The 68,891-nt window shown below is 46.8% G+C and overlaps 1 pseudogene; it reads left to right on the forward strand.

Annotated features, from left to right (window-relative positions):
* The first annotated feature begins 40,622 nt into the window (after nt 1-40,622).
* On the forward strand, nt 40,623-55,877 carry LOC119361183 (annotated as a pseudogene).
* The last annotated feature ends 13,014 nt before the right edge of the window (nt 55,878-68,891 follow it).

Here is a 68,891-nt window from a genome sequence, read left to right on the forward strand (position 1 = left end):
ACAGCACGCGCGCCCCTCTTCCCCGCTCCCCCGCCTCATCTTGCCTTCTCTCCCTCCTGCCTCCGCCGTCGAGCAAGAACACTCCACAGCACGGCGATGAGCTCTTCCTCCGCCGCGGCCCCCGCCGTGCGCTCCGGCGTGTGGGACGGCTCGGAGGTAGAAGAAGAACACATCGAGTTCCTCCGCCGGACACGCCGTCTCCCCAGCGCGGACCTCGTGCGCGCGCGCGCCGCAATGGAGGGGGAGATCCGGCCGGCGCCGGAGGAGGGCGAGCGGGTCATCTTCCGCTCGCACCTCATGCGCGGCCTGGGGCTGCCGACGAGCGGCTTCTTTCGCTCGTTCTTGGAGTTTCACAGCCTTCAACCGCACCACCTCACTCCAAACACGATGGTGTTGCTCTCCGCCTTCGCCACTCTGTGCGAAGGTTTCCTCGGCGTTCTCCCCACCATCGAGTTGTGGGGAGAATTCTTCTCTTCTAAGCTCGGCACGCATGTCGCCGGTGTGCCGGCTCAGTGCGGCGCCTACATCGCGGTGCGGCGCTCGACGGCTGACAACCCCTTTCCTCCCATCACGTTGATCAAGTCGGTGTAGATGTGGCAGCGCTCGTACTTCTACGTGAAGAACCTCGCTTCCGACGGCGACTGGGTCAACCTGCCGCCTTACAACACCGCCCCCCCTAACTGGAGGCTCCCCAGCTGGTCTCACCGACTCAAGTCGCTGACTCTCGCCGGAGCCGCCGCCGTAGCGCGACTCCGAGTCTTGATACAGTCGGAGGGTCTCGTCGGGGCCGACTTGCTGGCCGCCTTCGTGGCGCGCCGAGTTCTCCCGCTCCAAGGTCGGCCTCACCTGATCTGTCAGATGAGCAGCCTCCGAGACCCAAGTCGGATGAGCACCAAGGAGATGCCCCGCAAGGAGGTGGCGAACTTGGTGAACCATATCGTGCACTGCGAGTTCGAGGAGGACTGGCAGTTCGGCAAGGAGCCGTACTCGCGCGGCAACCCCCCACCAGTGGTAAGTCGCGTCCCCTTATTGTTTTGTCTTCTTTGCGGCCGACTCCGGCTTCTGACTCTTGTCGGTTTCTTCTGAGCCAGAATCCTCTTATGCAGCCCGCAGCCGGAGCCACGAGACAGCCCCGCGAGTATGTTCCCGACCGTGCGGAGAGCGATGTCGACGATCCCGACTTGGGGCGGCGGCGATGGAAGCCGACGCCGAAGGCGGGGGAGAAGGAGCGGAAGGTGACTTCAGGCCCTCGGCCACCTTCGCAGACTGGCCTGACGACGACGCCGAAGGGGAGGTCGCCCCGCGCCACCAGCCGAAGGTCGGTTCCTCCGCCGGCCAAGGCGGTTTGAAGAGGCATCACGCCGGGCCGAGTGCGCCTGGCGGCAAGTTGAAGAAGATAAAGGGGGCGGCCCCCGCGACTAGACGGGAGGAGGCGGCCGCGAAGGCCAACTGCTTCCGAAGGGAAGTGAGAAGGCCGCCGTTAGTCTCTGCGTAGGTCTTTACGCTTTTTTATTTCCTTCGTTGAATCTTGTCTGAGTTTTCTTTTATGCTCCCTCCGTTCTTCTTCAGGGCCCCTCTTTCCCTTGAGAGAGTCGCCGTCCCCTCCATCATGGGGTAGGCAGAGACGTCCGCCAATACTCGGCGGGCCGACCCCACCGCCGACCTCCGAGAGGCGACGGAGCGAAATGCGCGGGAGATGCACGAGGAGGAGGAGGCCGAACGTCTGGAGAAGACGGAGGCCGACAGGGCGGCCGCCTCCGACCAAAAGAAGCTGGAGGACGCCGAAGCCGCCCTTGCGGCGATACGGCGTGCCGAGGAGGTCGCGCGTCGCCGATCGGCGATGCTCGTCCCCCCACTGTTGTCTGCACCGCCGCCTCCGGAGTTCACGGGGCAGACCGGAGAGGCCGGCACCGAGAACCCTGTCGTGGAGAAGGAGGGCGGCGAGGCTTCTATGTCAGACACTCTCGTGCCGCCACCGCCGCCTCCACCGCCGTCTGGAAGACCGCACGGCAAGCAGCCGGTGGATCCATCGGAGCCGCCGGTCATGGACGAGGCCGAGGCGCGGCTGCTTCTCCAAGTCGCCTCGCCGGTGCGCCGCCGTCTTTAGAGGGCGACCTCGGTGCCACGACCTCGGGAGACCGGCGCTGCCAGCTCGGCAACCCTAGACGCCGAGGCCACAAGCGCCGCGTCCACCGGGTGGTTGCACGGAGGCGGCACCGGGCCGCTAAATCAACTGCTTCTGGAAGTCCAGGCGAAGCTGCGGGCCGAAGGCGACGCCCTTCAAGCCTGCACCAGAGCGCATCTGGCCGCACGAACGGCCGTCTGAGTAAGTTTCTTTTCCTTTTTGATTCTTGCTTTTTCTCTGTGGGGGCGCACCAGCGCACCCACTGGGTGTAGTCCCCGAGTTCCGGGCCGGCTGCTGAGCAGGCGGTTCGGAACTCCCTCTGGCGAGTTCCAAATACTAACTTTGTCTTCAATGACTTATTGCAGGAGTATCACAACCTCCGCGCCACTGTCTTCAACCGCAATGTTGAGGAGTTGAGCAAGCGGGCTGCCGACTTGTCGGGAAGCCGGAGTAAGTTCTTCTTCTTCGCGGGGGCGCGCTGGCGCACCCGCGGGCTGTAGTCCCCGAGATTCGGGCCGACTGCTGAGCAGTCGGGCCGGATCTTCCCGGCGATCTTCTTTGCTGACGACTTATTTGTCTCTTCTTTCGTTCTTCAGGCGCCAACGCCGCTCTTCAGGAGCAGCTGGGCGAGGCCAATACCGCCCGTCGTGCCAAGGAGGAGGAGTGCGACAAGCTTGCCATAGAGCGCGACCTGCTGGCGGCGCAGCTGGCCGAGCAGAAGGAGCTGCTCAAGAAGGCGCAGGACGAGGCCGAGAAGAAGGAGGCTGCTCTCCTGGCCGAGTTCGAGAGCGAGCGCTCCTCTTGGACTGACAAGGAGGCGATGCTGACCTCCGGCTTCCACGAGATCGAGGATATCGTTGATGGTCAGTTTCTTTCATTTCTTCGGGCTTCCGACTATGTGTCAGGCCGACTTCTGATTTTTCGACTTGCTTCTTTTTTGTCTTGGCAGACTTCTTCCCTGGTCACTCGCAGGCGGTCCCTCTGGCCATCGAGGCTGCTCGTGAGGTGCGAAGGGCAAACGATGAGGAGATCACCGCTAATGCCCCCCGAACCGTCGATGAGCAGCTCCTGAGCATTGAAGCCCGTCTTCGTCCGGCTCACCGGCTGATGCACCGTCTTCAGCGTGCCGGCGCCCAGGCGGTTGCCGCCCTATGGCCAGGCACGCCGGCTCTGCGCACCGCTAGCCGAACTGCCGACTGGCTGGAGGTCGCTGCCGGCCGTCTTGAGGCCTGGAAGGGTTCCTCGGCCCGGGCCGGAGCGCGCCGGGCCTTGGAGTTCGTCAAGGCGTGGTATCCAGGGCTGGACCTGGACCGTCTGGCCGCGTTCCTGTCAGAAGCCCAGGCCGAGCTGGAGGCCGTGGAAGGCTCCCTTATCGAGAGTGCTGCGGCCATCGCCGAGTACACGGACACCAGTGTCTTCGTCCCCGAGCGGGCTGAAGGCGGCGAGGAAGTGCTGCCAGAGTGGTTCGGGATGAAACCGGAGTATGGCGAGGACTCAGCGGAGGTGATCTACTCCAGCACCGAGGAGGAGGACAAGGCGGAGGACGAAGGCGAGGCGGAGGTGCCAGAAGACGGAGCAGGCGGCCAGCCTCAGCTCGACCGCGCCTCCAGCAACGAGCCGCGTCGAGAGAAGGCGACTGCCGCCGGAGGCGATCAAGCCGAGACCGCCCAGCCGACTTCCCCGGCGCCTGACACCGCCATCTCCTCCGATCCTCCGATCCCAGATGCCGCCTCCTAGGCTGCCTTTTTTGCCTCTGCTTGTCTGTCTTAGTAATCTTTTTGAAAACTTTGTTAGATTCGAACAATTCCACCCGCGGGGTGTATCTTGAACTTCTATTCGAAGATTCGGCCAAGGGCCTATGTAAATATTTATCCGATTTCCGTCTTTCCTTGCTTACTGCTCTTTAGGCTTTTCCCTTTGCCGCCTTCCTTTAGTCGCTGCCTTGCCAGTCGGACAGCCGCTCTATGGACTGCCGCTGGGTCAAGTGCTCGGCTACTTCGGGAAGGCAAGTACTTGGCCGTTTAGAGTTTCTTTAGCAAGTCGGATAGAAAGCGACGGGCCGACTACCCAAGAGTCGGCCGTCCTTGATAGAGGCTAATAAAGACGACGAGCCGGCTACTCATGAGTCGGCATTCTGCTGGAGGCCGTCTTACGCTATGTTCGTGCTTTAGGTCCTTAGCCATTTTTCGTGTGGGCGTCCGTTCTTCCTCACTCCTGTTCGGCTCACAGTCGCTCTGCGAGCTACGGCTTTGCCAGGAGGCAGATTGGGCACCGCGCACTACTTGTCTGACTGCGGGAAGCTCCTCATAGCGCAAGGCGGCGAGTCCCCGGGCCGACTAGTCTGGCCCGGTGCCAAGCGGCTTGTAATGAAAGTAATGTTCTCGAAGGCATAATTCTTATCATACAGATAACAAAAAGCGCAGTCCCCGAGCTTGTCTCGGGGGGCCCAAAGTCTTAGTACTTTAATACAAAGGGGTAGTGTGATACATACTGCATCAACTGTAAAATCTTCGAAGAAGATTTGCATTCCACGGGCGCTCTGTCTCTTTGCAGGAGTCGTCCCTCTTGCGCTCTTGGGGTTTCTGAGCGTCGAGCAGATAGTAGGCGTCATTTCCTAGCACCTTGCTGATGATGAAGGGGCCTTCCCAAGGTGCCGACAGCTTGTGCTGGCCGACTGTTCGCTGGATCAGCCGGAGCACAAGGTCGCCTTCTTGGAAAGATCTTGGCCTGACCTTCCTGTTGTAGTATCGACGCAGACTCTGCTGGTAGATGCTGGACCGGCTGAGTGCCAACAGCCGGCCCTCTTCCAGCAGATCGACGCCGTCTTGACGTGCTTCTTCTGCTTCTTCCTCGCTGTACATGGTGACTCACGGTGAGTCGAACTCTATGTACGTTGGGATGACGGCTTCGGCACCATAGACGAGGAAGAAGGGTGTGAAGCTGGTTGACTTGTTTGGAGTCGTGCGGAGACTCCAGAGGATGGCCGGCAGCTCCTCAAGCCAACAGCCGGCAGATCGCTCCAGCGGGACGACGAGTCGAGGCTTGATGCCGGATAAGATGAGTCCGTTCGCTCGCTCCACCTGGCCGTTTGACTGCGGATGGGCAACAGACGCTAAGTCCAGTCGGATGCCCCGTGTCGCGCAGAAACGGGCCAAGGCGCCTTTGGCAAAATTCGTGCCATTGTCGGTGATGATGCTGTGTGGGATGCCGTACCGAGTTGTGATGTCAGCGATGAAGGTCACTGCAGTCGGACCATTCAACTTCTTGATGGGTTTCACCTCCACCCACTTGGTGAACTTGTCCACTGCGACAAGCAGGTGAGTCAAGCCACCTCGTGCCGTCTTGAATGGTCCCACCATGTCCAGACCCCAGACTGCAAAGGGCCAGGCGATGGGGATAGTCTTGAGTGCGGAAGCTGGCTGAAGTGGCTTGGAACGGAAAATCTGGCACCCCTTGCACCTTTGGACTAATTCTTTGGCCTCTTCCAGGGCGGTTGGCCAGAAGAAACCATGCCGGAAGGCTTTGGCGACGAGTGCCCTGGAGGCCGCGTGGTGACCGCACTCGCCTTCATGGATGTCTCTGAGGATTGCTTGGCCTTGTTCTGCCTCGACGCAGCGTTGGAAGACGCCGGTAATGCTGCGCCTAACCAGCTCTCTGTTGACTATGGTGTAGGCTGCTGCTCGGCGTTGCACTTGTCGAGCTAATATTTCATCAGTTGGCAGCTCTCTGTTTACCAAGAACCTGAGGATGGGCTGGGCCCATGAAGGTGCTGCTATTTCTTCAATTGCCACTAGTGCGACTTGGACAAGGGCTACCGGGCTGGGAGGCGGCGGGTTGGAGTCCGCAGCCGCTTGCTGATTTGACAAAGTCCCGGGGCCGACTGGAGTAGTCCCCGGGCCGAGCTCTGGAGTCTTCGATCTTGCCACTGCAGTCCCCGGGCCGGGTTCTGAAGTCCCCAGGCCGGCTTCGTCTGTGTGTTTCTTGGAGTCGGATCCGTCTTCCTCAGGCGGAGCCGACACAAAGATTGAATCTAATTCTGGTGACGGCTTAATAGAGGGCTTGAGGAGGCGCTGGAGGGCGATGCCGGATGGTATTGCCTGGCGGGTGGAGCCGATTCGTGCCAAGGCGTCTGCTTGGTCGTTGTCGTTCCTTGGCACGTGGAGGAACTCGCACCCCTCGAAGTATCCGCTGAGTTGCTGGACGAGGAAACGGTAGCTCGCCATATTTGCGTCCTTGGCGTCCCAATCGACAGATGATTGCCGGACCACCATGTCAGAGTCGCCATAACACAGGATCCGGCGAATGCCGAGTTCTTTGGCAAGCCGGAGCCCGTGGATGAGCGCCTCGTACTCGGCCACGTTGTTGGTGAAGGAAATATGCCCTAGAGGCAATAATAAAGTTATTATTTATTTCCTTATAATCATGATAAATGTTTATTATTCATGCTAGAATTGTATTTACCGGAAACATAATACATGTGTGAATACATAGACAAACAGAGTGTCACTAGTATGCCTCTACTTGACTAGCTCGTTAATCAAAGATGGTTATGTTTCCTAACCATGAACAATGAGTTGTTATTTGATTAACGAGGTCACATCATTAGTAGAATGATCTGATTGACATGACCCATTCCATTAGCTTAGCACCCGATCGTTTAGTATGTTGCTATTGCTTTCTTCATGACTTATACATGTTCCTATGACTATGAGATTATGCAACTCCCGTTTACCGGAGGAACACTTTGGGTACTACCAAACGTCACAACGTAACTGGGTGATTATAAAGGAGTACTACAGGTGTCTCCAATGGTCGATGTTGGGTTGGCGTATTTCGAGATTAGGATTTGTCACTCCGATTGTCGGAGAGGTATCTCTGGGCCCTCTCGGTAATACACATCACATAAGCCTTGCAAGCATTACAACTAATATGTTAGTTGTGAGATGATGTATTACAGAACGAGTAAAGAGACTTGCTGGTAACGAGATTGAACTAGGTATTGGATACCGACGATCGAATCTCGGGCAAGTAACATACCGATGACAAAGGGAACAACGTATGTTGTTATGCGGTCTGACCGATAAAGATCTTCGTAGAATATGTAGGAGGCAATATGGGCATCCAGGTCCCGCTATTGGTTATTGACCGGAGACGTGTCTCGGTCATGTCTACATTGTTCTCGAACCCGTAGGGTCCGCACGCTTAAGGTTACGATGACAGTTATATTATGAGTTTATGCATTTTGATGTACCGAAGGTTGTTCGGAGTCCCGGATGTGATCACGGACATGACGAGGAGTCTCGAAATGGTCGAGACATAAAGATTGATATATTGGAAGTCTATGTTTGGACATCGGAAGTGTTCCGGGTGAAATCGGGATTTTACCGGGTTACCGGGAGGTTACCGGAACCCCCCGGGAGCCATATGGGCCATCATGGGCCTTAGTGGAAAGGAGAAAGGGGCAGCCCAAGGGGGCTGCGCGCCTCCCCCCTTCCCCTAGTCCTATTAGGACTAGGAGAGGTGGCCGGCCACCCCTCTCCCTCTTTCCCCCTTGGGAATCCTAGTTGGAATAGGATTGGGGGGGGATTCCTACTCCCGGTAGGAGTAGGACTCCTCCTGCGCCACCTCCTCCTGGCCGGCGCCTCCTCCCCCCCTTGGCTCCTTTATATACGGAGGCAGGGGCACCTCTAAACACACAAGTTGACACAAGTTGATCCACGTGATCGATTCCTTAGCCGTGTGCGGTGCCCCCTGCCATCATATTCCTCGATAATACTGTAGCGGAGTTTAGGCGAAGCCCTGCTGCTGTAGTCCATCAAGATCGTCACCACGCCGTCGTGCTGACGAAACTCTTCCCCGACACTTTGCTGGATCGGAGTCCGGGGATCGTCATCGAGCTGAACGTGTGCTCGAACTCGGAGGTGCCGTAGTTTCGGTGCTTGATCGGTTGGATCGTGAAGACGTACGACTACTTCCTCTACGTCGTGTCATTGCTTCCGCAGTTGGTCTGCGTTGGGTACGTAGACAACACTCTCCTCTCGTTGCTATGCATCACATGATCCTGTGTGCGCGTAGGAAATTTTTGAAATTACTGCGAAACCCAACAGTTGGAGGCGGCGAAGTGGATCTGCAGCGCATATCTGAGCTTGTCGCCCTTGGGGGAAGTGAGGACGACGCCGGCTCCCAAGCCGGTCCGCATCTTGGAGCCGTCGAAGTGCATCCGCCAATGGGTGGAGTCGGGCACTGGCGGTAGATACTGGGTCTCGGCCCAGTCGACGAGGAAGTCGGCCAGTGCTTGTGACTTGATGGCGGTGCGGGGCTCGTAGTAGATGGTGTAGGGGGCCAGGTCGATGGCCCATTTGGCCACTCGGCCAGAAGCATCTCGGCTTCCAATGATCTCGGCCAGTGGAGCTGTGCAGACCACAGTGATTGGATGCTCCTGGAAGTAAGGCTTCAATTTCTTGGCGGCAAAATGCACGCCGTAGCACATCTTCTGGTAATGGGGGTAGTTCTGCTTGGAGGTCGACAGTACCTCACTCAAGTAATATACCGGTCTCTGGACAGGTAGCGCCTTGCCTTCCTCCTTGCGCTCGACTACAATGACAGTGCTGACTACTCGGCTGGTGGCGGCAATGTATAGGAGCATGGGCTCTTTGGGAGTCAGAGCCGCCAGCACAGGGGGAGTAGTCAACATCTTCTTTCATTGGAGAAAAGCCTCGTCCGCCTTGGGAGTCCACTCAAAGAAGGTCGTCTTCTTCATGAGCTGATACAAGGGGAGAGCCTTCTCGCCCAGCCGACTGATGAATCGGTTGATGGATGCCAAACAGCCGGTGAACTTCTGCACATCTAACAGTCGTCTGAGTGCTTCCATCCTCTCGATGGCCTTGATCTTCACAGGATTGCGCTCTATGCCGCGTTCGGAGACCAGGAAACCGAGGAGCTGGCCGGCTGGTACTCCAAAAACGCACTTCTCTGGGTTGAGCTTGATCTGGAATCGGCGCAGATTCTCAAAGGTTTCCTTGAGGTCCTCCAGCAAGGTTCCACGCTTCTCTGTATTCACCACTACATCATCCACATAGACGTGGGCATTTTTGCCGAGTTGCTTCAGGAGGCACTTCTGCATGCAACGCTAAAAGGTGGCGCCGGCGTTTCTTAAGCCGAACGTCATGGTCAGGTAGCAGAAGGCTCCAAACGGCGTGATGAAGGCGGTCTTCAGTCTGTCAGCCGGGTTCAGCTTGATCTGGTGATATCCTGAATATGCGTCTAGGAAACTCAACAGCTCGCATCCGGCTATGGAGTCTATCACCTCATCGATTCTCGGCAGAGCATATGGGTCCTTGGGGCAAGCTTTGTTGAGGCTCGTGTAATCAATGCACATCCGCCACTGCTTGTTCTTCTTCAGCACCAGTACCGGGTTTGCCAGCCACTCTGGAAAAAACACTTCCATGATGAAGCCGGCTGCCAGGAGCCGGGCTATTTCTTCTCCAACAACTCTTCTTTTTTCTTCTGACAGGCGGCGCAAGGGCTGCCTAACGGGCTTCATATCAGATCGGACGTGTAATTTGTGCTCGGCAATTCCGTCGGGACACCAGGCATGTCCTTGGGAGACCATGCAAAGGTGTCACGATTCTCACGGAGGAAATCGACGAGCTCGCCTTCCTATTTGCTGTCAAGGCCTGTGCCCATGACAGCGTACCTCTCCGGGTGCTCCGGGTCCAACGGTATCTTCATTGTTTCTTTGGCTGGCTTGAATGATCCTTCTGCTTCCGACTCCTTGGGGTCGGGCGATAACTCGGGCTGCTTGCCGGCCATCGCCATGACCCGATCAAGAAGCCGTTTTTCAGCCGCGATCACCAAGGACTCGGCCAGCCGACTGCTTTCGGCCGCGCAAGCGGACGACTTCCTGTAGTCGCCGGACACGGTTAGGATTCCCTTGGAACTCGACATCTTCATCTTGAGGTAGGTGTAGTGGGGGACCGCCATGAACTTGGCCAAGGCGAGTCGGCCAAGCAATGCATGATATGGGCTTTCAAGGTCCACCACCTCAAACCAAATTGGCTCTCGGCGGAAATGATCCTTGTCTCCGAAGAGGACATCTATCAGGATCTTGCCGATTGGCGAGCAGGAAAGGCCAGGGACGATTCCGTGGAACACAGTCCGGCTGCTCTGAAGCTGTCTTCGCTTGATTCCTAATTTCTCCATTGTATCCTTGTACAGGATGTTGATACTGCTGCCTCTGTCTATCAGTACCCGCGAGAAGCGAGCGGCCCGCCTATCTGTGGCGAGTGTGGCGCCTAAGACCAAGGCGTAGGAGCCTGGACTCGGCATCACCTCCGGGTGATCAGCTCTACTCCAACTGATAGGCCTTTCGCACCAATGCATGAACTCTGGAGTACTTGATGCAACCACATTCACTTCTTGCTGCTGTTGGCGTCTGCTGCGTCGGTCATCCGCTACACTGGTGAACACCACATAAGCTTCGTGTTCATCCGGGAACTCGTCTTGTATCGCGCCGACTGGCCTGACGGCCGGCTGCTGGGGCGGCTGTGGAGGAGGCGGCCCAGCAAGAGGGGGAGGGGGCAGGCCGTCCCCCTTGGCGATTCTGGTCAGCCAGTGGCATTTCCTGGTGGTGTGGTTGGACGGCTTCGCGCCGCTCTGGAACTTGCAGGGACCATCTAGAGTCTGCTCGTAGGAGAAAGCCGGCAACCAGTTGGACTTGCTGCCCTTCTGTCGCTTCACCGGAGGCGGTCCCTCCAACTGCTGGTCCTCTGCTGTTGCCACTTGCCGACTGTTGGAAGTCGGCTGCGGGGCTTTGCACTTCTGGTCATTCTGGTGTTGCCGCCGACTAGTGTCTCCAGCCGGAGTTCTTGGAGCCTGAGGGGTGACTTTGCCAGTTGTGCTGACCCGAATCTCCGCCTTCATGGAGGAGTCGGCCGTGGCGTACTTGTCTGCTGTGATCAGCAGCTCATCGAGGGTCTCCGGCTCATCGCAGAGGAGCTTGTGCTTGAGGAGGGTGCCTTCTCTGCACCCGGCAGTAAAGTACTCGATGGCCTGCACCTCGTGCACGCCCTCGCAGGAGTTCCGGAGTTCGCCCCAGCGCGTGAGGTAGTCGCGAGTAGACTCGTCAGGGCCTTGCACGCACAAGGAGAGTTGGCGTGGCTTGGGAGGTCGCTTGTACGTGCTCGTGAAGTTGCGGACGAAAGCCTCGGTGAAGTCGACCCAACTGTTGATGCTGCGAGGCTTCAGACTGTTCAACCACGTCCGGGCCGAGCCCTGGAGCATGAGCGGGACGTATCTTACGGCAACACGCTTGTTGTCATTCGCTATGTTGACAGCTGTGGAGTAGTCGATCAGCAAATCTTCCGGCTTCACGGTGCCGGTATATTTGGGCGTGTCTCGAGGGAGTGTGAACCCTTTGGGGAAGGGCTCATCTCGGATGCGGGGTCCAAAGCAGGGGGGACCCAACTCGTCTTCTTCTTCCAGCGCCAGGGATCGGTGGAGTCGGTCGATCCGGTGGCAGGCGTCGTTCTCTCCGACTCCCTCTCGGCGGCCAAGGCGGTCGCCGAGAGTCGGATGTTCCACGGGCGGCGGGGAGACTCGCCTTTCTCTACGAGGAGGGGGTGACAGGTAGTCGTCCCGCCGTTCCACCGCTTTGGGGCGGCCGTCTTGGTCGCGCTCGATGGTGATGTGAGTCCGACTGTGGCTGACAGCCGGCTCCTTGTCCTTCTTCCCACGGGCCCCGCCAGTCGGCGTCCGAGACGTCGCACCTTGGTCTCGGCGAGGCGGTGGGTCGTCGTTTTGGCGCTGCGGCGCCTCGGTGCGGCAGCCGGCATCATTCTGCGCGGCAGCCGCGTCAAGGAGCTGCTGAACTCGCTCCGTCATTACGCGGCGCTCTTCGCCTTCGAAGTTGTCGAGCTCGTCTGCCGCCGCCTGGGCGGCACAGATATTCTTTGCGGGCGTTGCATACACAGGGCGATCAGCCACGAAGAGGTTGGCGATTGCCGCGCCGCGTCGTCGGACCGCGCCTAGGCGGCTAGGCCCAGTTGGAGCCGGCGAGCCGCCTACGGCGCGACCCATCTCACGTTGGTAAGCTTTTGACAGGCGCCTCATGCTTGCCAGCTTCTTCGCGCCCTCGACGAGCTGAAGGCGGAGCGCCTCCAGCGTCTCGGTGTCGGCGTCTTCCGGAATCGGCGCTGCAAGGTCTCGCAGGGCCGCATCAAGCGGGTCATGCGGTCCTTCGCCGGAGCGCTCGCCGTGGTCGAGGACGAGAACCTCGGTGACGGTGCTTCCGCCGCTCCCTGCGTAAGGGGGCGGCTCGTCGTAGACCACCACGTTGGTGGGGAACGCGTCGAGCGACGCGGTGTCGGAGTCGACCAGCATCGGGTCGGTGGATCCTATGGACTCCAGGTCCGCGGCAGGCTCGCTGGCGACGTGGAGTTGGTCGAGGAGGCCCACGAGGAGGCTCTCGGGGCCATTCGTGCCTGCGTCAGACGCAGACTCATCGGAGAGGCGAACCTCGCTGATAAGATCGGCGAGGCAGCTGGCCGCACAGGCGATCTCAGCGCCGTGCAGCAGGTCGGCACAGACGCCATCCGGCGTGCCGGGCTGGCTGTGCTCGCCGGGGAGGAACAGGGTTCCCGTCCAGAGCAGATCTCCGGACGACGGTGCACCTCGCCCCACGGTGGGCGCCAAATGTCGGGGGTTGGATACGACATATGCCAGAGGATGGCTTATCATGGTGGGAGCGAGTAGAACGTCGCCGGTGCCTGGAAGCGGGATGAGGCGAAGACATGCACGCCGTCGGAACTTACCCAGCTTCAGGGCTCTCCTAGGAGATAACACCCCCACTGCTGCTCTGCGGGGTCTCCGCATGATCACTAAGGCAAAGTGACTACAATGGTGCTCCTGGAGCTGTTTCGGGAGGCAGGAGAGGGCAAGGCTAGCTCTCTCCTCCCTGTGCTAATATGGTCTATCTCTATTCAGGTCCGAACCCTTTGCATGGGTGTCGCGGGGGGTTTATATAGGCCTACCCCCTGGGGGTACAATAGTAATTCGGCTGGGTGCGGGTTCCAGCCGTCTGTCTCTCAGGCCACCGTCCTTCCCGCTGGCTTCTGGGGCCCGCCGACTGGCGGGTCCCGCGGACAGGCTTGATACTGTAGCGGCACTCTTGATGACGCAGGCTCGGTCATTGGGTCGTGGCAACAGAGCCGCCGTCTATCGGGCGATCACTGTCGCCATTCCCCATCCTATCTGATTAATGGCTCGTGGGGCCCTGGGAGGAGTCGGCCAACTCCAGGGAGGCCGACTCCCATAGGTCCGTCTTCGGGGCGCCCAGGCCGCCTTCGGCCCACCCACTGATAGGCGGCCCCGCCGCCTTCGGGTCGTACATGCCGGCATCGTGGGCACAATGTACTGCGCACTATGGCTGAGGTCAGGGCAGGCATGGCAACAGTGCCGCGCCTCGCGAGAGATCTTCCAGCGATACGGCTCACTGTAGCCATGCCGGCCCTTCGTAAGCAGGGGGAAACGGCCATGCCGTGACCATACCCCGCATCGTACTTCGTGATGAGGGAGGAGTCATGGGCCGACTCTCCAGAGTCGGCCTCTTTGGAGGTCGCCAGCTTGGAGTCGGCTTATGTTGGAGTCGTCGTCTGGGACTCGGCTTTTCTTAGAGTCGCTCCTAGGACTCGGTCTGAGGGGTGCGGCCTGCCCCGATGTCTTGAAAGGTCCTGGGACCCGGGTTAGCCTACCCGTGGCCCATTACTCCGACAGGTCAGGAACAACATCAAGCGGCGAGACCTAGCCACTGGATTGCACCACCGGACACGTATGCGAAGATCAATGTGGATGCGGCGACCGCAACCAACCGAGGAGTTGCTGCTGCTATCTGTCGAGATCAAGCTGGCATTTTTCAAGGTGCTTCGGCTCTGGTTATCAAGGGAACCAATGACCCATCAACGCTCGAAGCATTAGCAGTCAGAGAGGCTTTGGCGCTTGCCGATGATCTTAATATTCGCATGATACATGTCGCTTCTGACTGCAAAGTCGTAGTGGACGACATCAAGAACAAAACACCGGCTATCTATGGAGCTATTCTGCATGAAATCATAGACCATAGTTCCACTTTTATATCATGTACCTTTGTGCATGAGTTTAGGAGCTCGAGTTTCGAGGCTCACAATCTAGCGAAGCATAGTTTGAATTTGGGGGTTGGCCGCCATGTGTGGTTAGGCAATCCTGGTAATCTTTGTTTTGTACCTTTGAACATTGGCACAAGTTAAATAAAGCTTCGCGTGATTGTCTCAAAAAAAATGCGAGTTATGTGGCGAGCCCTTTTTTTGCCTCGAGCACGTCAAGTGGTGCATCCACCACCGTCGCCTGTGGCGTGCTGGGTGCTTCCTTTGCATTTTTTATTTAAATCCTTTTTTACCCTTTTTTGAATTTTAGTTTTTTTCTTCAGTTTTCTGGTTTTTGCCATGTTTTCCCTAGGTTTTAAAAAAACATTTTTTCTTGGGAAGCAATACTTTTCGTGAGAAACACATCGTATGCTTCTACGAGAAGCACAGTTGTGCACGAAAAACACAATTGTGCTTTCCCCCAAAAGTGAAAAGGTACATGATGGGCTTCCCTAAGAAAGGAAAAAAAACATAGTTTGTGCTTTCATGAGAAGCACAATTGTGCTTCCCCGAAAATGCAAAAACACAACTTGTGCTTCTGCGAGAAGCACTTGTACTTTCGAAAAAAGTGAAAAAAAGCACGAGGGTTCTAGTTTTTCCAATTTTTGCTTTTTTGGTTTCTTTAATTCATTCTTGTTTTTTTTTCATGAAAAAAAACCTTCAAACCCTATTAACGTGGGATTTAGTTTTGAAGATTTCGATACAAGAAATCCAACGGTGAAAATAGTTCGTGATTTGGATGCATAGTTTAAGAGATAAAAAATGTTGAAAAAACAAGGCAGAAAACGGAAAAAAATCTCAAGTTGCGACAAGTGACATAGATGCAGTGTATCCACTTCTAACACCAGAGAAGGTGAAAAATGACATTTGCAAGGGATAACCTTTAACTAGTGATATCGCCCATTCATCGTGGCATTTGCTTACCGGCTACATGCGAAGTGCACATGGCCGCTTGCAGATAAAGATGCGACAGACACCTACTGTGACCCAATGTAATGCTTCGCTTGGTTAAAGCATCTTGCGTGGAATCAACAAGCATGATTTTGTTTCGGGTAATGTGATCGGTACATCTATTGTCCATCACCCATTTAGTGCCTCATGAGACATAGCCCTGTAGAAGAATTAGTTCTTCTTAACTACACGCATTTTGTTGAGTGACTTACAAGCATTTCATTGATAGATATCATTTGAGGAATGACACGTGAAGCATTTGAGTAATGCTTGGAGCGGAGTTAGAATAATCAGGTAAATGTGCAGAGTAATTATTTAAGCTTTTGTGCACATACTAATCTGGAAAATAATGCTCGTAGTCATAAGATCAAGGGTTAGCACGGTTGTCCTTGAAGACTTTACAGCGTAACCTTCCGCATGCTTGCGGCCATTTTCAAGGATTTTTGCCAGATGCCTGTGGATTTTTTCCTCGTGCGGTGGTGCTCACCACCGTGTGGGTTCAACATGACATTCACATGAGTGTTCTCAATAAGCTGCTTGGTTACCCTTTTTTCATCGGAGGTCAATTCCTGCAGTTAGGTTCAATATACCACATGCCGAAAGCTCTGTACATACACTTAAACCATATAGAAGATGCACAATCTTGTATAGTAACAAGTCTTTAGTTAACAACGATCAATTTCTTCGGTGATGCTCAATCGCATTTAGTTGTTTAGGCTCTAGTTTTTTCCCCTTAAATTAGGATTCACTCAAATTCTTCGGGAGGATGGGTTGGTTAGACAACACTTGTCTCAAATCACGCGGAGCATCCAACCAACTTATGGTGGAGGTAGGGGCTATCTATAGTTGAGGATGCAACCCAAAGTACCAATGTGACTGTTAGTCGGGACCCGCTCACCAACGTGTTGTTGCCGGCTGTCGCAACGGTTGGAAATTTAAACTCCCAAAAATTTCTGAACATGTGATAACCTTATCATAGGTTTCCTGACTTCCCAGTGAAGAAATCAAACTCATGTCTTATGAAGAATCTCCGTTGACATGCAAGCTTGAAGACTTTGCCTATAAGGAGATTTCCAAGTCTTCAACTCTGAGAAAGGTAGATAACGCCCCGCGTGTTGCTGCGGGAATTTTAGCAATGAACTTATGAAAAAATAGAATATATAAGAATAATACCGCACCACATTCAACCTAGAGGTTAATGGATGGTGGTTGCATGTTATATTGTATTGTGACAATCAAGTTCAGTTATTTAATGTTGAAACGGACATAAAAATAAAAAAATAATGATGTAGAGGGTTTTCAAGTTCTTTGTTGATGTGGAGGGCTTGTATGTGGTAGGAAGTGAAAATGGAAAGTTGAATGGTTGCATGTGTGTTTGATGATGTAGAGGGTGTGCATGTGGTGGAAAGTAAAAAAGTTGATAGATTGCATGCACTTGATGATGTGAATGGTTTGCATGTGCATTTAGATGGGAGGTGGCATGTGTGAGACATATGTGATGAGGTGGACAAGCCGCATGTTAAGATAAATAAGATAATGGTGATGTACTTCTTAGGTATATATAGGATTGGTTCGATTGAGCAAAACGAAGACATATTACCTTAATAGCAGTTGGAACCCCCTCTCCCCGAAAAGAGCAAAAGAAAGTATTAAAGAACAACAAGTCTTCACGATTCCAATTCTTCACTTATGTTTTGATATGAAATGGGATTCAATCAAATACATTTATGAAAATGTAAACACGATCAAGGTTTAGTTGATTAATTTAAATCAAACAACACACCTAAAACCAGATAGCCACTTGTTGAGACATATTCACTGTCCACAAAACAACATACTCAATGTTGAGAAATTCGTAGATTTTATTGATAAATTCATGATTTTTGTTGATAGGTTCCAAGTTTCAAGTTTGATCTACATGCAAGACGAGACCACACGTTAGAGCTGGAGAAGAAATACGTTGTATTTGCATTTAGCAAAAGATGAAATAGATGGTCTCTAAAATCCCCCATACAATCCTAACTCCATAGCACATTAAAACAATGAGTACTTTAGTTTTCGTTGCTAAGGACCCTAAATCTCAATAACGATATTATCCTAGGAAACTATGAGGTGCATGCGCTCTTTTAAAAACAATCTCCACCCATCCAAGACAAATGGAAAATCCCACAAGCAAGACTCAAAGTCGTTTTAAAAATTCGAGTATCATGAATATCACAATTCATTTGGGTATGTGGCAGAGTAAGAAACCCAATCACCTTTATCGTGAGATATTATTATTATAGTTCATCAATTTTCACCCAAACCACAATTCGATTATTTGGTCCACACAAAAATTATAGCACGCGGCTCACTCTAATATTTACACATCGATGTTATTGGAAATTGACAACTTTTCAACTAGATTAAAAAAAGAGAGCATGTGCTCCCCCACCCCCCAGCAAGAAAATGCAAACTCTGTTATCCCATTTCAGTTCTCGCTGTTGACACTATGTTATTTGATCAGTTTCATGAATGGACTATGTTGTCAATTACTAAACAGTAAGATGTAGCTACCTACGAGCCTCCACAGTGTTTTGATGTCGTCAGCCGTCGGATCAAACATAGTAGCGAACCAAATCGACCCATCGTCCCACCGAGCGCTGGAGGTCATTTTCACCGCGTCGTGCGACGCTTCAGCACACGCAGTCGGGCCGCTGCTCCACGAGCTGAGCCAGGGGTCACCTCGTTCCACCGGCCGATTAGCAACCAAAAGCCTATGTAGCCTAGGCACGGCCGCAAGGGATTCTTCCACCTGTTGCGTGTGTACTCCATGCCATCGAAAGAGAAAAACTTAAGCTGATCTCCCTAGTCCCGCACGATACGCAGATTCCGCAATTAGGCTCAGCGCCAACGGCGAGCGCTCTCGCGTACCTTCCGCTTTGGTTCCTCTCGTCCACATCCTTGCTCACGTATGTTCTTATGCCCCAAAAGTTGATCTCTTCATCTTGCCGCAAAAAGTTGATCTCCTCATCTACCGGCTGTTGTGCCTCTTAGACGGCATTATTGTCATTTGCATTGTCCCTTTTACTCCTTCTAGTTCATCCGTTCAGTGTTCCTTCCGTTTATGTCATGCTAATAATGGAATCATCGGCACAGGCAGCCCTTTCTTCCAGATTTTCCCCACTACTCTTGTTAGGAAGATGTGCATTATCAATTCATGACTGTATTTTAGGGCCTCAATTCATGACTGTATGTGCAAACCTATGTGTGTGACAGAGAGATAACTTGTAATTCCATGCATTTCTGGGCCTCAATTCATGACTGTATGTGCACTATCTTTCAAGCTTTCAAGCTTCAAGATGCATGCACCACAATGTGTATTATTATTTTTGAATATTCCAATATGTGTATTTCGTACCCTAAAGTTTTTCTCATTTACTCCCAAAGCAATTTCTCATGACTCAACAATATAAACTTTAAGATAGGCAGTTGCGGCAACGCGCGCCTTTATGTTCTAGTGCAAGAGTGTAACATAAGTCAGATAAAGTAAAGGTGTCTCATGTTCTCGATTTCGTATCAAATGAGTGGGGCAATTCGTCTACTTTTTCCCTCTCACCGCTATGTGTGAACAATAGGCTTGATACTGGATCATGGAATTCATAATATATAATTTGAGAAACAATAAATTTATATAGCTCACATTCATAAGATTCAAGACCACAGACAATCTGTATTTCAGAATTGAAATTATAAAAGCATGAAAATAATACATATTTTTTTGCATATTTTATTTGAAACATAGCAATTTGAAAGTTTAAAACAAAAAAAATGAAATGTTTAGGGCTTCTTTGATTGGCATGATTGGAAAACCCAAGAGCATGAAAAACGTAGGAACACGATGGCATGTCCACTTAGATCCTACATGGTTCTATTTTGCAATGAAGTATGTTTGATTGCATCATAGGAAAGCCAAAGTGGATGCCGAGTTTCTTAGCCCGAGCTCAAATGAGATCGGGTGAATAGTAAAATCGATTAAAAAAGTTCAGAAAAAATCTTTTTTTTGTGACGAAGATTGACAAATGTTTTGAGTGTTTGCAAAGATTGATACTTCTCCAACGTATCTATAATTTTTGATTGTTCTATGCTATTATATTATTCATTTTGGATGTTTATATGCCATATTATGCTATTTTATATCTTTTTTGGGACTAATCTATTAACCTAGTGCCCAGTGCCAGTTGCTATTTTTTCCTTGTTTTTGCCTTTACAGAAAATCAATACCAAACGGAGTCCAAATGAAACAAAACTTTTTAAGGATTTTTCTTGGACCACAACACACCCTGGAAGCTTTGGGAGGAGGCCAGAAGGGCCACAGATTGGCGACAAGCTCAGGGGAGCGCCCCAAGGGGGCACCCCCCTGTGGTTCCTCTAACCCTAATCCTTCTTCTATAAATACCTAAATATTCCCTGAATACCATAGGGCACCAAAAATACTTTTCCGCCACCGCAAGCTTCTGTTCTCGTGAGATCCCATCTTGGAGCCTTTTCCGGCACTTCATCGGAGGGGGATCCGATCACGGTGGGCTTCAACATCAACCTTGCTGCCCTTCCAAATCTAGTTTACCAAGGACCTATGGGTCCATAGCTAGTAGCTAGATGGATTCTTCTCTCTCTTTGATCTTCAATACAATGTTCTCCTCGATGTTCTTGGAGATCTATTCGATGTAATCTTCTTTTGCAGTGCGTTTGTTGAGATCCGATGAATTGTGGGTTTATGTTCAGATTATCTATGAATATTATTTGAGTCTTCTCTGAACTCTATTATGCATGATTTATATAGCTTTGTATTTCTCTCCGTTCTATTGATTTGGTTTGGCCAACTAGATTGATTTTTCTTGCAATGGGAGAGGTGCTTTGTAATGGGTTCAAGTTTGCTGTGCTCAATCCCAGTGACAGAAGGGGACATGACACGTATTGTAACGTTGCCATTAAGGATAAAAAGATGGGATTTATTCATATTGGTTGGATTTATCCCTCTACATCATGTCATCTTGCTTAAGGTGTTGCTCTGTTCTTGTTAATGTTGGGAAACGTAGCATGCAATTTCAAAAAAATTCCTGCGCTCACGCAAGATCTATCTAGGAGATTCATAGCAACGAGAGGGGGAGGGTGTGTCCACGTACCCTCGTAGATCGAAAGCGGAAGCGTTTGCTCGATGCGGTTGATGTAGTCGAACATCTTCTTGTTCTGACCGATCGAGTACCGAACGTACGGCACCTCCGAGTTTTGCACATGTTCAGCGTGATGACGTCCCTCGAGCTCTTGATCCAGCAGAGGATCGAAGGAGTAGATGAGTTCTGTCAGCACGACGGCGTGGTGACGGTGATGGTGATGTGATCCATGCAGGGCTTCCCCTAAGCTCTGCGAGAATATCACCAGAGGCGTAAATTGTGGAGGGGGCGCCGCACACGACTTGGAGCAATTGGTGTGTCTCATAGGGGCGCCCCCATATATAAAGGAGGAAGGGAGAGGAGGCTGGCCTAGGCACGCCCCAAGTGGGGGGAGTCCCACTTGGACTCCTAGTGGGATTCGCCCCCCTTCCTTTTTCCGGAGGGGGAAAGAGGGAAGGAGTAGAAGAAGGAGAAGGAAAGGGGGGCGCCGCCCCCACCCCTTGTCCAATTCGGTTTCCCCCTAGTGGAGGGGCGCTCCAACCCCTTGTGGGCTGGTGTGCCTCCCTCCTGTGGCCCATATAGCCCATATCTTTCCCCGGGGGGTTCCGGTAACCCCTCCGGTACTCTGGTATGTACCCGATACACTCCGGAACCCTTCCGGTGTTTGAATACTACCTTCCAATATATCAATCTTTACCTATCGACCATTTCGAGACTCCTCGTCATGTACGTGATCTCATCCGAGACTCCGAACAACCTTCGGTCACCAAAACACATAACTCATATAATACATATCATCATCGAATGTTAAGCGTGCGGACCCTACGGGTTCGAGAACTATGTAGACATGACCGAGACACCTCTCCGGTCAATAACCAATATCAGAACCTGGATGCTCATATTGGTTCTCACATATGCTATGAAGATCTTTATCGGTCGAACCGCTATGTCAATATACGTTATTCCCTTTGTCATCGGTATGTTACTTGCCCGAGATTCGATCGCCGGTATCTTCATACCTAGTTCAATCTCGTTACCGGCAAGTCTCTTTACTCGTTCCATAATACATCTCCCCGCAACTAACTCATTAGTCACATTGCTTGTAAGGCTTCATATGATGTGTGATAACCCACAAGTATAGGGGATCACAACAGTTTTCGAGGGTAGAGTATTCAACCCAAATTTATAGATTCGACACAAGGGGAGCCAAAGAATATATGAAGGTATTAGCAGCTGAGTGGTCAATTCAACCACACCTGGAGATTAATTATCTGCAGCAAAGTGATTAGTAGCATAGTAGTATGATTGTTTTGATGATAGCAGCAATAGTAACAGTAACAGTAACAGTAATAGCAGTGATATTGTAGCAGTAGCAATAGCAGTAGCGGCAATAGTACTTAGCAAGAACAATATAAGATAAATTCGTAGGCATTGGATCGATGACTCGTTGGATGATATTCAGCATGAGGCAGTTATAACCTAGGGCGATACGCCACTAGCTCTAGTTCATAAATATAATGTAGGCATGTATTCCGTAAATAGTCATACGTGCTTATGGAAAGAACTTGCATGGCATCCTTTGTCCTACCCTCCCATGGCAGCGGGGTCCTATTGTTAACTAAGGGATATTAAGGCCTCCTTTTAATAGAGAACCGGAACAAAGCATTATCACACGGTGAATACATGAACTCCTCAAACTACGGTCATCACCGGGAGTGGTCCCAACTATTGTCACTCCGGGGTTGCCGGATCATAACACGTAGTAGGTGACTATAACTTGCAAGATAGAATCTAGAACATGGATATAATGGTGATAACATAAACGGTTCAGATCTGAAATCATGGCACCCGGGCCCAAAGTGACAAGCATTAAGCATGGCAAAGCCATATAGCAACATCAATCTCAGAACATAGTGGATACTAGGGATCAAGCCCTAATAAAACTAACAAGATTACATGATGAATCTCATCCGACTCCTCACCGACCAGCGAGCCTACGAAGGAATTACTCACTCCCGGTGGAGAGCATCATGGAATTGGCGATGGAGATGTGTTGGTGATGACGAAGATCGAAGACCCCCCCTCTCCGAAGCCCCAAACGGATTCCAGATCTGCCCTCCCAAGGAAGAACAGGGCTTGGCGGCGGCTCGTCACGTGAAACGCGATAATTCTTTCTCCTTGTTTTTTGGAAATATGGGATTTTATAGCGTCGGTTTGAGGGTCAGCAAGGCCACCAGGTGGGTAGCACCCACCAGGGTGCGCCTGGGGGGGCCGGCGCGCCCTGGTGGGTTGTGCCCACCCAGGTGCCCCCCTCAGGTCCTTCTTGGTTCCAGAAATTCTCTTATTTGATATAAAAAATCCTCGCGAAGTTTCGTTCCATTCCAAGAACTTTTATTTCTGCACAAAAATAACACCATGGTAGTTCTGCTGAAAATAACGTCAGTCCGGGGTTAGTTTCATTCAAATCATGCAAATTAGAGTCCAAAACAAGAGGAAAAGCGTTAGGAAAACTTGATATGTTGGAGACGTATCAACTCCCCCAAGCCTAAACCTTTGCTTGTCCTCAAGCAATTCAGTTGATAAACTGAAAGTGAAAAAGAAAAACTTTTACGGACTCTTTTGCTCTTGTTTCATAAATAAGCTTAAACATCACCCAGGTTTTAAGCAAGGATTATAACTAACCATGTCGACAATAACTCTTAAAAATTATATTAACTCATATCAATAACATAATCAACTAGAGAGCAATAATAAGATATCTCAAATAGCGACACGTTGTCAAAACAACCATGATACAATATGACAATAGTGGTATCTCGCTAGCCTTTTCTAAGACCGCAAAACATAAATACAGAGCACCCCCAAATTTCAAGCAGCGACTAAACATTGTAATTCATGGTAGAAAAGATCCAGTAGTGATGCACCAAACATTAGATATACATAATGCATCAGCATGACAACAGTGCTCTCAGGTTCTGGCGCTTTGAGAAGGTGATGACACAACATAAAAGTAAATAGATAGTCCCTTCGCAGAGGGAAGCAGTGATTTGCAGAGGTGCCAAAGCTCAAGTTTTCAAAACAGAGGTAAATGATATTTTGAGACATGCACCCTTCTCTTTCACTTCACGACCATCAGTTATCAATATCTTCCATGCTAAGCACGCTTGCGGCGGTTCCCAAATGGAAAGGTAAATGTTATGACTCCATTGGGAGTTTTTGTTTGACTATTTGTGAGCTCTTTTCTTTTTGCAGTTTGGGACTGGGCATCCCTATTACCGCCCTTTTTCTCGTGCGATGGCGAGTGAATAAACATGTTGGGGAACGTAGTAATTTCAAAAAAATTCCTAAGCACACGCAAGATCATGGTGATGCATAGCAACGAGAGGGGAGAGTCTTGTCCACGTACCCTCGTAGACCGAAAGTGGAAGCGTTTGAACAACGCGGTTGATGTAGTCGTACGTCTTCACGGCCCGACCGATCAAGCACCGAAACTACGACACCTCCGAGTTCTAGCACACGTTCAGCTCGATGACGTCCCTCGAACTTCGATCCAGCCGAGTGTCGAGGGAGAGTTCCGTCAGCACAACGGCATAGTGACAATCTTGATGTTCTACCGTCGCAGGGCTTCGCTTAAGCACCACTACAATATTATCGAGGAGGACTATGGTGGAGGGGGGCACTGCACACGGATAAGAGATCAAGAAATCAATTGTTTTGTCTAGAGGTGTCCCCCTGCCCCCGTATATAAAGGAGCAAGGGGGGAGGGGCGGTCGGCCTAGGAGGGGGCGCGCCATGGGGAGTCCTACTCCCACCAGGAGTAGGACTCCCTCTTTCCTTGTTGGACTAGGAGAAGGGGAAGGAAAGGGAGAGGAGGAGAAGGAAAGAGGGGACCCGGCCCCTTGCCCTAAACCAATTCGGTTTGGGCCTTGGGGGGGGGGCGCCCCACACTCCCCTTGCTGCCCTCTATTTCCACTAAGGCCCATGTAGGCCCATTAAGCCCCCAGGGGGGGGGGGTTCCGGTAACCCCCGGTACTCCGGTAAAATCCTGATTTCACCCGGAACACTTCCGACATCTAAATATAGGCTTCCAATATATCAATCTTCATGTCTTGACCATTTCGAGACTCCTCGTCATGTCCGTAATCACATCCGGGACTCCGAACAACCTTCAGTACATCAAAACTCATAAACTCATAATATAACTGTCACCGAAACCTTAAGCGTGCGGACCCTACGGGTTCGAGAGCTATGTAGACATGACGGAGGCATGTTTCCGGTCAATAACCAATAGCGGAACCTGGATGCTTATATTGGCTCCTACATATTCTATGAAGATCTTTATCGGTCAAACCGCATAACAACATACGTTGTTCCCTTTGTCATCGGTATGTTACTTGTCCGAGATTCGATCGTCGGTATCTCAATACCTAGTTCAATCTCGTTACCGGCAAGTCTCTTTACTCGTTACGTAATGCATCATCCCGCAACTAACTCATTATACACATTGCTTGCAAGGCTTATAGTGATGTGCACTACCGAGAGGGCCCAGAGATACCTCTCCGACAATCGGAGTGACAAATCCTAATCTCGAAATACGCCAACTCAACATGTACCTTCGGAGACACCTGTAGAGCCCCTTTATAATCACCCAGTTATGCTGTGATGTTTAGTAGCACACAAAGTGTTCCTCCGGTAAACGGGAGTTGCATAATCTCATAGTTGTAGGAACATGTATAAGTCATGAAGAAAGCAATAGCAACATACTAAACGATCAAGTGCTAAGCTAACGGAATGGGTCATGTCAATCACATCATTCTCCTAATGATGTGATCCCGTTAATTGACAACTCATGTCTATGGTTAGGAAACATAACCATCTTTGATTAATGAGCTAGTCAAGTAGAGGCATATTAGTGACATTAAGTTTGTCTATGTATTCACACATGTATTATGTTTCTGGTTAATACAATTCTAGCATGAATAATAAACATTTATCATGAAATAAGGAAATAAATAATAACTTTATTATTGCCTCTAGGGCATATTTCCTTCAGTCTCCCACTTGCACTAGAGTCAATAATCTAGTTCACATCGCCATGTGATTTAACACCAATATTCATATCTATATATGATTAATACCCATAGTTTACATCGTCATGTGACCAACACCCATAGGGTTTACTAGAGTCAATAATCTAGTTCACATCGCTATGTGATTAACACCCAAAGAGTACTAAGGTGTGATCATGTTTTGCTCATGAGAGAAGCTTAGTCAACGGGTCTGTCACATTCAGAGCCATATGTATTTTGCAAATATTCTATGTCTACAATGCTCTGCACGGAGCTACTCTAGCTAATTGCTCCCATTTTAAATATGTATCCAGATTGAGACTTAGAGTCATATGGGTCGGTGTAAAAGCTTGCACCGATGTAACTCTTTACGACGGGCTCTTTTATCACCTCCATAATCGAGAAATATTTCCTTAGTCCTCACTAAGAATATTCTTGACCAATGTCCAGTGATCTACTCCTAGATCACTATTGTACTCCCTTGCCAAATTCAGAGCAAGGTATACAATAGGTCTGGTACATAGCATAGCATACTTTATAGAACCTATGACCGAGGCATAGGGAATGACTTTCATTCTCTTTTCTATTTTCTGCCGTGGTCAGGATTTGAGTCTTACTCAATTTCACACCTTTGCAACACAGTCAAAAACTCTTTCTTTGACTGTTCCATTTTGAACTACTTCAAAATCTTGATAAGGTATGTACTTATTGAAAAAACTTATCAAGCGTCTTGATCTATCTCAATAGATCTTGATGCTCTATATGTAAGTAGCTTTACTGAGGTCTTTCTTTTAAAGAACTCCTTTCAAATACTCCTTTATGCTTTCCAGAAAAATTGTACATCATTTCTGATCAACAATATGTTACTCACATATATTTATCAGAAAGGCGATAGTGCTCCCACTCACTTTATTGTAAATACAGGCTTCACCGTAAGTCTGTATAAAACTATATGATTTGATCAACTTATCAAGGCGTATATTCCAAATCTGAGATGCTTGCACTAGTCCATAGATGGATCGCTGGAGCTTGCACATTTTGTTAGCACCTATAGGATTGACAAAACCTTCTGGTTGCATCATATACAACTCTTCTTTAAGAAACCCATTAAGGAATGCAGTTTTACATCCATTTGCCAGATTTCATAAAATGTGGCAATTGCTAACATGATTCGGACAGACTTAAGCATCGCTACAGTTGAGAAAATCTCATTGTAGTCAACACTTTGAACGTGTCGAAAACCTTTTTGCGACAAGTCGAGCTTTGTAGATAGTAACACTACTATCAGCATCTGTCTTCCTCTTGAAGATCCATTTATACAATATGGCTTGCCGATCATCGGGCAACTCCACCAAAGTCCACACTTTGTTCTCATATATGGATCCCATCTCAGATTTCATGGCCTCAAGCCATTTCGCGGAATCTGGGCTCATCATCGCTTTCTCATAGTTCGTAGGTTCATCATGGTCTAGTAACATGACCTCCATAATAGGATTACCGTACCACTCTGGTGCAGACTGTACTTTGGAAGACCTACGAGGTTTTGTAGTAACTTAATCTGAAGTTTCATGATCATCATCATTAGCTTCCTCACTAATTGGTGTAGGAATCACTGGAACTGATTTCTGTGATGAACTACTTTCCAATTCGGGAGAAGGTACAAATTACCTTATCAAGCTCTACTTTCCTCCCACCCACTTCTTTCGAGAGAAACTCCTTCTCTAGAAAGGATCCATTCTTAGCAACGAATGTTTTGCCTTCGGATCTGTGATAGAAGGTGTACCCAACATTTTCCTTTGGGTATTCTATGAAGACGCACTTCTCTGATTTGGGTTTGAGCTTATCAGGTTGAAAACCTTTTTCACATAAGCATCCCAACTCCAAACTTTAAGAAACGATGGCTTAGGTTTACTGCTAAACCATAGTTTATATGGTGTCGTCTCAACGGATTTAGATGGTGCCCTATTAAAGTGAATGCAGCTATCTCTAATGCATAACCCCAAAATGATAGTGGTAAATCGGTAAGATACATCATAGATCGCACCATATCCAATAAAGTGCGGTTATGATGTTCGGACACACCATTATGCTGTGGTGTTCCATGTGGCATGAGCTGTGAAACTATTCCACATTGTTTAAAAGTGAAGGCCAAACTCGTAATTCAAATATTCTTCTCTACGATCAGATTGTAGAAAGTTTATTTTCTTGTTACGATGATTCTCCACTTCACTCTGAAATTCTTTGAACTTTTCAAATGTTTTAGACTTGTGCTTCATTAAGTAGATATACGCATATCTGCTAGAATCATCTGTGAAGGTCAGAAAACAACGATACCCGCCACGAGCATCAATACTCATTGGATCGCATACGTCCGTATGCATTATTTCCAACAAGTTAGTAGCTTGTTCCATTGTTCCGGAGAACGGAGTTTTAGTCAGCTTGCCCAAAAGGCACGGTTTGCAAGCATCAAATGATTCATAACCATGTGATTCCAAAAATCCATCTTTATTGAGTTTCTTCATGTGCTTTACACCGATATGACCCAAATGACAGTGCCACAAATAAGTTGCACTATCATTATTAACTTTGCATCTTTTGGCATCAACATTATGAATATCTGTATCACTATGATCAAGATTCAATAAACCATCACCATTGGGTGTATGACCATAGAAGGTTTTATTCATGTAAACAGAATAAAAATTTATTCTGTATCTTAGATGAATAATCGTATCGCAATAAACATGATCTTATCATATTTATGCTCAACGCAAACACCAAATAACATTTATTTAGGTTTAACACTAATCTCGAAAATATAGGGAGTGTGTGATGATGATCATATCAATCTTGGAACTACTTCCAACACTCATCGTCACTTCCCTTCCAACTAGTCTCTGTTTATTCTGTAATTCCTATTTCGAGTTACTAATCTTAGCAACCGAATAAGTATCAAATACTCAGGGCTACTATAAAAACTAGTAAGGCACACGTCGATAACCTGTATATCAAATATACCCTTGTTCAATTTGCCATCCTTCTTATCCACCAAATATTCAGGGCATTTTCGCTTCCAGTGACCATTTCCTTTGAAGTGTAAGCACCCAGTTTTAGGTTTTGGTCCAACTTTTGGCTTCTTCGCAGGAGTGACAACTTGCTTGTCATTCTACTTGAAGTTCCTTTTCTTTCCCTTTGCCCTTCTTTTGAAACTAGTGGTCTTGTCAATCATCAACACTTGATGCTCTTTCTTGATTTCTACCTTCGTTGATTTCAACATCACGAAGAGCTCGGGAATTGTTTTCGTCATCCCTTGCATACTATAGTTCATCACGAAGTCCTAGTAACTTGGTGATGGTGACTAGAGAACTCTGTCAATCACTATCTTATCTGGAAGATTAACTCCCACTTGATTCAAGTGATTGTAGTACCCAGACAATCTGAGCACATGCTCACTAGTTGAGCGATTCTCCTCCATCTTTTAGCTATAGAACTTGTTGGAGACTTCATATCTCTCTATTTGGGTATTTGCTTGAAATATTAACTTCAATTCCTGGAACATCTCATATGGTCCATGACGTTCAAAACGTCTTTGAAGTCCCAATTCTAAGACGTCAAGCATGGTGCACTAAACTATCAAGTAGTCATTATATTGAGCTAGCCAAACATTCATCACGTCTGCATCTGCTCCTACAATAGGTCTGTCACCTAGCGGTGCATTAAGGACATAATTCTTCTATGCAACAATGAGGATAAACCTCAGATCACGGATCCAATCCGCATCATTGGTACTAACATCTTTCAACACAATTTTTCTCTAGGAACATATCAAAATAAACATATGAAAGCAACAACGCGAGCTATTGATCTACAACATAATTAGCGAAATACTACCAGGACTAAGTTCAAGATAAATTTGAGTTCAATTAATCATATTACTTAAGAACTCCCACTTAGACAGACATCTCTCTAGTCATCTAAGTGATCACATGATCCAAATCAACTAAACCATGTCCGATCATCACGTGAGATGGAGTAGTTTTCAATGGTGAACATCACTATGTTGATCATATCTACTATATGATTCATGCTCGACCTTTCGGTCTCCGTGTTCCGAGGCCATATCTGTATATGCTAGGCTCGTCAAGTTTAACCTGAGTATTCCGCGTGTGCAACTGTTTTGCACCCGTTGTATTTGAACGTAGAGCCTATCACACCCGATCATCACGTGGTGTCTCAGCACGAAGAACTTTCGCAACGGTGCATACTCAGGGAGAACACTTCTTGATAATTAGTGAGAGTTCATCTCATAATGCTATCGTCAATCAAAGCAAAATAAGATGCATAAAGGATAAACATCACATGCAATCAATATAAGTGATATGATATGGCCATCATCATCTTGTGCTTGTGATCTCCATCTCCGAAGCACCATCGTGATCACCATCGTCACCGGCGCGACACCTTGATCGCCATCGTAGCATTGTTGTTGTTTCGCCATCTATTGCTTCTACAACTATTGCTACTGCTTAGTGATAAAGTAAAGCAATTACATGGCGCTTGCATTTCATACAATAAAGCGACAACCATATGGCTCTTGCTATTTGCCGATAACTCGGTTACAAAACATGATCATCTCATACAATAAAATATAGCATCACGTCTTGACCATATCACATCACAACATGCCCTGCAAAAACAAGTTAGACATCCTCTACTTTGTTGTTGCAAATTTTACGTGGCTGCTATGTGCTGAGCAAGAACCGTTCTTACCTACACATCAAAACCACAATGATAGTTCCTCAAGTTAGTGTTGTTTTAACCTTCGCAAGGACCGGGCGTAGCCACACTCGGTTCAACTAAAGTTGGAGAAACTGACACCCGCCAGCCACCTGTGTGCAAAGCACGTCGGTAAAACCAGTCTTGCGTAAGCGTACGCGTAATGTCCGTCCGGGCCACTTTATCCAACAATACCGCCGAACCAAAGTATGACATGCTGGTAAGCAGCATGACTTGTATCGCCCACAACTCACTTGTGTTCTACTCATGCATATAACATCTACGCATAAAACCAGGCTCGGATGCCACTGTTGGGGAACGTAGTAATTTCAAAAAATTTCCTATGCACACGCAAGATCATGGTGATGCATAGCAATGAGAGGGGAGAGTGTTGTCCATGTACCCTCGTAGACTGAAAGCGGAAGTGTTAGAACAATACGGTTGATGTAGTCGTACGTCTTCACGGCCTGACCGACCAAGCACCAAAACTACGACACCTCCGAGTTCTAGCACACGTTCAGCTCGATGACGTCCCTCGAACTCCGATCCAGCCGAGTGTCGAGGGAGAGTACCGTCAGCACGATAGCGTGGTGATGATCTTGATGTTCTACCATCGCAGGGCTTCGCCTAATCACCACTACAATATTATCGAGGAGGACTATGGTGGAGGGGGGGCACCACACACGGCTAAGAGATCAAGAGATCAATTGTTGTGTCTAGAGGTGCCCCCTGCCCCCGTATATAAAGGAGCAAGGGGGGAGGGGCGGCCGGCCTAGGAGGGGGCACGCCATGGGGAGTCCTACTCCCACCGGGAGTAGGACTCCCTCTTTCCTTGTTGGACTAGGATAAGAGGGGAAGGAAAGGAAGGGGAGGAGAAGGAAAGAGGGGGGCCGGCCCCCTTGCCCTAAACCAATTCGGTTTGGGCCTTGGGGGGGGGGGGCGCCCCACACTCCCCTTGCTGCCCTCTATTTCCAATAAGGCCCATGTAGGCCCATTAAGTCCCCGGGGGGTTCCGGTAACCCCCTGTACTCCGGTAAAATCCCGATTTCACCCGGAACACTTCCAACATCCAAATATAGGCTTCCAATATATCAATCTTCATGTCTTGACCATTTTGAGACTCCTCATCATGTCTGTAATCACATCCGGGACTCTGAACAACCTTCGGTACATCAAAACTCATAAACTCATAATATAACTGTCATCGAAAACTTAAGTGTGCGGACCCTACGGGTTCGAGAACTATGTAGACATGACCGAGACACGTTTCCTGTCAATAACCAATAGCGGAACCTGGATGCTCATATTGGCTCCTACATATTCTACGAAGATCTTTATCGGTCAAACCGCATAACAACATACATTGTTCCCTTTGTCATCGGTATGTTAATTGTCCGAGATTCGATCGTCGGTATCTCAATACCTAGTTCAATCTCGTTACCGACAAGTCTCTTTACTTGTTACGTAATGCATCATCCTGCAACTAACTCATTATCCACATTGCTTGCAAGGCTTATAGTGATGCCCATTACCGAGAGGGCCCAGAGATACCTCTCCGACAATCGGAGTGACAAATCCTAATATCGAAATATGCCAACTCAACATGTACCTTCGGAGACACCTCTAGAGCCCCTTTATAATCACCCAGTTACGTTGTGACGTTTGGTAGCAGACAAAGTGTTCCTCTGGTAAACTGGAGTTGCATAATCTCATAGTTGTAGGAACATGTATAAGTCATGAAGAAAGCAATAGCAACATACTAAATGATCAAGTGCTAAGCTAACGGAATGGGTCATGTCAATCACATCATTCTCCTAATGATGTGATCCTGTTAATCAAATGACAACTCATGTCTATGGTTAGGAAACATAACCATCTTTGATTAATGAGCTAGTCAAGTAGAGGCATACTAGTGACATTAAGTTTGTCTATGTATACACACATGTATTATGTTTCCGGTTAATACAATTCTAGCATGAATAATAAACATTTATCATGAAATAAGGAAATAAATAATAACTTTATTATTGCCTCTAGGGCATATTTCCTTCAAAACACTCGACCTGAGAATAACCCGCTTAGCATGGAAGATACTGACTACCTCCTGTCGTTCCGTGAATAATCCAGGCACACAAAAAGGATATATTTATTTGAAGTTTTAGAGGTGGCACATGCAAATTTACTTAGGACGGCAAGGTAATACTGCATATAGGTAGGTAGACTCATCTGGAATAACTTGGGTTTCAGGTTTTTGATGTACAAGCAGAGTTCCCACTTAGTACATGCAAAGGCTAGAAAATAGGTTGAGAAGCGGCCAGCTAGAAAGCAACAACGGTCATGAACATGCATTATGCATAAGTAACATTGGAAACTAGCATGAGTAGGATATGAACACCATGAACATAAATATCATAGAGTCTATGTTGGATTTGATTCAACTACATGCATGAACATGCGCCAAGTCAAGCTACTTGAACATTCAAAGGAGGACATCATATCATCATACTACATCACAATCAGTATAATGCAATGTTGATATCCAAGATAAGTCATTATTAACTTCTAGCTACTTATGTATGGCATGAGAAACTATAATCTCTAATTGTCATTACAAACATGTTTGATCATAATAGGCTGAAGCATGGATATTAGGTTAAACATATTTACAAAAACAGAACAAGTCGAGTTCATACCTGTTTCTCTCTGCCATAGTTAGTTCATCTAATATCGTCATTATTGCCTTTCACTTTCACGACCGAACGATTTGAAATACTAATAGTGCAAGAGTGCCGTGGACTAAGCTGGAATCTGTAAACATTTTATTCAAGAGGAGAAGACAAGATAATATGGACTCTTTGTTAGATCAACAATGCAAATGGGAGCCACTCAACATTTTCATCGTGGTATTCTCCTCGGTATGACTCGATAAAAGAAAAATAAGTTCAGAGAAACACACTAAAATATTTTTGGAGTTTTTTTTCTTTTCGAAAGCAAGCAAACGAAAGAGGGAAAAGCAAAAGGAGAAAAACTATTTACACGGGAAGGCTCCCAACAAGTAAAAGAAGAACAAGGGAATCTTTTTGGGTTTTCTTTTTAGTGCTACGACAATTTAAACTAGAAAGAAAAATCAAAAATAAAAAAGAAACATATATTTGGATTTTCTCAAAGTTTTTCAAACACACAAGAAGAAAGCAAGAAAATAAATTAAACATGGATGATACAATGAAAAAGTGTGGACACAAATAACTAGAGTGAAATGTGTGAACATGAATGTAATGTCGATGGGAATACATACTCCTCCAAGCTTAGGCTTTTGGCCTAGCTTGGTAATCAGTCAGTAGCCTGGATGGTAGTTGGCGTGGTAGCTCACGGAGGCCCTCGACGCCGATGCCTCAGCCCGCCGTGCTGCCTCGACTGTTGCGTTGTGAGCTCGAGCCTCGCTCTCTAGAACATAATATCTTCCCTTGCTGTGATAGTCAAAAAGAGCAGGCGCAGGCAAATATGTGTGCACAACAGAAGTTTGGTTAAACAACAAGTTATACATGAAGTCATGATTTTTTCCCTTGAAGATCTTATGACTTTTTAAAGCCTAAAAATCTAAGTACTGTGTGGGTAGGATAGGGTCAAAGGGCAAAGGTGAAACACCCAGCTCTCGTGCTAAACGTGTGGCATACATTCCGCCATAGTAATAGCCATTGGTAGAGTTGTGTTACAGTCTGCGTGCAACAATCGCTGCAGGATTATAAACCTTTTCACCGGTGAGAGCGGCACATATGAGGCTCAAGTCTGGAGCACAAAGTGTACTACAGTCTTGCTTGACTACTATGCATTTTCCACTGAATAATGCGAAGTACTGAATTGCAGGAAAATGTATGCTCTTTATTCTACCTTGTGCCACTCCCCTAGTTTCACCAAAGCAAAGACTAGTTAAAAATGACTCAAACTCAGACCTAGGTGGCTCATCGAGTAAACCCCATAATGGGATTTTGCAGAGGTGAGCAAACCTTTCTAGAGAAATGGTAAATGGATTATCATAAAGTTTAAAAGACACCCTAGACTCCCGGGGGAAGAATTTAAATTCTTCGACAAATGATTCAGTGAGGATGAGGCATTGGTCGCACTTATCTGAAATGTAGGGATCGAGTTCGGCATTGTGAACTAGTTGCTCAGATTCTTCCTTAATACCAACTCTCGCCATGTACTTGTCACATGGCCATAAGCATGTTTTGATTGTGGCACTTCGAATGGATTTTTTGCTTGGTTCGGCATAGGACCGGCGAACGGAGCTGCCACTAGAGGATGCCTCCGAGGATCTCCTCCTCAAAGAAATCCTTCCAAAGAGGTTCATAATGTCCGCGTACAATTTTTAAGCAACAAATCCCCAAAACAGTTTCGGAAACGGAGTTTTGAGCAAGGAGATCGAAATCCACGGTTTCGGGAGCAAGAACACAAGAGAGAGTGTGTTGGTGATTTTTTTTCTGGGTAAATGGAGTGGTGTGGGGGGAAGAAGTAAGTGAGGGGGCCCATCAGGTGGGCAGCACCCACTAGGGCGCGCCTGGGGGTGCTGGCGCGCCCAGGTGGGTTGTGCCCGCCTGGTGCACCTCCCTATGATATTATTTGCACAATAAATTCATAAATATTCAGAAATAAACTGTATCATGTTTTCAGAGCATTCTGAGAACTTCTATTTTTGGGTCAATTTTTTATTGCATGGGAAAAATAGAAAACAGACAAAGCATGGCATTTTATTTTATTTAACTAATAAAAACGGAAAACAAAAGGTAGGGACAGAAGTTAGTGCTTACTAATTTCATCAACTTCATACCTCTCAAAAATGATCCATTTATAAGGTTGATCAAGTCTTATTAACAACCACTTTCGATTAGCATGAAACCGAAGAAATTTCGTAAATCACTAAGTTACCTCAATGGAGATATGAATGTCCCCAACAATAAGCATTTCAATTTTTTTTGACAGTAGGTAGAGGTAGTTGAAAACTTCCAATAGTGATCGTCGGAGATTTTTCAATAACATTAATACCATTCACTTGGAATTGTTTCTTCGGAAAGTGCACCGTATGCTCATTACCATTGATATGAAAAGTGATCTTGCTTTTATTGCAATCAATAACAGCCCCTGCGGTGTTCAAGAAGGGTCTACCAAGGATAATTGACATGTTTTCATCCTCGGGCATCTCAAGTATAACAAAGTCAGTCAAAATAGTAACATTAGCAACAACAACGGGCACATCCTCACAAATACTGATAGATATGGTAGTTGATTTGTCAGCCATTTGCAAAGATATTTCAGTAGGTGTGAGTTTATTCAAATCAAGTCTTTTATATAAAGAGAAAGGCATAACACTAACACCGGCCCCAAATCACATAAAGCAGTTTTCACATAATTTCTTTTAATGGAGCAAGGTATAGTTGGTATTCCCGGATCTCCATGTTTTTCAGGTAGTCCATCTTTGAAAGTGTAATTAGCAAGCATAGTGGAGATTTCAGCTTCTGGTATTTTTCTCTTATTAGTGATGATGTCTTTCATATACTTTGCATAAGGAGGCATTTTCAAGATATCAGTCAAGCGAGTATGCAAAAAGATTGGGCTAATCATTTCAGCAAAGCATTCAAATTCTTCATCATCTTTCTTTTTAGTTGACTTAGGTGGAAAGGGCCTAGGCTTTTGAACCCATGGTTCTCTTTCCTTTCCATGTTTTCTAGCAACAAAGTCTCTTTTGTCATATATTTTATTCTTAGGTTGTGGGTTATCAAGATCAGCAGTTGGTTCTATCTCAACATCATTATCTGGTTCTTTATCATTAGGTTGAGTATCTTCATGAACCTCATCATTATCCTTTTCATTATCAGAAGGTGAGTGTTCATTACCAGATTGAGTTTCAACATTAGAGATAGAAACTTCATTATCAGGAGGTTTTTCTACTTCAGGTTCACTAGAGGCAGGCAAAGTCTTATCATTTTTCTTCTTCTTTTTCTTTTTAGAAGAACTGGGCGTAGTGGTGTTGTTCCTTTGAGAATCTTGTTCAATTCTCTTTGGATGCCCCTCAAGATAAAGTGGTTCCTGAGTTATACCTCCTCCAGTTGCTACTCTAACAACAAAGTCACTTATATTATTGTTCATTTCATCACGTAACTCTCTTTGAGATTTATCAACTTGTTCTAAATGAGTTTGAACCATAGAGGCATGTTTTCCTACATCTCTAACATCATTTGAGATTCTAAATAACAAGTCACTTAAGCGAGCAATCATATCAGAGTTGTATTTCAGTTGTTTCATAACATTTGCATTGAAGTGATCTTGCTTTCTAATGTAATTATCAAACTCATAAAGGCATTGGCTAGGATGTTTATTATGAGGATCATCACTATCATTGAACTTCATTAAAGATTTTACCTGTACCACCTTGGGTGGTGGTGGTGGTGCTTCAAGCCCATGTATTTGTTCGATAGGCGGTAAATTTTTAACATCCTCGGCCTTAATACATTTTTCCTTCATAGATTTCTTTGCTTCTTGCATATCTTTAGGACTGAGATATAATATACCCCTCTTCTTCAGAGTGGGTTTAATAGGTGCTTCAGGAGGAGTTCAATCATCATAATTTTTCAATATGTTATTCAATAATTCCTTAGCTTGCTCAATAGTTTGTTCCCTGAAAACACAACCAGCACAACTATCTAGGAAATGCCTAGAAGCATCGGTTAGTCCATTATAGAAGATATCAAGTATTTCATTTTTCTTAAGAGGATGATCAGGCAAAGCGTTAAGCAATTGGAGAAGCCTCCCCCAAACTTGTGGGAGACTCTCTTCTTAAATTTGCACAAAGTTAAATATATCCTACAAGGCAGCTTGTTTCTTATGAGCGGGGAAATATTTTTTAGAGAAGTAATAGATCATATCCTGGGGACTACGCACACAACTAGGAGCAAGAGTATTGTACCAAGCTTTAGCATCACCCTTTAATGAGAACATAAATAAATTGAGGATATAGTAATAGCGAATCTTCTCATCATGAGCAAAAAGGGTAGCTATATCATTCAACTTAGTAAGATGTGCCACAACAGTTTCAGTTTCATAACCATGGAAAGGATCAGATTCAACCAAAGTGATTAACTCTCGGTCGACAGAGAACTCATAATCCTTATCAGCAATAACAATAGGTGAAGTAGCAAACTCAGGATCACATTTCATTTTAGCATCCAGAGATCTTTCTTTATACTTGCACAATATTTTCTCTAGATCATCTCTATCCTTACAAGCAAGAATATCTCTAGTTGCCTCCTCACTCATAGTATAACCTTCCGGTACCTTTGGCAATTCATATCTAGGAGGACTAGTTCTAGTAGGTGTTCCAGTATTTTCAGTTTCAAGTTCATCATCAGATTCAACAATATCATGTTGTCTTACTCTAGCAATTTGTTCATCAAGAAATTCACCTAGTGGCACATCATCATCAAGCAAGGTACTAGCATCATCATGTGTAGCATTCATAGCAGAAGTAACATCATCAATAACTTGCGATGTATCAGAATTAATAGCACATTGTGGTGTTGCAAGTTTACTTATAACAGAAGGTGAATCTAAAGCAAAACTGGATGGCAGTTCCTTACCTCCCCTCATCTTTGAGTGAAAAATATTAGTATTAGCATCCTTTAGATTCTTCATAGTGATAATATGATAATAATCCCAAGTGACTCAACAAATATAGCTATGCTCCTCGGCAACGGCGCCAGAAAAAGGTCTTGATAACCCACAAGTATAGGGGATCGCAACAGTTTTTGAGGGTAGAGTATTCAACCCAAATTTATAGATTCGACACAAGGGGAGCCAAAGAATATTTGAAGGTATTAGCAGCTGAGTTGTCAATTCACCCACAAGTGGAGATTAATTATCTGCAGCAAAGCGATTAGTCGCATAGTAGTATGATTGTTTTGATGATAGCAGCAGTAGTAACGGTAAGAGTAAGAGTGATAGCAGTGATATTGTAGCAGTAGCAACAATAGTAACTTAGCAAGAACAATATAAGATAAATTCGTAGGCATTGGATCGGTGACTCATTGGATGATATTCATCATGAGACAGTTATAACCTAGGGTGATACGACACTAGCTCCAGTTCATAAATATAATGTAGGCATGTATTCCGTAAATAGTCATACGTGCTTATGGAAAGAACTTGCATGCCATCTTTTGTCCTACCCTCCCGTGGCAGTCCTATTGGAAACTAAGGGATAATAAGGCCTCCTTTTAATAGAGAACCGGGACAAAGCATTAGCACAAGGTGAATACATGAACTCCTCAAACTACGGTTATCACCGGGAGTGGTCCCGACTATTGTCACTCCGGGGTTGCCGGATCATAACACGTAGTAGGTGACTATAACTTGCAAGATAGAATCTAGAACATGGATATAATGGTGATAACATAAACGGTTCAGATCTGAAATCATGGCACCTGGGCCCAAATTGACAAACATTAAGCATGGCAAAGTCATACCAACATCAATCTCAGAACATAGTGGATACTAGGGATCAAGCCCTAACAAACTAACAAGATTACATGATGAATCTCATCCAACTCCTCACCGACCAGCGAGCCTATGAAGAAATTACTCACTCCCGGTGGGGAGCATCATGGAATTGGCAATGGAGATGTGTTGGTGATGACGAAGATCAAAGATCCCCCTCTCCGAAGCCCCAAACGGACTCCAGATCTGCCCTCCTGAGGAAGAACATGGCTTGGCATCGGCTCCATCTCGTGAAACGCAATAATTCTTTCTTCCTGTTTTTTTTTCTGGAAATATGGGATTTTATAGCACCGGTTTGAGGGTCAGCGGGGCCACCAGGTGGGCAGCACCCACCAGGGCCCGCCTGGGGGGGATGGCGCGCCCTGGTGGGTTGTGCCCACCCAGGTGCCGCCCTCAGGTCCTTCCTGGTTCCATAAATTCTCTTATTTGGTATAAAAAGTCTTCGAAAAGTTTCCTTCCATTTCGAGAACTTTTATTTCTGCACAAAAATAACACCATGGTAGTTCTGCTGAAACAGCGTCAGTCCGGGGTTAGTTTCATTCAAATCATGCAAATTAGAGTCCAAAACAAGAGGAAAAGCATTAGGAAAAGTAGATATGTTGGAGACGTATCAATGTGCATTACCGAGAGGGCCCAGAGATACCTCTCTGATACTCGGAGTGAAAAATCTTAATCTCGATCTATGCCAACCCAACAAACACCTTCGGAGATACCTATAGAGCATCTTTATAATCACCCAGTTACATTGTGATGTTTGATAGCACACAAGGTATTCCTCCAGTTTTACTGCTTTATTAACAAAACTTCACAAAATTGATAGCAACTACTCATAGGGATGTATAGAGGCCATAGCAAGCATTCAAACTACTTAAAACTCTAAGAATTTAACATGCAAGCTCGTCTACAACAACACCAAGAGTAGCTAATTATTCTAAATATAAACCTCCAGCTTTCTCCTGGAGGAAACTTGATACATGTGTGAATACATAGACAAAACAATGTGACCCTAGTGTGCCTCTACTTGACTCCACTACTAGGAAAAGGGCTATAGATGATATGGACACTAATGGCACACCAGACATGTGGTGCGCCACTGCTATATAGCAATGACGCACCAGATATGGGTGCGCCATTAGTGGCCATATTACTAATAGCGCACTTAGTGTGTGGTGCGCCATTAGTAGTTTTGTCCTGGCCCCACACCCCTCCCCAGACTTACCAATGGCGCACCAGGGGGAAAGTGCGCCATTACTAGTTTTAACTAGTAATGGCGCACCAGTAAGAGATGCGCCATTGCTATCTATACGTATGGCGCACCCCCTACCGGTGCGCCATTGCTATCACCCCTTATCCCCTCCCTCTAGTCACGTTCTCTCCCCTCCCCTTCCTCCTGACACAGCCACCGCCTCTCCTCCGGCTCTGACCCAACGCCGCCGCCGATCTCCTCTTCCGCATCACCTCTCCGGTGGCCTCCTCTCCCCATCCACGCCGCGCCGGCGACCTCCCTATCCTCTCCTCTGTCTGCCTGGTCGGGCCGAGACCCTAGCCCGATGCCATGGCGACCATGGCAGCAGGAGGAGCCCGGTCATGGTGGCCTCCTCTCCCTGCAGCGCTGCCGCACCTCACCTTCTCTTCTCTTCTCTCCTCTTCTCTCCCAGTAGAGGAGAGGAGGGGAGGGAAGGGAAGGCCTTCTCCGGCGAGCTTCCAGGGAGGTGAGGAGCGCCCAGATCTAGATCCACGGCGCGTCGTCCCGTCGTCGACCTGAGCCGCGACCATCCATCCAGGGCCGACAGAAGCCAGGACGGAGATGCCAGAAACCCTAACCTAGCCTAGCCATGGAGGTACGACGCCTCAACCTCCGGGCGACAGACGACGGCTGCAGGCCATCTCCGGTGACGGATCTCCGACCCCAACCATGGTGCGTGTGGCTGCAGGCCATCTTCTTCATCTCCTCTCCCGTCCCCTCATTGGTTCGTTTTATGTGCAGGGCAGGCTGCTGCTGCTGGAGGCGCACGTCGCCTGCCTCCGCGTCGCCACCCCCGTCGACCAGCTCCCCCGCATCGACGCGCAGATCGCCGCGCGTGCCCCCCGCCGCCGCGCCCGCCGGCGGCGAGGAGCTCGACCTCTTCATGGTGAGCTGCTACCACCACCAGGCCTCCTCGCCTCACGCTCACGCCGCGTACGGACGCCCCGCGCCGGCTGGGCCGGGCTGCCCCGCGCGTGGTCTATGTTATGTGTAGTAGATTGACGCGGCGTGCGTGCGTGTGTGGTTCGGGGATTGGATGGGATTTGGTGATGAAATTGCCCCGCTCGTGTTGGGACTGAGATTGGGATTTCAAACAGGCTAAGCCAGGTTACCTTTTTCTTCCAACGCACACAACATGTTTGATTGGTTGCGCACGAGCTCACATGGGATTATTAGCACTCGCTAACCTCCGCCGGTGGATTTGGTTAAAGTTAGCTTCTTCAACTATGAGTATTATGCTAGTTCATCCCTTGATTGCTACCCATCCCACCTCCAAATAATTTACTGCGTGCTCTAGGCTCTAGCTGTGAGCAACTTTGTTTCCTCAACCACAAGCGCCTCACCTCTGCGATAGAGACAAAAGCAAACCCCAAAAAACAACTACAAGTGTCCCTTTGCTAGGCAAGCAAGGGCTCCTTCCTTTGCCTGGAAATGGCAATTCTCCTTGTGTAAAGGTTATTATCGACCACCTGCCTTTTTCTCTATATATGTGTTCTAAAGGTTCTGTTTTCCTTGTTGCAGACACACTATGTGCTGCTCCTCTGTTCCTTCAAGGAACAGCTCCAGCAGCATGTGCGCGTCCACGCCATGGAGGCGGTGATGGCCTGCTGGGAGCTCGAGCAAACTCTGCAGAGTCTTACAGGTACCATACATCATCTTAACTTCATCAGTTCAGCAGCAAGATAAGTGCTTCTTAAATTCTCTAGGAAGAGGGTTTTACAATCTCTACACTACATGCTTATTAAGAGGTTGATAGTCATAGTAAGTATCATGCTACATGAGGGGCGCCGTTTCATAGGATCTCAACCACAGGGGAATTCTTTTTTAAAAGAAGGGATCCATTGCTTCTGCTCTCTGCATCCAGCGAGTACAAACATAACACAAATACTACCTTTGTACCAGAATATAAGAACTGCAAAAACGTCTTATATTTTGTTTTTCAACTCAACTAGAAAGAGCTCGATGACTGGCCATTTTCCTATATTATTGCGCGTCGTGATAGAAAATATAGGTCATAATTCACACCCTTGTAGGTCCTATGAGATACTAGGTCCACCTTTATAGTAGTACCGGTTCCTTCTTATATATTATTATTAGTTACAAGAGTTGCAGACTTTGAGCTGTTGGACCTGGCTTCAAAGCTGTACCTTTTGAGATTTCAGTTCGGTGTATGTGGCTGTTATTCATGAACCTTGTGTTGCACCAACCATGCAACTGAACTAACAGTACCTTGCGTTCATAATCTTAGCTAAGCTGTCCTGATAAAGTCTCTCTTAATATGTCTACTGCAATTAGCTTCCACACAGAACAGTCACGGACTATATAATCGGGAACCATCACACAAGGGTTACCCTTTCAGATACTTTATGTTGCTTGTCAAAATGACATATAATCCATATAGGAAAAGAAGCTCCTTGTGTAGTGCAAAAAAAGTGTTGCATATTGAATAATGCTTCATCGTCAAATTGAACTAACATGGCTACAAAATTTCTAGTGGAATTGTACTTTACTTGAATTTAATTCATGGATATTGATTGTCTGCATATAGTACTGTTTTTATTTCCTTTTGCTACGTCACATTTTCCACCATTTTGCCTATAGGCATCACGAGGCACACACCTATGAGAAAACCATGCCAATATCCAGTCACACTGGAAACTGGTGTCGCTGTGAAAACCAAAGGGAGTGATTTTTCTTTTTTTTTGTTGACAATAGAACTTTGCATAATCTGTTTGTATGTGTAATCATCAATCAGTTTACGATGAGAGGCATATGCTTGAACATGGAAGTTTGCCTTCAGATAATAATGAGAATTGTGTCAGAAAAAAATAGAGCAAGATTAAGCCTGGATAGGCTTAGTTATATATTGTACTGAAAAAAAACTAGAGCAAGAATAAGTACCTGCCAAGGCAAGACGCAATATAAATGTGACCAGGATAAGTTGGAGATTGGCCAGTTCTGAGTTTTGCTAATATTGATTCTTCCTATAGGGGCATCTCCTGGTGAAGGCACCGGGGCAACTATGTCCGATGACGAAGACAATCCGGTCGACAGTGAGAGCAACATGTTTGACGGGAATGATGTGTCAGATGGCATGGGCTTCGGAATGCTAACCGAGGGTGACAGATCCTTGGTCGAGCGCGTGAGGCAAGAGCTGAAGCATGAGCTTAAACAGGTAAAACTCGCTGCCTTCCATTCTGTCAGCTGCCACTATGTTGGTGTCCAAACTGAACTGTAAACAAAATTATTTTCCTGACTTTGCAGGGGTATAGAGAAAAGCTTGTGGACATCAGGGAGGAGATACTGCGGAAGCGAAGAGCCGGAAAGCTCCCAGGGGACACGGCGTCTACCCTGAAAGCTTGGTGGCAAGCCCACGCCAAATGGCCGTACCCAACTGTATGTGACAGACATCCCGCATATACCATCATCGCCAGCAACTTTGTCACCATTTTACACGCAATTCTTGTTGTGCTACTGATGAGCATCGCTGGTGGGTATTGCTAGGAGGAGGACAAGGCGCGGCTAGTGCAGGAGACGGGGCTGCAGCTGAAGCAGATCAACAACTGGTTCATCAACCAACGCAAGCGGAACTGGCACAGCAACCCTACCTCGTCCTCGTCAGACAAGAGCAAGAGAAAAAGGTACGGCGATCGGCCCAAAAAAATATGATTACTAGAAGATTAGTACATAGCGCTTCCATCTTGTCGATGATTAGTGTTGAACCTCATATGTCCTCTGCAATTCATTTCCATTATAATCTTACTCATACAATATTCACACCATGTAATTCTGGAAAAGACAGTATTGACATGTTATAAAAAATGACAATATTGACATGTTATAAATAGTTTGTTTGTATTTCTGTTTATTTTGTTACATTTTGCAGGGATAAAGTGAAGAAAAAGAAGAAAAGATTACTAGAAGATTAATTTTAGGATTTTCTTTTATTTCCTTGCAATTTTCCTTTTATTGGATACTTGTAAAGACATTGTAATATTCTTACTATAATAAAAAATATGATTCTATTTCATTTTTTGTTTTTAAATTATTTTCCTTATAGGTTGTTTTCTGTAAAATTGGATTTTTTTTGTTTTCCAAATACATTACTAGTGGCGCATTTAAGCCCTTATTAGTGGCGCACCTTCCTTTATTACTAGTGGCGCACCTATAAGGTTATTAGTGGCGCACCTAGAGGGAATATCAGTGGAGCACCGAATGGTGTACTAATGGCGCACTGCTAGGTGCGCCATTAGTATACCAGATACTAATGGCGCACCAGTGGTGCGCCATTAGTAAAAATTACTAATGGCGTGCTAGTAATGGCGCACCACTGATGCGCCATTAATGGCCATATTAGGTGCGCCATTAGTAGGGGTTTTTCTAGTAGTGACTAGCTCATTAATCAGAGATGGTTAAGTTTCCTAGCCATAGACATGTGTTGACATTTGATGAACGGGATCACATCATTAGGAGAGTGATGTGATGGACAAGACCCATCCGTTAGCTTAGCATAATGATCGTTTAGTTTTATTGCTACTGCTTTCTTCATGTCAAATACATGTTCCTTGTTTTACTACTCTCAAACGTTACAACGTAACTGGGTGATTACAAAGATGCTCTACAGGTATCTCCTCCAGTTTTACTGCTTTATTAACAAAACTTCACAAAATTGATCGCAACTACTCATAGGGATGTATAGAGGCCATACCAAGCATTCAAACTACTTAAAACTCTAAGAATTCAACATGCAAGCTCATCAACAACACCACCAAGAGTAGCTAATTATTCTAAATATAAACCACTAAAACAAAAAATAATTGGACACATGGAGGAGTCACATACCAAGCAACAAATCCCTGAAACAGTTTCGGAAACAGAGCTTCGAGCAAGGAGATCGAAATCCACGGTTTGGGAGCAAGAACACGAGAGCGAGTGTGTTGGTGATTTGTTTCCTAGGTGAATGGAGTGGTGTGGGAGGAAGAAGTAAGTGAGGGGCCCATTAGGTGGGCATCACCCACCAGGGCGCGCCTAGGGGTGCTGGCGCGCCCAGGTGGGTTGTGCCCACCTGGTGCACCTCCCTATGATATTATTTACACCAGAAATTCATAAATATTCAGAAAAAAATCGTATCATGTTTTCAGACCATTCCGAGAACTTTTATTTTGGGTCATTTTTTCATTGCACGGAAAAAGCAGAAAACAGACAAAGCAATGCATTTTATTGTATTTAACTAATAAAAACAGAAAAAAGAAGGTAGGGAGAGAAGGTAGTGCTCACTAATTTCATCAACTTCATACCTCTCAAGAATGATCCATTAACACTACAAAAAAAATACACTTCCGTGATGATTCGTGCTTGTCACAGTAGGTCGCGTTTTTTGTCATGCATGTACATCCATGATGATTTTATGACAGAATCAAGATAGTCATACCTGTGCTGTCGTAGAAGTGTTCCATGACATTACCAAAATTATCATCACGGAAGTGTCCACTTCCATGACGATAAATCGTGCGTCACAGAAGTGCTTTCGTCAAGGGTGACCGACATGTGGCATCCACCGTAACGGAACGCCCTTAAGCTATCGGGTCCGGTTTTGGATCCGATAACCCGTTAACAACCAGGACCAATGCGAAATTTCCACGTGTAAAATTCTGATTGGCCGGAGGGAACATCTGTTAGCTCGTTAGTGGGCCAGGTGTCGCTCGTCCATTGGAGGAGACATGCCTATGATACGTCGACACGTGGCTGGGCCCAGCAGAGGCCCATATAGGTTAAAAAGGCCGGCCCAGTCAAAGGCCCGTAGTATTTACTCAGGTACTAGTGGGCCAGCCCAATAACGACCTGCTTAATAAAGGCCCATTTACGACCCAAAGCCAGATCTAGCCCGTTAATTGTTCGCCGAATATTTGGGCCCATTTACGGCCCGAAGCCAGATCTGGCCTGTTAATTATTCACCGAATATTTGGGCCCAATTACAGCCCAGTGACTTTTGGCCTGTTAGAGGCCCGATGTAGACATGGGCCCATTTCAGCCCGGTGTGACTTTCGGCCTGGGAATGGCCCGTGCTGCCCATGGGCCATATATGGTCCGACAGGACATCGGGCCCACTAACGGCCCGTGATAAAGGTGGCAACAGTTAAGCCCAACATGACTTTGGGCCTGTTAAAGGCATGTCGCATAATTCGCCCTGTTGATGCATGTACTAAGCTTTTGGCCTCTTAAAGGCCCATGATATCAGTGGGCCAACTAAGGCCCGAGATATGTTTCGGCCTGGTAACGGCCCGTGATATAACTGGGCCCAAAAAGGCCTGGTCTACATTTCAGCCTGCTGAAGGCCCGTCGACGACTAGTGAAAATTGAGGCCCAGCATGCATTTCAGCCTGCTAAAGGCCCATGGTTTCATCTGGGCCGTAACAGGCCAGTACAATATTCAGCCTGTTAATGGCCCAACGCTACCTGGGCCAAACTAAGTGCTGGGTCCACAAAAGGCGCGCAAAGTGTGAAGGCCCCAATCATTCGGGCCCAAGAAAGGCCGGCCCAATTGTGGCCCGCTAAAAACCAGACCCGTTAGAGGCAAATGTTTCGGCCCGGTCGACTACATCTGATATTTTTCAGATAGCGAATGATGGCAGTAACTAGTAGGAATTAAGAACAAACCTACTCTATACAATAAAGAAATTACGGCATAGTAACTAAGAATAAACCTACACTATACAATAAAGGATTTATGGTATATTACATCCACTGGGCATTGAAGTTCACCACCAGTGATCATAAAGTGCAACGAAGAAGCAGATGACAAAAACTGGGCACCATTGCAGCGTAACAAAATAATACTGAACCGAGACCACTTCCAAGACAGTTCAAGAAATATTAGCCTTGCGGGGGAACTGCTGCACAAGCTGCTGAGCAAGGCTGTGAGACCGGCCTAGCATGTCGAGCATAGCTTCAAGGTGTAGCTGTTTAGCGATGAGGTTCTCATTGGTCTTCTCCGCAATATCTCTTAGAGATAGGACTTCAAGTCGAAGTTGAGTTGCAGAATGCCTTTCTGCTAGAACTTGGGACTGAAAAAGTCAAACTGATTCAGACAACGAATCCTGTGAGCTTGTCTGACTGCTAGTCTCAAGTAACTTGAACACTGCATCAAGACAAGACTTTGGGGTTGTCTCGCTATCTTCAAGATGTTTTGCCTTCTTTGCTGCAATATATGTTGGGTTTGCCTCACAGCCTTCAGCAAACTTGTGCATGCCATCAGGCATATCACCCTGAAACAAAGCAGAGAGATGACAGGTTTTGCATGTGTATAAACAAAGATGATAATGAAGGAAATATGCCCTAGAGGCAATAATAAAGTTATTATTTATTTCCTTATTTCATGATAAATGTTTATTATTCATTCTAGAATTGTATTAACCAGAAACTTAGTACATGTGTGAATACATAGACAAACATAGTGTCACTAGTATGCCTATACTTGACTAGCTCGTTAAATCAAAGATGGTTAAGTTTCCTAACCATAGACATAAGTTTTCATTTGATTAATGGGATCACATCATTAGGAGAATGATGTGATTGACTTGACCCATTCTGTTAGCTTAGCACTTGATCATTTAGTATTTTGCTATTGCTTTCTTCATGACTTATACATGTTCCTATGACTATGAGATTATGCAACTCCCGTTTACCGGAGGAACACTTTGTGTGCTACCAAACATCACAACGTAACTGGGTGATTATAAAGGTGCTCTACAGGTGTCTCCGAAGGTACTTGTTGAGTTGGCGTATTTCGAGATTATGATTTGTCACTCCGATTGTCGGAGAGGTATCTCTGGGCCCTCTCAGTAATGCACATCAGTATAAGCTTTGCAAGCAATGTGACTAATGAGTTAGTTGCGGGATGATGTATTACGGAATGAGTAAAGAGACTTGCCGGTAACGAGATTGAGCTATGTATTTAGATACCGACGATCGAATCTCGGGAAAGTAACATATCGATGACAAAGGTAATAATGTATGTTGTTATGTGGTTTGACCGATAAACATCTTCGTAGAATATGTAGGAGCCAATATGAGCATCCAGGTTCCGCTATTGGTTATTGACCGGAGACGTGTCTCGGTCATGTCTACATAGTTGTCGAACCCGTAGGGTCCGCACACTTAACATTCGGTGACGATTTATATCATGAGTTGTGTGTTTTGATGTACCGAAGGTAGTTTGGAGTCTCGGATGAGATTGGGGACATGACGAGGAGTCTCAAAATGGTCGATACGTAAAGATCGATATATTGGACGACTATATTCGGACACCGAAAAGGTTCCGAGTGATTCGGGTATTTATTGGAGTACCGGAGAGTTATGGAAATTCGCCGGGGAGTATATGGGCCTTATTGGGCTTTAAGGGAGAGAGAGAGAGGCAGGTCACGCGCCCCCAAGGCCTAGTCTGAATTGGACTAGGGGAAGGGGCGGCGCCCCCTCCTTCCTTCTCTTCTCTCTTCCCTTACCTTGACTCCTACTCGTACTACATGAAGGGGGAATCCTACTCCCGGTGGGAGTAGGACTCCCCAAGGCGTGCCATAGAGAGGGCCGACCCCTCCCCTCCTTTCCTGCTTTATATACTAAGGCTAGGGGCACCCCATGACACACAAGTTGATCTGTTGATCTCTCCCAGCCGTGTGCGGTGCCCCCTCCACCATATTCCACCTCGCTCATATCGTAGTGGTGCTTAGGCGAAGCCCTGCATTGGTAGCAACATCATCACCGTCGTCAAGCCGTCGTGCTGACGGAACTCTCCCGTGAAGCTTTTCTGGATTGGAGTTCACGGGAGGTCATCGAGCTGAACGTGTGCTGAACTCGGAGGTGCCGTACGTTCGGTACTTGGATCGGTCAAATCGTGAAGATGTACGACTACATCAACCGGGTTGTGCTAACGCTTCCGCGTTCGGTCTACGAGGGTACGTGGACTCACTCTCTCCGCTCATTGCTATGCATCACCATGATCTTGCGTGTGCGTAGGAATTTTTTTTAAATTACTATGTTCCCCAACGGTGGTATTCGAGCCAGGTTTATGCGTAGATGTTATATGCACGAGTAGAACACAAGTGAGTTGTGTGTGATACAAGTCATACTGCTTACCAGCATGTCATACTTTGGTTCGGCGGTATTGTTGGATGAAGCTGCCCGGACCGACATTACGCGTACGCTTACGCGAGACTGGTTCTACCAACGTGCTTCGCACACAGGTGGCTGGCGGGTGTCAGTTTCTCGAACTTTAGTTGAACCGAGTGTGGCTACGCCCGGTCCTTGAGAACGTTAAAACAACACTAACTTGACGAAATATCGTCGTGGTTTTGATGCGTAGGTAAGAATGATTCTTGCCCAACCCGTAGCAGCCGCGTAAAACTTGCAACAACAAAGTAGAGGACATCTAACTTGTTTTTGCAGGGCATGTTGTGATGTGATATGGTTAAGACGTGATGAGATGTAAGTTGTTATGAGACGATCATGTTTTGTTGAAGTTACCGGCAACTGGTAGAAGCCTTATGGTTGTCTCTTTATTGCATAAGATGCAAGCACCAAATAATTGCTTTACTTTATCACTATGCGATAGCAATAGTTGCAAGAGCAATAGTTGGCGAGATGATCATGTGACGACACATTGATATAGATCAAGATGATGGAGATCATGGTGTCATGCCGGTGACGATGGAGATCATGACGATGCTTTGGAGATGGAGATCAAATGCACAAGATGATGATGGCCATATCATGCCACATATTTTGATTGCATGTGATGTTTATCTTTTATACATCTTAATTTGCTTAGTTCGATGGTAGCTTTATAAGATGATCTCTCACTAAATTTCAATGTATAAGTGTTCTCCCTGAGTATGCACCGTTGCCAGAGTTCGTCGTGTCGAGACACCACATGATGATCGGGTGTGATAAGCTCAACGTTCACCTACAACGGGTGCAAGCCAGTTTTGCACACGCAGAAATACTTGGGTTAAACTTGACGAGCCTAGCATATGCAGATATGGCCTCGGAACACTGGAGACCGAAAGGTCGAGCGTGAATCATATAGTAGATATGATCAACATAGTGATGTTCACCATTGAAAACTACTCCATCTCATGTGATGATCGGACATGGTTTAGTTGATTTGGATACGTGATCACTTAGATGATTAGAGGGTTGTCTATCTAAGTGGGAATTCTGAAGTAATATGATTAATTGAACTTTAATTTATCATGAACTTAGTCCCGGTAGTATTTTGCAAATAATGTTGTAGATCAATAGCTCGTGTTGTTGCTTCCCTATGCTTCCCTATGTTGATGGTTTATTGAATCTTGATCGTGGTAATACACATATTCATAATATTGATGCCAAAAGATGAAGTTGATAATGATAGTGCAAATTATTTGTGGCACTGCCGTTTGGGTCATATCGGTGTAAAGCGCATGAAGAAACTCCATAAAGATGAACTTTTGGAATCACTTGATTATGAATCATTTGATGCTTGCGAACCGTGCCTTATGGGAAAGATGACTAAAACTCCGTTCTCTGGAACAATGGAACGAGCTACTGACTTGTTGGAAATAATACATACCGATGTATGCGATCCAATGAGTGTTGATGCTCGTGGCGAGTATCGTTATTTTCTGACCATCACAGATGGTTTGAGCAGATATGGGTATATCTACTTAATGTAACACAAGTCTGAAACATTTGAAAAGTTCAAAGAATTTCAGAGTGAAGTGAAGAATCATCATAACAAGAAAATAAAGTTTCTATGATCTGATCGTGGAGGAGAATATTTGAGTTACGAGTTTGGCCTTCATATAAAACAATGTGGAATAGTTTCATAGCTCACGCCACATGGAACACCACAGCGTAATGGTGTGTCCGAACATCGTAACCGCACTTTATTGGTTATGGTGCGATCTATGATGTATCTTACCGATTTACCACTATCATTTTGGGGTTATGCATTAGAGACAGTTGCATTCACTTTAAATAGGGCACCATCAAAATCCATTGAGACGACGCTTTATGAACTGTTGTTTGGCAAGAAACCAAAGTTGTCGTTTCTTAAAGTTTGGGGCTGCGATGCTTATGTGAAAAAGTTTGAACCTGATAAGCTCGAACCCAAATCGGAGAAGTGCGTCTTCATAGAATACCCAAAGGAACCTATTGGGTACACCTTCTATCATAGATCCGAAGGCAAAATATTCATTTCTAAGATGGATCCTTTCTAGAGAAGGAGTTTCTCTCGAAAGAAGTGAGTGGGAGGAAACTAGAGCTTGATAAGGTAATTCTACCTTCTCCTAAATTGGAAAGTTGTTCATCACAGAAATCAGTTCTAGTTATTCCTACACCAATTAGTGAGGAAGCTAATGATAATGATCATGAAACTTCAAATTAAGTTACTACATAACCTCGTTGGTCTTCCAAAGTACAGTCCGCACCAGAGTGGTACGGTAATCCTATTCTGGAAGTCATGTTACTAGACCATGATGAACCTATGAACTATGAGGAAGCGATAATGAGCCCAGATTTCGTGAAATGGTTTGAAGCCATGAAATCTGAGATGGAATCCATGTATTAGAACAAAGTATGGACTTTTGTGGACTTGCCTGATGATCGGTAAGCCATAGAAAATAAATGGATCTTCAAGAGGAAGACAGATGCTAATAGTAGTATTACTATCTACAAAGCTCGACTTATCGCAAAAGGTTTTTCGACAAGTTCAAGGTATTGAATACGATGAGATTTTCTCACTCGAATTAATGCTTAAGTCTGTCCGAATCATGTTAGCAATTGCCACATTTGATGAAATCTGGCAAATGGATGTGGATGTCAAAACTGCGTTCCTTAATGGATTTATTAAAGAAGAGTTGTATATGATGTAACCAGAAGGTTTTGTCAATCCTAAAGGTGCTAACAAAGTGTGCAAGCTCCAATGATCTATCTATGGACTGGTGCAAGCATCTCAGAGTTGGAATATATGCTTTGATGAGTTGATCAAAGCATATGGTTTTATACAGACTTTTGGAGAAGCCTGTATTTACAAGAAAGTGAGTGGGAGCTGTGTAGCATTTTTAAAACTATATGTAGATGACATATTGTTGATTGGAAATGATATAGAAATTCTGGATAGCATAAAAGGATACTTGAATAAGAGTTTTTCAAAGAAAGACCTCGGTGAAGCTGCTTACACATTGAGCATCAAGATCTATAGAGATAGATCAAGACGCTTGATAAGATTTTTCAGTGAGTACATACCTTGATAAGATTTTTAAGTAGTTCAAAATGGAACAGTCAAAGAAGGAGTTCTTACCTGTGTTGCAAGGTGTGGAGTTGAGTAAGACTCAAAACCCGACCATGGCCAAAAATAGAAAGAGAATGAAAAGTCATTCCCTACGACTCAGTCATAGGTTCTATAAAGTATGCTATGCTGTGTACTAGACCTATTGTATACCTTTCTCTAAGTTTGGCAAGTGTCGTGGAATTATCACGTCAGATGTCCTAGCGAAAGGACTTAGTCGTGGAGCCATCTCTACGAGATTAGCTTGAAGGGGTTAAACCGGAACAAAGGACACATGGAGTTTATACTAGTTCGGCCCCTTGCGGTGAAGGTAAAAGCCTACGATCCAGTTGTTGTGGGATTGATTGATCTCGATGAGCAGGGAGCGAATCCGCTTTACCTATCTCTCGAGTTGTTGTTTCTTGTCCCTGAACCGCCGCTAGGTCGTCCCTTTATATACACAGGTTGATGCCCGGCCGATTTACAGAATCCCGAGGCCGGCTCATACAAGAGTCTGGCTCGGTTTCTTCCTTTCCCTAACTTACAATACAAGTTCACATCATAAGTCGGTTTACATACATGGGCCCTAATCCGCCATTGGGCTCTAGGCCTCTAAGCTTCTGTAGTAAAGCGCCATAATATTCATCTTCATGGGCTTCTATACAGATGACTCCTTGTGAGTATAATCCAGCCCCTCCTGGGCGGTTTACACTCAGTAGTTATATCCCCAACATTAGGCCCCAGATTGGTTTGAACCTGTTCATCTCATTCTTCAACTTAGAGAAATTCTGATTTGAACATTTTCGTGTTGACCTTGTAAACCACCATGACGTCATCTTCTGAAAACGCCGTAAACCACCGTGACATCATCTGCGTAAAAAACTCATAAATATTTCCCTTTAATTGATCTCCGAAGACCGAGGCGACAGCTGTGCCCCATTCTCCATTTTGGGCTCCTCGATTCCCGCGCTTGCCTACTTATCCATTCGCCTTATAAATAGGCCTAGGGGTCTTTTTCTTTTCCCCTTCCGTGCCTCTTCTTCCTCCTCGCGACGCTCAAACCCTGAAGCTCCGCCGCCGCCCTCGACCTTCAAGCACTGCATCACCCTTGGCCGTTGCATCGACCTGAACGTACCAGAGACCCGCGACACTTCTTCGCCATTCCTGTGAATCCGGTAAGCCTCCTTCCTTCAACCCTAGATCTGCATTAGGGTTTCGGTGTTCATCCGTGTTCATCAGTGCTCGTCCACGTTCGTTGCTTCGACCTTACGGTCCCCTTGTAGTTTGACAAACTTGACATCTCCTCTATGCGGTCGAAGCTTTAACTTATTTTTTCTCACCATAACATCCTTTCGGCTGCGAACAGATCCCATCTGGATCCTTTTTGTTCTTCTGTCACCATTTTAGGGCTTTGATATTTTTCCTTTTCCTGAACTGCACTAAATCCATAACTATAGCTTTAGCTTGTGAAACCTGTTTCTGCAATACTTAGAAATTTTTCAGATCTGTTTCTTCTATACCACTATAGGCGGTTTAACCTTTAGAAAATCACAATCCGCCAGGTACCATTAGCCCTCACTTAAACCGCCAACTTTACTTGAACATCAGTATCCAGCTGAACATGCACATATGCTCTGATAAACTCCTTCCCCCGTCCTGATGCTGGTTTACATATATCAGTCTTGAATCGTGAACCGACGTTTGAACTTCTTTTACAGCTTGTCATAAAAATGGCCAAGCCGTTCTCCTCTTGCAATTGGGTTCCCTCCCGAATTACAGAAGAGCAACTTACTAGGTATGTTGTGACTAACCCTTTAGCAAAGAAGGAGATCATTCATTGGAGAGTCCCGGGTACTGAAATTCCTCGTGAACCTCAAGATGGAGAAGTAGTTGTGTTTATGCAGCATCTGGACCGAGGGTTTAGCCCTCCTGGATCAAAGAAATTCTGTGATGTACTTGGCAGCTTCCAACTCCACCCTCAAGACATTGGACCGAACTCTGTGTCCAACATTTGCTATTTCCAAGTGTTCTGTGAAGTTTATCTGCAAGAAGAACCGACTGTTGAACTTTTCAGAGACTTCTTCCACTTGAATCGCCGTACTGAATTTACCGACGGCCCCAATACTGAACTTGGCAGGGTGTCGATTCAAAAAAAGGAAGAAGTCAATTTTCCTCATGCCAAACATCACAGCCACCCCAAGGATTGAAATTAGACGTGGTTCTATTGCCAGAACACTACTCCTGATGATGAAAATCCTCTGCCGGGTTACCGTGCTCACCGGCTCAGCAATGAACATCCACTTCCTCAACGACTTACTGCCAGAGAACGATCAAAATATGCACCACCGATTTCTAAGCTCCGGGCTCTTATGGCAAACGGTTTAACCGGTATGGACCTTGTCCGTTGCTGGGTTTCATGGAGTATCTTGCCCTTAAGCCGTCGCATCGGATTAATGTGTGAATATTCTGGGGATGTCAAGGATCCTCAACGGCACATTGATATACAACTGACTGATGACGAGATCACTGAGGCTGTCAAAAAGATGTTAGATGAACCGATATCTGAGTGCAGCAAGACTGGGCTGCGTCCCTTTTATGCCTCCAACAAACTGCGAGTTGTAAGAATTTATCTTTCTGCTTTAATCCGTCCCCCTTTTAACACTTTCTATAGCCTTCTTTTTATCCTTGCAGGACAATGATCCGTTCTGGAAGAGAAAAACTCAAGACAAATCAGCAAAGCCACAAGACAAACATGTGAGAGCACCTCGTAATAAGACCAATGTCACAAAGAGGCCAGCAAAGAAGAAAACCGCCGAGTCCTCTGATCCGCCCGAAGATGTTGATGACTCGGAACCAGAGGTAGAACTTGACTCCCTTGGTACATTTTTTGTGCACCTTATTGACAATGATCATTATCAGGATGATGCAGAAGCCAGCAGCGCTGACCATGTAGAGGTAACTTCCCTTTCCTCCGATTCTGATCATGTGCCAGTACAAAAACTTTGTTGCGCAGTCCGGAAAGTAAAACATTCACATCCTCTTGCTCATTTGGATCCACACTTTTCATTGAAGACATAGCAACATGAAGCTCGTCGCATAACCCGACATAGTGGCCAACAAGTTACTTCCTCCGGTTTACCGGATACCCCGGTTCGAAAACACCGTCCAGAGGTCTGTTGTACTTCTAATACATCTTATCCCAAGGAGGGTTGCTTCCGATACCCTCTTAATCCGTCTGATTTGAATTATCAGGGAAATTCCAATTCATCCTCTGGCGATTCATCAACCACACAGATGCCTCCACTCAAGACCGTTCCTAGGTAAGCATAGTAGACTTTATTTTTATGTCTTGCTCCGGTTTACTGCACTGATCTATGTATCTTGTTCTTTTTAGTGCGAAAGCCAGGCTTAGCAAAAGATCCAAGCTGGTTACTCCAACTGATGATAATCCGACTGCTGAACCGAAAAGGACCTCAAAAGCTGTTGATCAGAATGCTGATATTGCTCTAGATGACCCGGTTCCGCAGGGTTAGGACACTTTTGTTGATCCGACAGAAAGTAATCCAACCAGCCATCTTGCTGATCCGCCAAGCCCAACTGTTGATCCACCAAGTCCGGCCAAAGCTTCTGATAAACCGTCAAGCCCACCAAAGACTGTTGACACCACGGATGACGTTGTGATCACTGGGTTTGGTCACACTGCTCAAGGAAATCCTGTCGCTTTATCAAAGCACAATGCCAAGGAAGAGTTCTTTGCCATGGATAAAGGCAAGTGGAAGACGGATCTATCCAGCTATGCTCACCTCAATGCTCAAGATCTCCACTCTGGATACTTAAACCGCCTATATACAAGCCATGATTATGAGGCCGGTTTAATCAACTTGATGAAAGAGCGCTATTAGGTAATTCCTGTTCAAATATGCCATAAATCTTTCTTCCTTGTGCTTTATATCAACTCCAGTGTAGCCCCCAAGGGCCGGTTTATCTCTTCAAGATGAACCGGGACTTTTGATAAGAAAATTTTCAACTGTGTAGCCCCCAAGGGCCGGTTTATCTCTTCAAGATGAACCGGTACTTCTTGTTGTAATGCTTATCCTTGTTGAATTCCTTTACGCCTGATTTATCTGATCAAATAGGCATTAGCCCCCAAGTGCCAAGATTAATACTTGTAATGAACCTTGGGACTTAAAATATCAGTTAAAAGAAGCAATCCACATTAGCCCCCAAGTGCCAAGTGCAAAACTTGTTATGTTCTTGGGACTTTGAAAAAGTTTCACCAATTTATGATCTGTCTTTTGCAGGCTGACTTAACTGTCAAAGATTCTCAAATCGCCGACCTTCAGGAAAACATCAAGTCCCAGCAAGCCGAAACTTCCAAAGCCAAAGAAGAATTGAAGGGCGCTTTAACATCCATGGAGCAATTGAAGGATGGCTTCAAAAACGATCGGGCAGGCTGGGAAACTAAAGAAGCCGCTTTGCTGAAGCGGGCGGAGGATGCTGAAGTGGCATTGAAACCCGTGGCAGAAGAGCTGACTGGCTTAAAGCGGCAAATCAATGCTATGACTTTGGTAAGTACTTTTTTTAGAGCCTTGCTTAAACATCATTGAAACTGCCGGTTTAGCAACAAATTCTTAAACCGTTGCAGGTAGTCGGGTTGCACATCTGGGCTCGGACATGCGCAAGAAGTTGAAAGCTGCCTATACCTTGATAGAACAACTGTATACCGGCGCTCAACGAGTCATCTGCGCAGTCTCATACAACAAACCGCCACCAACTTTAATCAAGGATACGTTGGCCAAGTTATCTATGACTCCTACTCAACTAGAAGATATGAAGAGATCTGCTGCAAGGGCTGGCGCTTTATCTGCACTGACTCGAGCCAAGGCTTGGATAGCTGATCTTGACCCGGTAGATATTGGAAATGGCTATCCTAGCCAACAAGAAGATGGGTCAGAATTTGACAATGAAGCCTTCAAAGCCTTGACAAAGGAGATGCGCCCGCTTGCCAGCAGATTGGCGGAAGAAGTTGACTTGTCTATCCACTGGTCCAACTATGATGCGGACAACAAACGGATTGAGGCAGCTGTGAATGAAGTGCAGAATCTTATCCCGCCAATCCGTAAGCACACTTATGCCCCTGACGTTGAACCGTCCAATCTTATAAGCAGTGAAGCTGTCTTCCAAGCTTTAACCAGGATTGACTGGGCCACCAGTGACTTCCAGCCACTGGGTGGGGAGGAGGAGGTTGAACCGACCCGAGATGATCCATCAACTTCACGTCAACCTGGTGACGAATCATAATCCGGCAGCCGGCTTTATTTCCGCAGATTGCGTTCTGTGCAACAAATAATTATTCTTTTAGGGATCAAAGCGCCTTAGAATAGGATAATTGAAATACTTTGATCTTCTCCCATCATGCACTGCTACATGACACTTTGTAATCCGTCATGATTGTTGCTATGCTTGCTTATGTGCCTTAGTAATTTCATGCAACCCTGCTTTCTGCATTTGAGAAACTTAAATGTGTCCTGGCAGTTTACCGCCGAATGGGTTATGATACCCAAAACAGAGCCAGAGTTTTTATAAACAAGGCTGTAAAACAATGAAATATAAAATACATCATACCTGTGATATTGAATCACATCGTTATGTTACCAACTTTTGTAGTGAGGGTGATAACCCAAATCTTGAGTGTTGATAACTCTCACCATGCTGTGCTGGTGCATTTAGAAGCCATGCTGGGTTATGATAAACACTGGATGATCATCATGGCGACTTATAGTCAATGCCATACCGGGATAAGAAACATCGGTTCAGAATTGATTATGTGCTAACAACTAATAGTTGACAGCTACACCAGGTTAAGAAACACCGGGTTGATGCAATGACTTATAGTCAGGTCGGGTCAATAGACGCCTGTTTAACTCAAAACCTTATCAAAGGATAGAAAACCTTGCAAAAACAAAATCAAATAAAAACTTGTAGTCGAGGCTTTTCAAGGGCTGCCAGGCCCAAATTCGAGGCTTTTCATGGGCTGCCAGGCCGCTGAGTTAAACCATTTGACAAAGCCTTTTAAGATGGGCATCCAATTAACCAATCATCGTTTTAAGTTTGACAAGTTCAGGGTCTGTATAAGATAGACTTGTCAAACGTTCGGCGTGTCATACCAGGATTACCTGGGCGGGAGTGGCTTACTTGATGAAGGCAGGTTAACCCGGGGTTTTAGGTGAATACACCTGGCTTCCAAGCTTGGCTCGATAGCCTATTATAAGGGTCCTTTCAAACTCTTTGTTGCTGTGCACAAAGAGCCCCCAAGTAACATTGTGAGTTGTGCTCAATGGGTGCCTATGTTTGAGCTATGCCTTAGCAACAACACTCTCTTTGGCCCCTTCGGTGTGAAGCTCCCAAGCTTTGTTGTGGCATGATAGCCGGTTTAAGAGACAAATAGGACATCGCTTTATAAGCATAAGCCCCCTTGTACCCAAGAAATATTGGAAGAACGACAGATGCCCTGCTTGTAGCAAGGATGCCGGTTTATTATATTGATCATAATATATACATTGTCCAAATATGTACATAATGGGAGCCTATGGCTCAGGTGTAGTAAGGCCGAAGATGAGCGATATTCCACGGCCGACGGGTCTCCTCCTCCAATTTGCGTGAGTCTTGGTGCTCTCGAATGTCGATGAGGTAGTATGATCCATTGTGCAGATTCTTGCTGACCACAAAGGGCCCTTCCCAAGGTGGGGATAACTTGTGCATATCGGTCTGATCCTGGATGAGCCGGAGCACTAAGTCGCCTTCTTGAAAGGTTCTTGTTTTAACCCGGCGGCTGTGATAACGCCGCAGGTCTTGCTGATAAACCGCCGAATGAGCCAACGCCATGTCCCATTTTTCATCTAACAGGTCCAGTGCTTCTTGACGTGCTTGCTCGTTGTCCGCTTCAACATAATTGGCAACCCGGGGCGAGTCATGACGAATATCACTTGGGAGTACCGCCTCTGCCCCATAAACCATGAAGAAAGGTGTATAACCCGTAGATAGATTTGGGGTGGTGTTTATGCTCCATAACACAGACGGTAATTCCTCCACCCAACAACCTGGCGTTCGCTTCAAAGGAACCATAAGCCGGGGCTTGATACCCTTCAAGATTTCCTGATTAGCTCTCTCAGCTTGACCATTAGACTGGGGGTGAGCCACAGACGACACATCAAGCCGGATGTGCTCCCGTTGACAAAAGTCCTCCATTTCGCCTTTGGAGAGGTTCGTGCCATTATCTGTGATGATGCTGTGTGGGAAACCAAAGCGGAAGATCACCTTCTTGATGAATTGAACCTCCGTGGCTGTGTCACACTTGCTTACTGGCTCCGCTTCAAACCATTTAGTGAACTTGTCAACCGCCACCAACAGGTGGGTCTTCTTATCTTTGGATCGCTTAAAAGGCCCTACCATATCAAGCCCCCAAGTAGCAAACGGCCAAGTGATTGGAAACATCCTTAACTCCTGAGCCAGAACATGAGCTCGCCGTGAGAACTTCTGACAACCGTCGCACCGCTTCTCCAAGTCCTCAGCATCAACATGAGCCGTCAGCCAATAGAAGCCATGACGAAAAGCCTTAGCAACCAAAGATTTTGAACCGGCATGGTGACCACAGTCTCCTTCGTGGATCTCACATAGAATCTCACGGCCTTCTTCAGGAGAAACACAACACTAGAACACACCTGAGACACTGCGGTGGTGTAACTCGCCGTTGTGAACAAACATGGACTTGGATCGCCGGATTATCTGTCTGGCCAAAACTGCATCTTCTGGCAACTCACCCTGGTTCATATACGCCAAATATGGAACCGTCCAATCCGGAATAACATGTAAAGCGGCCACCAATTGTGCCTCCGGATCAGGAACAACCAGGTCCTCCTCTATAGGCAACTTAACTGACGGGTTATGCAAGACATCCAGAAAGGTATTGGGTGGCACCGGTTTACGTTGAGATCCCAGCCGGCTTAAAGCATCTACTGCCTCATTTTTGCGCTGATCAATGTGCTCAACCGGATAACCCTTGAAGTGACCAGTGACAATATCCACCTCTCGTCGATAAGCCGCCATGAGTGGATCCTTGGAATCCCAAGTACCTGAAACTTGCTGAGCCACCAGATTGGAGTCCCCAAAGCATCGTACCCGGCTTAAATTCATTTCCTTAGCCACTCGAAGACCATGGAGTAAGGCCTCGTACTCAGCTGCATTGTTAGTACAAGGAAACATTAAGCGGAGAACATAACGAATTTTATCACCTCGAGGGGAAGTCAGGACAACTCCAACTCCCGAGCCCTCCAATTGCCTGGACCCATCGAAGTGGATAGTCCAGTATGTGCTATATGGTTTGTCTTCCGGTGCCTGCAACTCTGTTTAGTCATTGATGAAATCCACAAGGGCCTGGGACTTGATAGCTGTTCGAGGCATATATTTTAAACTATGTGGTCCAAGCTCAATTGCCCACTTAGCAACCCGGCCAGTTGCCTCCCTGTTCTGGATTATATCCCCCAAAGGAGCGGAACTGACCACCGTGATGGGATGGCCCTGAAAGTACTGTTTAAGCTTCCGACTTGCCATGAAAACCCCATACACTAGCTTCTGCCAATGCGGATATCTTTGCTTTGACTCAATGAGCACTTCGCTGATATAATAAACTGGCCTTTGAACCAGATATTCCTTCCCAGCCTCCTTGCGTTCCACCACAATAGCTGCGCTGACAGCTGGGCATTAGCAGCCACGTATAATAACAGCGGCTCCTTATCGACCGGAGCAGCAAGAACCGGCGGTTCGGCCAATTGCTTCTTTAAGTCCTCAAACGCCACGTTAGCAGCCTCATTCCAGACAAAATTGTCTGTCTTCTTAAACATCTGATACAGAGGGATCGCCTTCTCTCCCAACCTGCTGATAAACCGGCTCAGAGCCGCAATATGACCCGCTAGACATTGAACATCATTGATGCACGCCGGTTTAGCCAGAGACGTAATGGCCTTGATCTTTTCCGGATTAGCCTCAATGCCCCTGTTAGATACCAGAAAACCTAAGAGCTTGCCTGTCGGAACACCAAAAACGCATTTGTCCGGATTGAGCATCATCTTATAAACCCGAAGATCGTCAAAGGTTTCCTTGAGGTCATCTATCAGTGTCTCCTTCTTCCTAGATTTTACTACAATATCATCCACATAAGCATGGACATTGCGCCCAATCTGAGTATGAAGACAATTTTGCACACATCGCTGATAAGTCGCCTAGGCACTCTTGAGCCCAAAGGGCATAGACACATAGCAGAAGGCTCCAACGGGAGTGATGAAGGCTGTCTTCTCCTGGTCCTTAACTGCCATCTTAATCTGATGATAACCAGAATAAGCATCCAAGAAACTCAAACGTTCACAACCCACCGTAGCATCAATGATATGATCAATACGAGGGAGAGCAAAAGGATCAGCCGGACAAGCCTTGTTCTAGTCCGTGTAATCCACACACATTCACCAAGTGCCATTCTTTTTAAGTACTAGCACCGTATTAGCCAGCCACTCCGGATGAAAAACCTCAATTATAAACCCAGCTGCCAAGAGCCAAGCTACCTCCTCACCAATAGCCTTGTGCCTTTCTTCATTGAAGCGGCGGAGAAACTGCTTGACCGGTTTAAACTTAGGATCAATATTGAGATTGTGCTCAGCGAGTTCCCTTGGTACACCAGGCATGTCAGAAGGTTTCCATGCAAAGATGTCCCGATTCTCAAGGATGAACTCGATGAGCGCGCTTTCCTATTTCGGATCCAGAGTAGTGCTGATACTAAACTATTTGGATGAATCACCAGGAACAAAATCTACCAACTTAGTCTCATCAGCCGGTTTAAACTTCAGGGTCGGGTCATGTTCTGTGGTGGGCTTTTTCAGAGGAGTCATATCTACCGGATCAACATTGTCCTTGTAGAACTTCAACTCTTCTGCTGTGCAAACCGACTCAGCATAGGCCGCATCACCCTCTTCACAGTCCAAAGCGATCTTACGACTCCCGTGCACCATGATGGTCCCTTTATGACCCGGCATTTTGAGCTGTAAATAAATATAACAGGGCCTTGCCATGAACTTTGCATAAGCCGGCCGTCCAAACAGGGTGTGATATGGGCTCTGAATTTTCACCACCTCAAAGGTCAAAGTTTCTGACTTGGAATCATGCTCATCACCAAACACAACCTACAAAGCTATCTTGCCAACCGGATATGCCAATTTACCTGGTACCACACCATGAAAAACAGTGTTTGACGGTTTAAGATTCTTATCCATCAATCCCATGCGATGGAAGGTTTCGTAATACAGGATGTTGATGCTGCTCCCTCCATCCATGAGTACCTTGGTGAACTTATAAACCCGCACCTGAGGTGCCACCACTAAAGCTAGATGACCCGGATTATCAACCCAGACCGGATGATCCTCTCTGCTGCACACAATGGGCTGCTCGAACCAACGCAAATAACGGGGTACTACCGGTTCAACAGCATTAACTGCCCTCTTGTGAAGCTTCTGATCGCGCTTACAGAAGCTAGTGGTGAAAACATGATACTGCCCGCTATTCAACTGCTTTGGGTGACTCTGATAACCCGATTGCTGCTGATTCCCCTGATTATTCTGCTGGTTGTGACCACCTTGGTTGTTCTGGTTGCCCTGATTATTCTGAAATCCTGAGTTTGAACACCCTCCGCCATAACCCGGCCCGTGAGATCCATGACCTGAACCGCCAGATGGACCCTGATCATACCGGTACTGATCAGAGTTTTTGAACTCCCTCATAATGAAGGAATCCTTCCAGAGGTGCATGGACGGATTCTCCTTCGTCCCGTGCTTTGGGTAGGGTTGATTTAATAGGCGCTCCAGATTCATGCCTCCACCGCGCTGGGGCGGTTTACCCTTACGATGCTGCGCATTGCCCTGCACATTGGTGTTAGCCACAAAATCTGAATTGTCTGCTTTACGATTACCATTGTTCCCATGTCCCGCCTGGTTATGCTGCTGTCCCTTTGCACCGCCGTTCTTCTTTCCCTTCTTCGGCTTATCTTCGTCAGAATCGGGATCCTTGGTAATATCAGAATCGGCATACCTAACCAAGGCTGCGATAAGTGTTCCCATGTCATTGCAGTGGCGTTTGAGCCGTCCCAATTTCATCTTCAACGACTTAAATCGGCAATTGCCCTCCAATGTTAGGATTGCCGAATCAACCCTGATGAGGTTCGATGAATGCAGAATTTCCGAAACCCGGTGCACCCAATGAGTCATTGATTCATTATCCCCTTGGACACAAGCAGCCAGATCCACGACTGACATGGGTTGCTTGCATGTATATTTGAAGTTTGCCATAAACCAGGCCTTCAATTCGTCCCATGAACCGATGGAGTTAGCGGGCATGCTCTTTAACCAAGTGCGAGCTGTTCCTTCCAACATCACGCGCCGCTTCATCTACATCCAGCATCTCCATAGCCATCTCGTAGCTCTCAACCCATGACTCGGGGGGTAAATCAGTGGTGTAGTTAGGCACCTTACACGGGCCCTTGATATCCTTGAGTAACCGCACATTGCGTAGAGCCAGGGTGAGACACGGCACTCCCCAAGAGCTGAAAGAAAGTCCTTGTTCCACTGACGCCGCTGGCTGAACCGGGGTGGGCTGACGATGATCCGCGTACTGTGCTGCTAACTCTGCCTCCATTCGTCCCATGTTAGGATTGCACCACCACACTCCGGATTAGGCCCTCGAGGGGCGTCACGGTTCCGCGCACTGCTTGACACAGCCGGTTCATCAATGTGCCTAATGTAACTCTTGCTCGGGCGAGGGGTTGAGTGAATCATGTCTCGGCTGTATGAATAAGCCTGCTACTGCACCATGGCAGTCTGAAGAAGATCCCTGGCCCGCCGCATCTCAAGCACTGCTAGAGACTCACCCTCCATCGGAATAGCTGCCAAGTGAGATGCCGCAGCAATCATGTTGTCCAAAGGGGTGGAGAAGTGACCCGGTGGGGTGTCATGTACTGCGGCGGGTTATCTATTCGTCGAGGCGGGTCCATCACCCATGGCTGATCCGGCGCTCCGGTCCTAGGCGCTACAGTCCGGTTTACCGCTGTCGGATTGCTGGTCCCTGCTCCTGGCGTATTGAAGAGATTCATCGCATTATAATCCGGCGGCAGGCGAGACTGATGCCTCCTCCTCAATACGTCATTCGAAACGTTCTGATCCAGCAGGAGTCGGTAATTCTCGGCATGAATCCTCTGTGACTGGGCATCTAAAGTGGCCCGTTCCTCAGCCATCCTGGTTTCCTCTACTGCCAAATCCTCCTTGGCCTGAGTTATCTGATCCCGCAGCTTTGTGACCTCCGCATTATGGTGATCTTGAGTCGCTGGGGTAACTGCTCTAGCTAGCAATGTCGTCTAGGCGTCCAATAACCGGACAGAACTTGAGCCGGCCGGTGCGCGGGGCCTCCTGCCCCGGCCGCCGATCCGAAAACCATAGCTGCTGCAGTTGAAGATTGTAAGTTGGGCTACATACCAGCCATGAAGATCGCGACCCGGTTTGGTGGTTCAAAAAGGTCTGGAATGCTGTCGCCATCGGAATAACCCCCGAACCGACCGTCCTGCACTTGATACAATGACTCAGTCTCTCCGGTAGATGATCCACCATCGAAGTAGATAGCCGTCTCACCATCAGATACCAGTTCAGATTCGGTACCATGGATGAATCCTACGAACGCCCGCTTCATGGCAGGCTGAACCCGGGTAGGGCTTGCCCGCTGAGCCGTCTCGACGAGGTCGGTGCAGATATCCGACTCAGGGCCCGGTTCGCCGATCTTGCTGATGAAGACGTGAATTCCTCCTAAGGGGACCCGGTACCCGTACTCAATTGAGCCGGCGTCGGGGCCCCAGCCCGCGTTGTTGATGTAGAGCTTGCCGCAATGACTCTTGGTCATCCGGCCAACCGCGTATACTTTGAGTCCCTCGAAGCTACCCTTCAAGAACTCGAAACCATCGTGCAATAGCCCCATGGTGGACACCAACTGTCGTGGAATTATCACATCAGATGTCCTAGTGAAAGTACTTAGTCGTGGAGCCATTGCAACGAGATTAGTTTGAATTGGTTAAACTAGAACAAAGGACACGGGGAGTTTATACTGGTTTGGCCCCTTACGGTGAAGGTAAAAGCCTACGATCTATTTGTTGTGGGATTGATTGATCTCGATGAGCAGGGAGCGAATCCGCTTTACCTATCTCTCGAGTTGTTGTTTCTTGTCCCTGAACCGCCGCCGGATCATCCCTTTATATACACATGTTGATGCCCGGCCGGTTTACAGAATCCCGACGCAGGCTCATACAAGAGTCCGGCTCGGTTTCTTCCTTTCCCTAACTTACAATACAAGTTACACATCATAAGTCGGTTTACATACATGGGCCCTAATCCGCCATTGGGCTCTAGGCCTCTAAGCTTCTGTAGTAAAGCGCCATAATCTTCATCTTCATGGGCTTCTATACAGATGACTCCTTGTGAGTATAATCCGGCCCCTCCTGGGCGGTTTACACTCAGTAGTTATATCCCTAACAGCAAGGGAGTACAATTTTTGATCCAGAAGTAGATCACTGGACAACGGTCAAGAATATGCTTGGTAAGGACTTAGGAAATATTTCTCGGTTAAAGAGGTGATAAAGAGTTCGTCGTAAAGAGTTACATCGATGCAAGCTTTTACACCGATCCAAATGACTCTAAGTCTCAATCTGGATACATATTGAAAGTGGGAGCAATTAGCTAGAGTAGCTCCGTGCAGAGCGTTGTAGACATAGAATATTTTTGCAAAGTACATACGGCTCTGAATGTGACAGACCCGTTGACTCAACTTCTCTCACGAGCAAAACATGATCACACCTTAGTACTCTTTGGGTGTTAATCACATATCAACGTGAACTAGATTATTGACTCTAGTAAACCCTATGGATGTCGCTCACATGACGATGTGAACTATGGGTGTTAATCACATGCAGATGTGAATATTAGTGTTAAATCACATGGTGATGTGAACAAGATTATTGACTCTAGTGCAAGTGGGATACTGAAGGAAATATTCCCTAGAGGCAATAATAAAGTTATTATTTATTTCCTTATTTCATGATAAATGTTTATTATTCATGCTAGAATTGTATTAACCAGAAACTTAGTACATGTGTGAATACATAGACAAACATAGTGTCACTAGTATGCCTCTACTTGACTAGCTCGTTAAATCAAAGATGGTTAAGTTTCCTAACCATAGACATAAGTTATCATTTGATTAACAGGATCACATCATTAGGAGAATGATGTGATTGAGTTGACCCATTCTGTTAGCTTAGCACTTGATCGTTTTGTATGTTGCTATTGCTTTCTTCATGACTTATACATGTTCCTATGACTATGAGATTATGCAACTCCCGTTTATTAGAGGAACACTTTATGTGCTACAAAATGTCACAACGTAACTGGGTGATTATAAAGCTGCTCTAAAGGTGTCTCCGAAGGTACTTGTTGAGTTGGCGTATTTAGAGATTAGGATTTGTCACTCCGATTGTGGGAGAGGTATCTCTGGGCCCTCTCGGTAATGCACATCACTATAAGCCTTGCAAGCAATGTGTCTATTGAGTTAGTTGCGGGATGATGTATTACAGAACGAGTAGAGAGACTTGCCGGTAATGAGATTGAGCTAGGTATTGAGATACCGACGATCGAATGTCGGGCAAGTAATATACCGATGACAAAGGGAACAATGTATGTTGTTATGCGGTTTGACCGATAAAGATCTTCGTAGAATATGTAGGAGCCAATATGAGCATCCAGGTTCCGCTATTGGTTATTGACTGGAGACATGTCTCGGTCATGTCTACATAGTTCTCGAACCCATAGGGTCCACACGCTTAACGTTCGGTGACGATTTATATTATGAGTTATGTGTTTTGATGTGCCGAAGGTAGTTCAGAGTCCCGGATGAGATCAGGGACATGACGAGGAGTCTCGAAATGGTCGAGACATAAAGATCGATATATTGGACGACTATATTCGGGCATCGGAAAGGTTCCGAGTGATTCGGGTATTTATCAGAGTACCAGAGAGTTATGGAAATTCGTTGGGGAGTATATGGACGTTATTGGGCTTTAAGGGAGAGAGAGATGCAGGCTGCGCCCCCCAAGGCCTAGTCCGATTTGTACTAGGCGGAGGGGCGACTGAGGGTGTCCTGGATTAGGAGGTATCCGGATAGCCGGACTATATACTTTGGCGAGACTGTGGGACTGCGAAGATACAAGACTCAAGACTTTGTCCCGTGTCCGAATGGGACTCTCCTTTGCGTGGAAGACAAGCTTGGCGATTCGGATATTAGATCTCCTTCTTTGTAACCGACTCTGTGTAACCCTAGCCTCCTCCGGTGTCTATATAAACCGGAGGGTTTAGTCCGTAGGACAAGAACAATCATAATCATCATAGGCTAGCTTCTAGGGTTTAGCCTCTACGATCTTGTGGTTGATCAACTCTTGTAATACTCATATCATCAAGATAAATCAAGTAGGAAGTAGGGTTTTACCTACATCGAGAGGGCCCGAACCTGGGTAAAACATCGTGTCCCTTGCCTCCTATTACCATTAGCCTTAGACGCACAGATCGGGACCCCGTACCCGAGATCCGCCGGTTTTGACACCGACATTGGTGCTTTCATTGAGAGTTCCTCTGTGTCGTCGCTGCAAGGCTCGATGGATCCTTTAATCATCAACAACAACGCGGACCAGGGTGAGACTTTTCTCCCCGGACAGATCTTCGTGCTCAGCGGCTTTGCACTGCGGGCCAATTCGCTTCGCCATTTGTAGCAGATCGACAGCTACGCCCCTGGCCATAAGGTCAGGTTCGGAAACTTGAGCTACACGGCCGATATCCTTAGAGACTTGATCTTTGACGGATTCGGGCCTACGCCAGGAGCGCCGAACAGTCACGACGAGCATGGCTTAGACCTGCTGTCGGACAATATACGGGATATCGCACCTGCAGGAGCTCTGGACCTAAATCCGGGGCAGACCGCGTCGTCTGAGGATGGGTGGATGGACCCTGCCCCGGAGGCCGCACACTCATCAGCGGTAGAGCCGAACACAGACTCCACTCCCAAGGAAGCCTGTGTCACCAGGCCCCTGGACTCGTGTCCGGTTGTAGGTGCTGGACCGCTCGCCCCCGAGCCCACTGAATCTGGTTGGGCTCCGGTGCGGATATCTTCCAGCACTCACCCTTTGGTGACATGCTGAACTCATTAAAGTCTCTCTCTCTATCAGTAGACTCTTGGCCGAACTATGTCCGGCTCGAGTGGGAAGCAGGCGACGAGCAAATTCGTTACCCACCCACCACCCACTTCATTGGCACTGTCGATGATTTGATCGACGTGCTTGACTTCGACTCCGAAGACATCGACGGTGTGGATGACGATGCAGGAGAAGAACAGGAACCACCGCCCACGGGGCGCTGGATAGCCAC

This window comes from Triticum dicoccoides, chromosome 2B, assembly GCF_002162155.2.
Source record: "Triticum dicoccoides isolate Atlit2015 ecotype Zavitan chromosome 2B, WEW_v2.0, whole genome shotgun sequence".
Taxonomy (NCBI): Eukaryota; Viridiplantae; Streptophyta; class Magnoliopsida; order Poales; family Poaceae; genus Triticum; species Triticum dicoccoides.